The sequence below is a fragment of the Schistocerca cancellata genome, chromosome 6, assembly GCF_023864275.1.
Source record: "Schistocerca cancellata isolate TAMUIC-IGC-003103 chromosome 6, iqSchCanc2.1, whole genome shotgun sequence".
In the NCBI taxonomy this organism is placed as follows: domain Eukaryota; kingdom Metazoa; phylum Arthropoda; class Insecta; order Orthoptera; family Acrididae; genus Schistocerca; species Schistocerca cancellata.
The window spans coordinates 490,275,070-490,347,158 of record NC_064631.1 but is presented as its reverse complement, the minus strand read 5'-3'; the positions used below and the strand labels follow the sequence as shown (position 1 = coordinate 490,347,158).

Genomic DNA, 72,089 nt, shown 5'->3' with positions numbered 1-72,089 from the left:
TTCAGAAAAACTGTGCAAGTATAAAACAGAAACACCACAAAAGCAACATTGTAAATTATCACTCATTAGTAGTGTCGTGATAAAATCGTGTAGCTGTCACATAAACTAACCACTGTGTCATCTGGTATCTCACAGAAAGTACTTCAAATCCAGAACGTATTTTCAAGTAAACCAAAATGTTGCATTAAAATCTCATTAGCAGTACTGGTAAATGTTCTAAGTATGTGAGCCTTATAGTCATCACGTAATCGTGCAATTAACAAGCAAGAATGTACACACACAATAACACTGTGTCTTCTGTTCACAATAACAATGCATTCGTAATTTCTGTTTAAATAAGTTCTCTTGGTTCTTGACTGGATATTTAACTTCAGACATTGTTGCATGGTAACAGTTTCTAAGTCTGACAATGCATACTAGAATTGTGAAGTGAAACGTTTTATGGCATAGACAAAGTTAAAAAGCAGATTATCTTTCAATAAACGGTTTTACATGTGAGATGTGGTGTAACCATTTGCTCTTCTCAGTACGCAGAGTTTCAACTTGAATGCAATTATCATGCGGTATTCGTCCGTAATGAATACTGGAATTTTGCTCAAGGTTAGCGTCAATGTTATTTTTCCCTGAGCCAGCGGGCGCAAGTGGCTGCCTGCGGTGCGAGTCATTGTCTGTTTCTTTGTTGGCGCGCGTCGTTATTGGGATTAGGAGACCTAACTTCTACAAATTCGCCTTGCCGAGAGGGCCCAGCCCTGTTTAAATCAAGCCAGTTCTGATGAAATTCACGTCTGGCGTAATGATTATATCGTCTGTCGTCATGTCGGTAATTTCTGTAATTTCTTTCTTGTTGGTTAAGTGGCGGAGAATTTCTCCTTGAATTATCACTGCACAGTAGACCGTTGCGTCTTAAGTTATTCTATCTCCCGTGATAATAATAGTTCTGGTTGCCATATTGTCTGTTTCTATGATTGTCTCTGTCACATTCATCACTATGGAAATGCAAATTTTCTCTGTAACTATTACTCTGCCAGTGGTTGTCATATGGGTGGTGTCTGTTTTGGTCACGATTTACGTTGTAAGAACAGCCTTGTGTCCAATTATTTTTTCTTTCATCGCGGAATTGTGACGGATGTGACCTGCAATTCTTGTAAGAGTCCCGGAAAAGCTTCAATGTCGTCTTTGCAACGTCCTGCCAAAATAATATCTCGTAAATGTTCAGGTAATTTGATTAAGCAAATGCAGATGAGTTCTGAGGGGCTGTATGGGTTTGACAGGTACTGATTCTTGTGCAACATGTCTTCAAAATATTTCACAAGACTGGAAAATTCAGATTGTTCGAAATGTTACATCATTATGATGCTATGTTTTACTCGGTCTTGTGTAGCTTGAGACCAATATCCTGAGAGGAAGACATGATAAAATTCTCCTTCATTGTGACAATCGTGAATGACCGATCGCATTCTTACAGCTGGTTCATTCTCTAAGTAGCCACTCATAAATTCTAATCTGTGCTCTAATGACCAGTTGGGAGAAAAACAATGAGAGAATTGATGAAGCCACACTTGTGGATGAATGTCGTTGCCGGAATTCTTAAATCATTTGAATTTATGTGTAGTAATAAACAGCTTATAGTCAAAATCATCATGTCGGCGAGTCGCATGTCGGTCATTGTTACGTCGTTTCGGCGGTTCCATCTCAAAATTCGGTGTACCTTGCCAATTTCTTTCATAATTTCCGAAGTGCCCTGTGTTATTATTTAGTGGCTGTTCCGTATTTCTATGTCCCTCTTCCCGTATTGGAGCGCGAGTGTCCTCTAAAATATGTAATTCATGTATTACCTGTGTCATCTGATCTTGTACTTCCTGGATTTCTCTTTGGTGTTGCGTATTAATTTGATTCTGATTTTGTTTGAATTTCCTAATTTTTTCGCACTCTTCTGTGTCATTAAAGACTACCGGTTTTGTGTCATTCAGATTATCATCTACCTTCGTAGATAAATTATTTAGCTGATCCGAAAGTTCAACTACTTTCTCTGATAATGAACTAATTTCCTCCATGTGTCTTTCTGAACCAATTTTCAGAGTATCTACTGTGTCCTTTAAGTTTTCCTGAGTTTTTGCAAGTTGCATAACCAAATCGGTAGATGCAACTGAGTCAATTTTAGCTTGCAAGGTGTCGTGATTTTCGTGAACTATAGATTGCAGTTCCTTTATGGCTGCTTCGTGATTCTGTAATGCATTTTCATGACGCGAAAAAATAGGTTGGAAATGCTCACAAATTTGTGTTTTTACGTCATTACAGACTTTTTGACATTTCGATTCGATTTTATGTAACTCAGTAGTTAAATCTTCACGTGTTTGTTCAAGTGTGGTGTCTAACTTTTGAAGATTTTGTTCCATTGCATCTAACTTTTGCTGTGTTTGTCTCTGATTTTGTTGCATTAATTGCAATAATAATGTATTAGTGTCTGGAATCTGTTTCTCTATGCTTTTTGGCAGTGCATTTTCACCGGCAACATTCACATTTTGACAAGCAGAAAATGTGTCTTGACTCATTTGAGAAAACGGTGAGGACCCAAAACCTGAGTCAACAGTACATGCAATATTGTGGTCTGTCATTTCAGATTCCTCAGGCGAGCTGTTGCCGACCGATCGAACGATAATGCTTCCCTGTTCACTATTTGTTTCACTGTATACACCATTATTTGCCGCCCGCTCCATTTCCCTATGCACAATTACCAAATTACTACTTTGAACATAAGTTAATTCATTACTCGGCGGCGCTGATAAGCTACGCTCGTCGTAACTATTATTTCTCAGTTTACTTTGGAGCCTAGTGTTACGTTTTTCACACACCATTATTGTCACAATATTTCACATGACAACACAGAAAAGCACAATTTGAAGAGCAAAAATAAGAAAACACATTAACATAGCACTGAAAATAATATCTAATTAATTGCAAGCACAGTTGCGAAATACTTGGTGCAAATCTACACGCATGCCACAACTGTTTTACAGTACAACAATGAAAGACTGCAACTACAAAGGAGATTCTCTCTACAATTATGCGCTAGCAATAAACAAAAGCTACACTAATTACACAAACTACAAGAAAAAATCAGAAGATTCCAGTGAGGTATCCTCGCAGTGTCGCCATATGAAACATCCCCTTAGAAAAATTGTACATGACTGTGCTTAAACTGACACACAATATTTTTAGCGCAACGCAATCTGACTTTCAAAAATCCCTACAAAACAATGGCCCTGACTAACATTAACCTATACCTTTCGCAAATCACTTAACACACCAAAAATCCTCGTTACTCGAACTACTGCAATACAGCGAGCGCCACTACTGCCAGCTAAATAAAAGATTCAAACTATTGAAGGCACTAACTACTGACAGGCATAGTTAGCAAATGAAAGATTTTAATAGTGAACAAACAATGTATTTACCTTAATAGTCATAATATATATAGCAGTTCATGACATCCGTTCTTACAAATGTACTGTTTCTGATGGACATACTTCCAGATTATCCATTCTCAAAAATCGGCCATCTCATTTCCCCACATCCACCACTGCTGGCGGCTCGCCTCTGTTAAAAGCCAACAGCCCAACACTACAATGGCAGACAACAATGCAAACTAGCCACAGACTGCACACAGCACAGCCAGTGATTTTTCATACAGAGCGCTACGTGGCGTTACCAATAACAAAACCTAAACAGCCTACTTACAACCTGTTTGTATACGGCGTATTGTATAATGTAAATATGTATTGTAAATACTATGTTTCAATTATGTAATATTTAACACTGGCAAATCAGGGCATATTTAGTTAATTTGAAGTCAGAGAGATTGTTTTGTCGTGCATTAGTAGCAGTGACGCCGTGCGCAGAGTAAGCTATTGCTAGCTGTGTTACATCTAACGGCTAGTCTGTGGATCTAAGTGGGACGGGAAAGTAATGGTCGGCATATCTGGAAGCATGGCCGGGCAAGTTCTTATGGATTAATGGGCATAGTGCTGAAGAAACCAGGGCTTAAATGAGAAGCGCACTGTGGTCCCAAGTCGCAACAGTAAAAGCCTGCTGCCACATTGTGTCGCCGCCGTGGACTTCTCTCGATCCACCGACAATGAGGGAAGGATGATCTACGTAATTTTCGTAGGAAAAAATTGTAGAAGGCTTGCCAGTGACTGTGCTTTTCTCTGAAGTTAACTTAATAATAGACTGAAGTAATAAATTTGATTATTAAGATGTATTTCAATGCATATTCAGCTGAAGTTAGTTCAAGGAAATTTCATGAAACTATATAGCTTATTCCATCTGACAATCGCCCAATTAATGAATTATTATCATTCAAAACATAGTTAATCAATTACTGGAAATATATTTCAATATCAGTAGATGAAACTGTGCAAAGTACGTAATTTTAAAGACAGAATGACAGTCCATTATTCAAAATCTCGATAGATAGTTATCTGTGTTGTCAGCATTGCACTTAGCTGACAAAGTATGAACAAAATAATTATCAAAATACTTATTGAAAGTTAACCATTAATGTTTAAGTGAAGTTAGATTGTTATGACATTATTTTATATTACTACTGAGCCTGACACGGCACTTACGTAAAAATTCCCGTTCCTCCTGCTGCGCTACAAACAGGTAAATTTTATTTTTGACACAATTATTCACGTACTTAACAGTATTGTCGCTCATCAGTTGAGCTGGTGACCGATTTTTTAATTGCTTTTACAACTTAACCATTTCTTTCGGCAAAATTTCCACTGGCAAAATTTATTTCCAAATTATTTCCATTATTTCATTTACCGATCGTTATTGAATGAAATTACTCATTCAATAACGATCAAGTTGTAACGTCTCTGTTTCCCGCGGAATAATCATTATTTAATTCGGATTTGGATGCCTTATCCCGACACTGGTCAAAATTCATAATTCACGGTCATTGTTAACTTGTAATTTCTCAAATCCCTGGAAGCAGGGGGGTGTTATATGCCGTCCACCGTTTTCTGCAACAAGTGGAAATCGAGAAACAGCATGTTCCACAACTGTTCGAAGAATTTCCAGGGTCACATTCAAAATGTGTTGCGCAATGCGTGCCTTCAATGCAGCTACGTTTGCAATGGGAACGCTGAACACAACATCTTTCAGATAGCCTCACAGCTAGAAGGCACACGGATTAAGGTCAGGTGATCGGGTTCAGCCAGGCTGTAAGGAAATGGTGGCTGATAATTCTACCATTTCCTAGATGGCGCTTCAGCAGCTGCTTAACTAGATTTGCAATGTGCGGAGGTGCGCCATATTGCATTAAAATGATTTCATCCGCACATCCACGCTGTTGGATAGTGGAATGACTCTTAGCGCTTATCACTGACGGTGCAGGTAACATGACCAGAAGCACCTGTCTCTTCCAAAAAAATATGGCCCTATAATAAATGATGCCATAAACCCTCACCACATGGTTTTCTGGATGAAGTGGTACGGGTTGATTCGTGTGTGGATTTCCGTTGCCCATATTCGACAATTCTGTTTATTGACATATTCTGTTAGATGGAAGTCGGCTTCATCTGCACATCAAAAGAACCCGTCTTTACGAATTTCCGAATAATTTTCTCCGGACACAGGGCAGTCATTGGACCGACGCCTTTTTCAAACCCTTCAGTATCCGGAACTTCTGCAGAGCGACGTGTGCACAGTCAGAATTCTTGTAATATCGCTTTACAAGCTGAGAGCGATCCTGCATTGAGACAGTCAGGGCGAAATTTGCAGAAGCGAAAGGAGGGAAGGCCGTGTACCCGGCGTCTTCATACAAACTTCAATGGGTCTTGAGCATGACAGGTGTTACCATTTACGTAATCTGACACATACAGCGCCATCTATTGATCAATTTTCAGAGTTCTTCCCAAACGTTGATAAGTGTATCTTCAATGATTGTAGCGACAGCTGCTTCAATCCTGTTTCTTAATTTAGGGAGGTCTTCTGGTAGCGGAAGCACGTACACACGATCCTTGATGAATACCCAAAGGGAAGAAAAACGATGGCACTAGGTCGTGTGAACGTGGAGGCCATGCAAAGCAAGCCCTGTCAAAAGGCCACTTAGTAACTCGACTGTAGATTTGATGTGTGCCGTGTGAAAAATGGTGCTCACATTGAACATTTATAAGGTTCTTGGTAAAACTGTTTGAGTTGCTCTTTCAAAAATGGCCAAATGGCTCTGATCACTATGGGACTTAACTTCTAAGGTCATCAGTCCCCTGGAACTTAGAACTATTTAAATCTAACTAACCTAAGGACATCACACACGCCCATGCCCGAGGCAGGATTCGAACCTGCGACCATAGCGGTCGCGCGGTTCCAGACTGTAGCGCCTAAAACCGCTCGGCCACCCCGGCCGGCAGTTGCTCTTTCATTTGACGTATGATTTATAACTATAAGTTTAATGTAACGAACATTGTAAAGCGTTAAAACCCCGATATTCATTTATAAACATCCTGTATTGTACCACTAATGGAATCCATTTCATGTTTTTCTTTTTAGAAGCATCAGTCTGCTACCAGTAAGCTAAATTGTCTGTATTTAGACCATCAGTCTATTGCATTTTAAGTAACAAATGGCCCCACCACCCCTGTAGATATATGTTCCATTTTGTTTCTAGCCTGAAGGATACTTGAAGCTGTACTTGAAATCATATAAAGATTTTTTGTAGTTTTACAATACAGTCCTTACTGCTGCAGCACTAATTATGTTTTACAATGTAATATGTTAAGGCTAGTTCAGCTGAAGTAACATTTTCTCGATCACTGTGGAAGCAGAAGTAGAGACAAGAAATTCACCAGGCAGTCCACATTTTATTTTCATCTTTCATTTCTGATTTAGGTTGATCATGTTATATTTACAAGTGTCGCTTAACTTGGAAATAACAAGAGTAAATATTTCGCTTCACCCAGCACCAACTACCAGTACAGGCAACCATCATATCCATAACAAAACACACATACGTACACACAGAACATACATGAACAAATGATTTTTCCACTCACATGTGCTGCTCCAGGCACAGCGGCTGAGAATCTAACTCCACTTAATTTGCATTTTTAATTTTATTCGTTTTATGCATCATTTGTTAAACATCTACCATTTTCGATTTCCCTTTGACTTTTATACTTCTGCTATCAGTTGTGTTTGCACTGTCACATGAATTTTTGGAGTATTTTTTTCATTTTAATTAGGTCTTGTAAGTGTAAAAGGGTTCGAGAGTTCACTAATGTTGCCTTTATCCATGAGTCACTATTATATCAATCTATTACACCGATTAATCGAACTTCATTGGACTTACTCCGCTTCACGCAACAGAAACTGAGACACACGAGGACTTGCCACTCTACAACGGTGTCACAAGTCTTAGCTCGCTGAGGCTGGTTTCAGTCGTCTCCTAGCGACGCGAAATGATGCGACTAGTGCCAATACGAAACTAGTAGTTCTTTGAAGGCCGACGGCTAAGCTTTCATGAAGTCAACTATCAATGGCGACGTGTTTACTTGATTCACACAGTATAGGAGACTCATACGCCGAACTTCCTAGTGGCAAAGCATATGGAATTAACTGATTCTCACTCCTTCTCAATTGATATTTTGAACATATACGCTGACATTGATAAAACTTGTATCTAAGGTTAGGCTGCGTTCAAAAACGTGGATTATGTTTATTGTTCAGTTACCCACCCATTCAATTACATTCAAAATGGCGATCAATTTCTGTAATCGTTTAATGATCTGCGTTAACTGAATCCTAGGAGAAATGAAACTACGTGAAATAAAGGATTTTCACCTACTTTATTATTTCCATAAAGTATAGAAAACAATTACTCGAAATAAAGATAAACTTAGATAAACTAGAGGTGGCAACCCTTGGTCGATAGTAAAAGTTAAGCAACAATCAATCTCTCATGAAATAAAAAATAATTACTTTAGTCTTTTCTTAGATCAGCGATAAAAAAATAATTGAATGGAATGACGTAAAGTAATACTGTAAATAAGTGTGGTTGGCTAAAGATTCAATTAAAAAAAGGTTACCAGCTACTCAACCTGCTATCTGAAAAAGTTGTGATGAATCTTGAGCAATCAACAAAGCTATAAGAGGTTTACGAAGCTCGCCTCATTATTCGCAGGATTATAGGCCATAGAGGCCACATTCCATTTCCCTCTTAAATTTGCTTCTGGCAAGATACAGACTGCATGGAGTTAAATGTGGCGCATAGTGATTCCTACAGCGTGATTCCTACAGCGCATGGATCACAGACTAACAATGGGAACCAGGGGTTCCTTTTGTCAGAGTGAAACAACTTTGTTGAAATGGATTAAAACGTGCCTTGGCCCGCAGCAGAATCTTGTAGGATTTCGACGTTCATGCAGAAGTTCAGGATAGTGGTGTATGATACGTAATGTCTTCTCTGCTCGATGAAATTGCTACTTTGCTTGTAAGGCGCCAGGTGAACGAGAGTAGATGATATATCTGCTCCATTGGCACACACAAAGAATTTTCTGTGGAGATGACGAAACAGCTTTGCTACGACACTTTCTTCGCGCCTGAAATACATTATACAGTAAGATCATGGCGCTTATCTGAAATATTTTCTAATAACGACTTGTAATTTACTTATGGACCCCATTCCTACGCGAATTCGTGAAATCTATATAAATATTTGGACTTCAGAAGAACTCAGAGGAAAAGCTTAATGAAAGACTTCAGCAGAACATGAAAATTTATCTATAGCAACAATGATCCTAGCATATGTCTGGTAATGGGCCAGCTAACAGCTTTCAGCCAGACCGCTATACCAGAAAAAGTATTATTATTTCGGAACACGGATTCGATCCACATGTCCGTCGGCTGTACGCAACCAGGGTAGGGCGGTGCCTTTAAACATACGAAGTACTTTAAATCCAAGAATTAAAAAGTGCCCTAAATTGGAGACTGCATCAATACACTATTAGGAAAAGACATAATTTTTCAGTATAAGCCTGCAGACAAATTCGAAATGTGGCAACATTTGGAGTAAATAATAAAAGTTGTGTCAACTTGCGAACGGTCTGCGAACTCCAGTGTTACGCAGAATTTCGCCTAGATACGCCTCTGGGGTGACAGGTGCCCTCCGTAAGCGGAGCTCGTGGTACAACAGTGGGCGTTTCCAATTACGCGGTCACGCAGTCCGCGACCCTGTCAAAGGGAGCGGGGCGACTGCGTCATGCGATACCAGCCGCTACACTAATTGCGGCCAGATTCGGCCCCCGCCCCGTGTCATACTCCCTGACTGACTAGCGAGGTCTCCGTAATGTGGTGGGCGTGTCACGCCCGGCGGACACAGCCCTGTCCATGAAACTTGACGTGTACATAACGAGGCAATCCTGTTATGGGACCTATAAAAATGGGCAGGTATAGATAACGATTATTGAGGTCCTTAAGGAACATGCTTGCTACCAGGGCCCCCTAGCAAGATCTTTTCCAGGAAGTGGAGCAATGTGAAGAGACAGTAATGGTTTGCAAATTTATTGGTAAACACTGTAAAGAGGAACTACCTTAGTAAACGAGAAGTGTGAGACTACGAACAAGGAACAAGGGAGAGGGAAAAGAGCACACACATTTAGGTGAAGTAGTTTTTCGAGAGTGACAGACGAAATGATTAATTACCTTTGGGGCGTTAGAAAACACGTGGAGTCGAAGGTAGCGAAGCATGATTTTTCAAGTAGTTTAAATTTATAGGGCAATATTTTCAAATAATAACTAATGATAATTTACTCTGGTTGTCTCGGCGTGATTGATTGATATCGTCTTTCCTACCTTGATCCGAAGTAGTTACTCCATTTTTTCAACGGATACAAGGCCAAACCAAAAATCCTGCGTATTATCTACATACATGCTTCCACCGGCCTGAGTATGTTTCAACCAGTCGTTCTTCTGTATGACGGCTTTAGGGAAATACAATAGACGTGGCGTAACAGTAAACCTGTTCAATCCGACCAGGCGACACGTTTCTGTTGTTCCACGGTCTAACTTCTAAGCTCTCGCGCCCACTGCAATCGTAAATGACGATGTCGATGTGTCAAGTGGCAACACGTAAGGTCCGTCTGCTATGGAGCCCCATATTCAACAATGTGCAGTGAACAGAGTGCGCCGAATCCCTTTTGCTGCGCCAGCATTGTATTCTGTCGTCAGACCTGCCACAGATCACCGCCTATCCTGCTTCACACAGCGGGCAACCCTCCGATCTCTATGTTCTTTGATGAGCCATTGATGTCTAACATCTTATCGTGTACTGATGGTGTGCTTAGGAAAGTAGCACACGAACAGCTGACCACATTCACCGTTCGATTCCCGGCGGGGTCAGGGATTTTCTCTGCCTCGTGATGGCTGGGTGTTGTGTGCTGTCCTTAGGTTAGTTAGGTTTAAGTAGTTCTAAGTTCTAGGGGACTTATGACCACAGCAGTTGAGTCCCATAGTGCTCAGAGCCATTTGAACCATTTGAACATTCACCGTTTCCGACATATTAGTTCCTAGACGCCAGCCGACAACAATCTGCCTTTAACAAAGTTGCTTATGTCAGTTGATTCCCCATTTGCAGCCCGTACAGACGCTGGAATGATTCCCTGTCCGTGTCTGCTCCGCTTATTTGCTTAACAAGTCACGTGTCAACAACGTCACCTTCGGCATTCACAAACTGGCCAATTCAATGATGCATTGGTCCAACTCTGGCCGTCGTGCAAGGCTTCAATTGGCTTGGCATTGACAGAACAGATCTGCTTCGAACTGAGCTCGGATGACCAGCGAAGACAGCAATGGGATACCAACCTGCCTGTAACCTGTCGTGCAGCCAAACATCCAGGAACGTTGATCTAAAGAACCATTTCATTTCGTGGCACGACCCTTTTGGTTTTCATCCGCGGCGTGCTTACAGCACAGCGGTACGTGTACGGTATTATACTATCCGTTTTGTTGATCTTCACAGCAAGCGAACCTGGGCTTACATTCCAGCAAGATAATGCTCGCCTGCACATGCCGAGGGTTTCTATTGCTTGTCTTCGGGCTTCTTAGCTAAAACGTCAATTGGACAGAACCTGACACGATATCCCTCGGGAGGATAACTGTATCAATCAATGCCAAGCCGAATAACTGCCTCCATAAGGGCCAGAGGTAGACCAACCTGCTATTAATTTGCTTAATTTGTGAAGTTCTTTCTATTAAATAAAGCGTCCAACTTTTCTGAAACTGTAATCATTTGTTAAACTGTACATCTACATCTCATTTATCGATTTCCGTCCCATTCCGATACCTCCTTCGTGGTGCGTTTTTTTTTTTTTTTTTTTAGATTGTGTTATTAGGCTAGGTAATGCAAAGAAAAAAGGGAACCTTACGCTAACAGCTCAGACAGAGAAGGCCAAGGAGAAAGTGATGCATTACCTCCATTAGCTCCATACTTAACAATCATATACAACCGTTCGCTCGACGAAAAATCTGTACCCAATGACTGGAAAGTTGCACAGGTCACACCAATATTCTAAAAACGTAGTAGGAGTAATCCCCAAAAGTACATGCCCATATCGTTAACGTCGATATACAGCATGATTTTAGAACATATATTGTGTTCGAACATTATGAATTACCTCGAAGAAATCGGTCTCTTAACACACAGTCAACATGGGTTTACAAAACAACGTTCCTGTGAAACACAACTAGCTCTTTATTTACATGAAGTGTTGAGTGCTATTAACAAGGGGTTTCATATCGATTCCGTATTCTGGATTTCCGGAAGCCTTTTGACACTGTACCACACAAGCGGCTCGTAGCGAAATTGCGTGGTTGTGGACTATCGTCTCAGTTATGTGACTGGATTTGTAATTTCCTCTCAGAGAGTAGTAATTGACGGAAAGTCATCGAGTGAAACAGAAGTGATTTCTGGCATTTCCCAAGGTAGTGTTATAGGCCCTTTGCTGTTCCTTATCCATATAAAGGATTTTGGAGACAATCTGAGCAGCCGTCTTCGGTTTTATAGATTAGTCGTTTATAGATTAGTAAGGTCATCAAAAGATCAAAAGAAACTGAAAAACGATTTAGACAAGATAATCAAATGGTGCGAAAAGTGGCAGTTGACCGTATATAACGACAAGTGTGAGGTCGTCCACATGAGTGCTAAAAGGAACTCGCTATACTTCCGTTACACGATAAATCAGTCTAGTCTAAAAGCCATAAATTCAATTAAATACCTAGGTATTACAATTACGAACAACTCAAATTGGAAGACACACACAGAAAATGTTGTGGAGAAGGCTAACGAAAGCCTGCCTAGACTACGCTTGTCCGTTCTCTTTTAGAATACTGCTGCGCGGTGTGGGACCCTTACCATATAGGACTGACGGAGCACATCGAAAAAGTTCAAAGAAAGGCCTCAGGTTTTGTATTATCGTGAAACATGGGAGAGAGTGCCCCAGAAATGATACAGGATTTGGGCTGGAAATCAGTAAAAGACAGGCGTGTTTCGATGCGACGGAAACTTCTCACGAAACTCCGACCACCAACTTTCTCCTCCGGATGCGAAAATCTTTTGTTGACACCGACCTACATAGGAAGGAACGATCACAAAGATAAAATAGGGGAAATCAGAACTCTTACGGAAAGATATAGGTGTTCATTCTTTCCGCGCGCTATACGAGATTGGAATAAGGTGCTTCGATGAACCCTCTGGCCGGCGCTTGAATGTGATTTGCAGAGTTTTCATGTAGATAAATTTAGAAAGTTGACAAAAACTCAGCGGCTGTTTTTTTAAACAAAATCAGAACGAAATTCTTGTCACAGTCAGTTCATTTTACAGATTTTTTTAGCATTATCGACAATTTCTTAGGCTTATGTGCTTTTTGCATGATGTTCTATTGCACAGCCGCCGTGACCGGCGTCATTACAGTTCTTTTTGCAACTTGACGACGCCATTCAATGAATCATCGCATGATATAACAACCACTTTGACATATGGAAAAGAACGTTGTATCTAAGGTAAGAAATCTTTTTTTATAGTTCATAAACACACTTCCATAATTTTAATTTTTAATTCGAAGTTCAAATAAGAGGTACAGACAAATAAGGTTTCGACTTTACTTCTAGAAATGATTAAATACTGATGTTACTGTACATTTAAAAAAGAATGTGAAACAGTTTTCTTAGCGAAGCATACGAAGTGATGTTAGTGGTTATGAACTTGCAGCATACTGCAAGTAAGTGGTTGTCGGATGGTACGAATTAGAAAGATAGGATCGAGACGATGAGTTACATGGTTCTATTGGTACAAGACATCTCGAATTAATTTGAGAGAACGTCTACGCGGTAAAAGCTTTTAAGGTTCATGCTTTTCTTAATCAATAATTAACTGTCTTGCATAAACAATGCGGCGTGACTTCACCATTGGGGGGTGCATGTCACTAGAAAACACATCATATGGCCCAAAATTCACAGAATAGTAAAAACTATATTGTTTGAAGATAAAAATTTGTATTTTTATTAAAGATCTTAATGTTAAGGGTTGCATGCGCGTAAAAGCCAACCGAAAGGAAACCTGTTGTCCATTGATTAAGTAATGGCATGTTGTAGTTTCTGAATAACAGTTACCCCCTTATTTAATTTCCTCGTTTATTATTTCCTTTCCTTTTATTTATTCTCTTCCGTGTTCGATTGTTCTTTGGTATTTATTCGATAAAACCTTGTGTCCAAGCCATCCTGAGCTTACATTTCAGCAAGATCATGACAGCCCACACACATCGACGGTTTCTACCGGTTGTCTTCGTGCCTACTAAACCCTAACCTGGCCAAAACGTCACCGTATCTCTCCCCAAGTGAGAACATTTACAGCATTATGTGTGGGGCACTCCAAAGAGCTCGGGTTCTGACGATCTAACACGACATTTGGACATAATATGGTACGATATCCCACCACTCTATCAATCAATTTTGTAGTTAGACATGACTGTCTTAATAAGCGCGGCTAAATGTTTCAACACTATTTGATTTAAGTAAAGTAGTCAAACCATAGGCACAGTAAATTACAGTACGTTCACGTGACTAGTTTCGGTGAAGATCAGTCACCATTATCAGATGTAACAAGTATAAAATAAGGGTGCTATTAATTATGAGAACCTGAAGTATAAGTAACATCTAACCACAACGCCTTTGTCATAGGAAACTATGCTGTGAATGTACAACGTAAAATTAAACCTTGTTATGCAGTAATACAAAGAAGCAACGTCATTGCAATTGATCGCTGTGAAACCTTCATCACACAGAACATTAAAATTTTAACGTACTTACTGCACTATGACCTGACTGCTGTACTGAAGCCAAATAAATTTGAAAAAAAAGTCTATCAATCAGCGCCAAATCAAATAACTGCTTGATTAAGGGTCACAACTGGACTAACGCGTTATTGACTTGTTCGGTTTATGAAGCTCTTTCTCTTGAATAAATCATCCAATATTTCTGAAATTGCAATCTTTTGTTTACATGCACATGTACATCAAATCTACCGGTTTCTCTCCCATACGCATAATTCCTTACTAGTGTGTCTTTTTTTGTCTTAGAGAGTATATATTCTCTATGTAATTTGCAAATCCCACTCATACAGATCTATAACATCCAGTTACCTGCAACGTTTTCACTAAAAAATAAATAATACATGAATTCTTTGATTATCTTCCAATAGAGGGCACTACAGGTCCTCGACGATTTATGTTCATGGCGTTTGCAGTGAGTGTGACGAACGGCCTCAGTTTTATGACATTCATGTAAAGGTTTGAGTCATTTGTCAGTGTTTCTGCTCTGACGCGGGACCTATGTCACTCTTTGGTAATTGGTATGTTACTGCAATGAACCCAATTACATAGATATATTTATATCTGTTGTTTATTCTATCTCAGTTTGTATTTTTGTAACATAGATGATGACTATGTAAAAGTCGAAATCTACACTGAAGTGCTAAAGAAACTGGTATAGTCATGCGTATTCAAATACGGAGATATGTAAACACGTAGAAGACGGCGCTGCAGTCGGCAACGTTTATGTAAGACAACAAGTGTTTGGTGCAGTTGCAAGGTCGGTTACTGCTTGTAGAATGGCAGGTTATCAAGATTTAAGTTAGTCTGAACGTGTTGTTATAGTCGGCGCACGAGCGATGGGACACAGCATCTCCGAGGTAGCGATGAAGTGTGGATTTTCCCGTACGACCATTTCACGGGTGTACCATCAATATGAGAAATCCGGTAAAACATCAAATCTCCGACATCACTGCGGCCGGAAAAAGATCCTGCAAGAACGGCACCAACGACGACTTAAGAGAATCGTTCAGATTGGCAGCCGTGCAACCCTTCCACAAATTGCTACAGATTCCAGTGCTGGGCGATCAACAAGTGTCAGCGTGTGAACCATTCCACGAAAAATCATCGATGTGGGCTTTCGGAGTCGAAGGCCCATTCGCGTAGCCTTGATGACTGCACGACAGAAAGCTTTACGCCTCGCCTGGGCTCACCAACAGCGACAATGGAGTATTCATGTCTGGAAACATGTTGGCTGGTTGGACGAGTCTCGTTTCAAATTGCATCGAGCGGACGGACATGTATGGGTGTGGAGAAACCTCATGAATCCATGGACCGTACATGTCAGCAGGGGATTGTTCAACCTGGTCAAGACTCTCTAATGGTATAAACGTGTGCAGATGGAGTGATATGGGACCCCTGATACGTCTAGATACGACTCTGACAGGTAACACGTACGTAAGCATCCTAACTGATCACTGCATCCTTTTACGTCCATTGTGCAAATCGACGGACTTTGGGAATTCAAGCTGGACAATGAGACACCCCACACGTCCAAAACTGCTGCAGAGTGGCTTCAGAAACACTCTTCTGAGTTTAAACACTACCGCTGGCCACCAAACCCCCTGACATGAACACTATTGAGTGTATCTAGGATGCCTTGCAACGTGCTGTTCAGAAGATATCTCCGCCGTCTCGTATTCTTACGGATTTATAGACAGCCCTGCAGGACTCATGGTGTCAGTTCCCTCCAGCACTACTTCAGACATTACTTGAGTCCATGTCACGTCGTGTTGCGGCACTTCTGCGTGCTCCTGGGAGCCCTACACGATGTTAGGCAGGTGTACCAGTTTCTTTGGCTCTTCAGTGTAGATCTGCTCCAACAGATGACGAATTTTCGACTGTTCGCTGTGGCTTTTAAATTTAAATAATAAACGGTTGCTGGCACTCCATTATCTAATGGATTCCAGCTTAGTTATTGAACTTTGTGTTCTGCTACATCTGTGTGTAATGGCGATGCTTAGTAGTAAAGAAATACTCAGAAGAATTATTGAGATAGGTCAGTGGCATCTAGTATTTTAATACAGAGTTAAGTAAATTTTTGGGACTTATACTCAAACGATTATCATTTAACCAACTTTTGTGAGATTATTAGAGTGGGATAAATTATATAAAAGTTTTAACTGAATGCTAATGACGCATAAATATTCTTACGTACCGTGTGTGACCGGAAGTGATAACAGAAACTCAGATTGTAATAGTTTCACAGACTTGGATGCTTATTTTTCACTTTAGTTTTAAATCGCATACTGAACTTTAACTGAATTATAAGGAACTGTATACAAACAGTTAAACTTTCAGTAGTTATATGATTGTTAAAGGACACCAACGAGGATAAATATGGAGAGGCTCAGGTGAATTTTTAAATATTTCTTACTATTTCTTTTTTATATTTTCTCCTCATTTTGATGATGTGATGTGTAATAAGAGGAAATAATTTCATTTATAAACAGGGAAACCACCTAAAGACAATATTCGCCGAAGATCCAAGGACCATATCTGATACACCGATACCTCCAAGAGTTACACAAGTGGTGAAAGTAAAGCCAGTGCAAAACCTATAAGTGTTGTACTCATTTGCCATCCTCCTGTTAACTTGGTATCTTTTCGACGAATAAATACGCTGTCCGGCTCTGAGCACTATGGGCCTTAACATCTGTGGTCATCAGTCCCCCAGAACTTAGAACTACTTAAACCTAAGGACTGCACACACATCCATGCCCGAGGCAGGATTCGAACCTGCGACCGTAGCAGTCGCACGGTTCCGGACTGAGCGCCTAGAACCGCGAGACCACCGCGGCCGGCTAAATACGCTGTCCGGTCACATTAATGTGATCACCTGTCAACAGCCTGAATAAACGACCTTTCCCAGCGTTAGACGTCCAGGAAAGGAATCGTAGAGTTTCGGGAAGGTACCGACAGGGATAAGGAGCCTTGCCGACTCCCGTGGCGCGGTTAGCTGTGTTTTGTCGGTTGAGGATCCATGCTGCAGACAGTCCGATTGAGGTGGTCTCACTGATTCTCCACTGCGTTGAAACCCGGGGATTTAGGTGGCCAGTCATGGTGCTCTTCAATCTAACACGTACACTGCGCGCTATGTGACACGATGCATTCTCCTGTTGTTAAATGCCAATGGGCCGACGAAAAACAAACAGCATATAGGTGTGGCATGGTTCCCAAGTATCGACGCTTGCCAAGCTTGATCCACGGTGCCTTCCAGAAGGACGTGATTACCCAGGGTTTACCACGGAAAAGTTACCCACACAAAACCGGCCCCTAGTGGTTGCAAGGTGTTTACCTTTAGGCGTTTCGTGTTGTACACGTCAACAGACATCTGTCCGACGGAGCATAAAACGTGACTCATCGCCACTCGGTGCACATCCAGATGTGCTACTGGTGTACCTTAGTCGCCGCTGAACAGCTGTCAACATGGATCCAAGAACGAGGCGCCTCTTCTGCGGAGGCCATACGCAGCAACGTTCGATGAATGGTCGTTGATGGACCATCTACGTGGTCAATAGCTCAGTAATAGCACCTCTGTTCACCCACAACCATCTCCGCAGCCGCCGTCCGCCTCTGTCAAAAATGACGCATGGTGCTCCACTGTTTCCTCGGCGCCAGTTTAGGTAGCGCCATTTTGCCATGTACTGTACACTTTAACACATCTCCGGAAATGCTTCCACCCTGAAAGCAGATGATCATGTCTCTTTGGACGTCAAATAAATTGCTTTGCTTTAGCGTTACGACAACGACTGCACTGTTTTCTGCGTTCTCCTGACAAGCTCTAGATACCCTCCATTACTACTGCCGCTACCTGCCGTCTGTGAGTGGTCATTACTAGTTGACGTCCGAACATAGGTGGTGGCTACATTAATGTGACTGGTATATATATATATATATATATATATATATATATATATACGTTATTACTCTGAATGAACACATTTCTCCATATATTCTATTAATTTACTTTGTGATTTATGTATGTTTCAGGAAAAAGCAGGCGATGTCATCGGTGGATTTTTCTTTGTCGTATGATCGGTATTTTTGGTGTTCGTTCGTTCGTTAAACGATTTTCAATTAACAGCCGCAACCCCTCTGAGATACTCGATCTGCTAATTTTTCTGCTGTATGCAAAGTTTTGTAGCGAGAAGCACGTGGATCTGATCGACTACCCTTTCTGAACAATAACGCTTGCCAACGTTCCCGTTGGCGTCATATTATGAAAATAGTTGTTAAAAAATTCGCGGGTGCGATACTGTAAGGTAATCTTTTAACTGAAATCACAGGATCGTCCATGAGCTGCACTGCATCGTACTTATTGAGTACAAATTATCCATCTTCAATGTGGATTTCCTTAATGTCGTGATTGCCCTCCTACACCGATTGGCATAACTTGTAAGTTGCTAAACTAATGTCGTATCTCTCCGAAACCTACACACTAACCCCCTCATTGCGAGTTCAGAGGAAACGTCATGTCTGGCACCTAACGTGGAGCCGAACTGTATTAAAGTTTCCATTACTGTTTGTAAATACATATTGGGTCTTTTTGTTTCATGAACGGCCTTCCGAAATTCCTTCACCAAAGAAGACGAAGTAAATATTTGAGAATTCGAATCAAGAACAGCTGCCAACGTAACATAGAAGTAGATAACCTCGGAGTAGTGAAGCAGCTTAAATCACTTAATAAAAGCAAGTCTTCTGGTGCTGAATGTATAGCAAAAAAATTAGGTTCCTTTCAGAGTACGCTTATGCAATAGCTCCATACTGAACAATCATATACAACCGTTCGCTAGACGGAAGATCCGTACCCAAAGACAGGAAAGCCGCGCTGGTCACACCAATATTAAAGAATGGTAGTAGGAGTAATTCGCGAAATTACAGGCCCATAATGTTAACGTCTATATGGAGCAGGATTATGGAACATATATTCCGTTCGAAAGCTTTGAATTACCTCGAAGAAGACAGTCAATTGACACACAATCAACACGGATTTAGAAAACATCACTCTTATGAAACACAACTAGCTCTTTACTCGCACGAAGTGTTGAGTGCTATTGACAAGGGATTTCAAATACCGTATTTCTGGTTTTCCAGAAGGCTTTTGACACTTGTAATGGTACTTGAATTACGTAACCATTACGGCAGCTCACTTCAACCTCTCGATACCAACAATATTCTACTGTGTTTCTGTAAAGTAGTTAACATATTTCTAAGACCACATTCAGATTTGATTTCATTAATGTAGAGGTACTTTGATACATCGATATGTTGATGTTGCAATGATATTATTCTTATGTGTATTCTTTCTTTTGTCACTATGATCTTTGTCGTACTTGTAACTCTGATTTTTTTGGCGCGTAAGCGGTTATTGAAGAGTCAAGTCTTGGTCGTCATGTTGAAAAGACAGAAATTGTAGTCAGTTTATAAAATGTGAACTTTAACAGTGTGTAAGATATTTTCAATTATGTTTTATATTTTCAAGTGATTTTTTGTGAGTTACGTGATATTGCAACAAAAGTAATAAAAAAGAATTGTAACTTAAATTCGGAGTGCTGATTACTTTTTTAAATCGCTATTGTCTTATCTTGCAAAAGTTTAATCTTCAAGAATGGTTTATGAAGCACATCTACAAAAGTTTTGAATATCGCAGAATAACACCAAGGCCTCTTTGTATCCGAGCTTGGAATCACCACCACCTAGATTTTCGACGATTGAGCCGTGATTTCACAACGAGACCAGCGTGGGAAACAGGAAAGGATGAGTGCCTAGTTTATCCATTATTTGATGAAATGACTTTATTAATTGTGCTATAATGACACCTGCCACATAACATAACTTTGTTCTTGCCCTAAAATGCATTATTTATCAGCATGAGCAACACTACAACCATAATTAATTTTTATCCTTTGTTGTGGTAGGGTTTTTAGACACTGCACCACACAAGTGGCTTGTAATGAAATTATGTGCTTATGGAATATCGTCTCATGTGACAGGATACGTAATTTCCTGTCAGTTAGGTCAAAGTTCGTTGTAACTGTCGGAAAGTCATCGAGTAAAACAGAAGTGATTTCTGGCAATCTCCAAAGTAGTGTTATAGGCCCTCTGCTGTATACAAACGATTTGGGAGACAAACTGAGCAGCTGTCTTAGGTTGTTTGCAGATGATGCTGTCGTTTATCGACTAGTGAAGTCATCAGATGATCAAAATAAATTGTAACACGATTTAGAAAAGATATCTGTATGGTGCGAAAATTGGCAGTTGACCCTAAATAACGAAAAGTGTGAGGTCATCCACATGAGTGTCAAAAGGATTCCTATAAATTTCGGTTACCCGATAAATCAGCCAAATCTTAATGAGTTAAATTCAACTAAATATTATGGAATAACAATTACGAATAACTTAAATTGAAAGGAACACATTGAAAATGTTATGGGGAAGGCTAACGAAAGACTGCGTTTTATTGGCAGGACAGTTAGAAAATGTGACAGATCTACTAAAGAGACTGTCTACACTACGCTTGTCCGTCCTCTTTTAGAATACTGCTGCGCAGTGTGGGATCCTTACCAGATAGGTTCGACGGAATATATCGAGAAAGTTCAAAGAAGGGCAGCACTTTTTGTATTATCGTGATATAGGGGAGAGAGTGTCACTGAAATGATACAGGATTTGGGATGGATATCATTAAAAAGTCATTTCACGTTGCGGCATAATCTTCTCATGAAATTCCAATCACCAACTTTCTCCTCCGAATGTGAAAATATTTTGTAAGCGTCGATCTACATAGGGAGAAACGATCACCATGATAAAATAATGGAAATCAGATCCCGCACGGAAAGATAACGATGTTCGTTCTTTCCGCGCGCTATACGAGATTCAAATAATAGAGAATGCTGATGATGGTTCGATCAACCCTCTGCCAGGCACTTAAATGTGATTTTCAGAGTAACCCTGTAGATGTAGGTGTAAACGTAGATATACAATGATAAAGCAATAATCCGCACTATATCGGAATGAGCAACAGTAAGAAGTGGCTGCATCAAGAAAATAAGAGAACAATGTTCAAAGAAGAAATTTTATTTTATGGTTAAATGAAACAGTAATACCATCACGGGAGAAACATAGATACTGGATTCTTTTGTTAGTCTCCTTACATTTCGCAAGTCACTAGTTTTATTTCCTTTGCATGTCTCACTGAGCAATTCATACCTCAAATTAAATCATTACTACTACTGCTTTGGAAAACATTGGAATCTGTAAATTGCATTGCTGTAAAAGATTGTGACCAAATATCAGCTTTTAGTCTGTACGTACTGAAGATGGACGGTAGACACGTTTAAACTGCTTTAAATTGTAGCGTGTATGTTGTTTAACTGCGCATTAAAATAATTCTTGCTGCATGTAGTTGTAGCATTTATCATCTATTTCATAAGAAAAATTAGTTTCAAGTAACGTTGATCATTGTGTGGTCTAACCAATACGGGAAAAGTAATACCAGTTGATCCCATAAATTAGATGAGTAGTGAAACTGATATGGTGACAACAATGCTGATCCGGCAACAGAGGAAATTCCAAGAACTAGTCACAGTGTAGATCCGTTTACAGACTTGCTTAGAAAGATAGCAACTGTTATTAATACATGTGATCAGGATTTAGCCACGTAAATTTCTGCTTAAATAAATGTCAGTTGCAAAACAAGACAAAGAACACGCAGCGCAAACGAACGGTTTACAGCGAAAATAAATACGACACTTAAAAGGCGTGACAAGAAATTGGTGACTCGAGTTTCTCATAATGTAAATATTACACTTACTGAATTAATAAAGCGAATATGTTCGTGTACCGGTTTATCAGGCATTTCAACTGAAGTTTCTGGTTTGACGGGGACTTATGAGGGCATATCCAAAAAAGTAAAGATTTAAGCTAGTGACTTTAAAAATGCAGAAAGCTCAGGTTACAGTTTAGAGTACGGTGCATTTTCTGTCTCAGACGGTCGAAAATTTAGTATTTGAAATGAAAGTAGTGCTAGAAGCTCAAGGCGAAGAAAATTGTAAAGTATTTACAAAGAGTTTAGAGAAAAAGGATAAGAAAATAAATGAAAACTTAATTACAAAGCTTAAATATGTTATAAAGTGGACTAACGCTGAAGCATCACCCGAACCAGGTACTACAGATGAACCAGTACTGAGGGAGTCGGATAAGATAAAGCGTGTACTAAATCATGAGATTCCTGAGTCGCGCAACTGCATGTCCCCTAAATTTTGCGATCTTCACCCCTAGGTCTCAGCATAGAATGTACGAGGAGACTGATCCTTGCAACGAAACTTATCGTGATGAGGTAGAATGTACGAGGAGATTGATCCTTGCAACGAAACTTATCGTGATGAAGTAGAAAAAGCGTACTGAACCGTTGGGCGCAGCACCCACTTTGACGAAGCTATTAGAATAAAGTTTACTGAAGAATCGTCAGGTGCGTCCACTTGATAAGAAGTCTACACACAGTTGCCTTTACGAAACTCTTTAGAGATGTCCTGACCGAGACTTGAAACGAAAGGTAGAAAATTCTGTTTGTCACATCATTCAGAGCGGAGGACCCTGTGGGCAACTGATGCTGCTGAGAACCGCACAACATACAATTAATTTGGAAGATGTTCCTGGCCAAGTACTGGTCAGGATGCGTGCAGGAAGGTCCTTGAAAAGAGATTCTTAGTCCAGAAGTCTACAATCCAAAGCACGGTAGTTTGAGGAAATACGAGCACTTCATGAGATACATCAGTACGATTCACTACAGGGAGGATTCTGTCGTCCATAAAGAGGTGTTGTGGATTTTAGAGGCTAAACTACTAATCAACATTCGCAAGAAACTAATTACGATAGCAGGCAATAACCTGAAGTGCTTCCAGTCTATTCTGGACTCGATCGACTTGATCCACGAAGATTTTAAATATGCTAAAAGCAACGGCGGCGCAAAATCTGTGAATGTCGACGTGCACGCCAAGTATCAACGGTGCGGAATCGGATATTGTGGCAATGGTTTTTCGCTGCGGTCTGGGTCACCAAATCTAGACAATGATGTAAACACCCGGAACCCAACGCATTTCTGCATGTGGCCGAGAAATAGCAGCAGATTTAACATGGGATATAATACAAACCGTTATGGAACCCTACAGATTGAATGGCGGTCAAGTTACTACAGCCAGTGACACCAAAGCTTTTGAAATCCTCCACCAAGTCTAACAATGGTAACAGGCAGGTGAGCAGTGCGGGATCTCCACCGAATTGGCCACCGGCTGAAAACCCCAATTTTTGCCACAGACACGTCAGCAATCCGGGACCTCCATCACTTTAGCCACCACCAGAGAATCATACCGTTCACATCATTAAGGTGATAGGTCGCCATCCCTCAACATGAGCGAAATGTCAAACTAAATTCGACTGCATGATCCCAGTCGTGGGATGGAAAGGGGGCACCATTTCCACTGAGCGGTTTTATATGTTGCAGTACAGTGGTGACGCAGATATTAAGCAAGAACTCTTGTGATGACTACGTTGTACAGGAACCTGCACAGGAACTTGTGGAGGCCACGGTTTTTGCTGTTGTGGGCAGAGTTCCAACCACCATTACGGGTGACACAGGTGTTAGCTTGAATGTCATTGCTGGTAATTTCCTTAAAAGGATTACCAACACTCTCAAAGTACCCACCCTACCAGTACCACTTTGTTTATTATCTTGTTCTATCGGTGCCACAAGACTGCGGGTGGAAAATCAAGTGCAGATTAAAGAAAAATTTGAGAATGAAGCAATTATTTGCATGTTTCTTGTTGTGGAACAGTTACCTTTCAATGACTTATTTGGCATGGAGTTCCTACTAGGCGGGAATACAAAAATGGACCTTCTAAGAGTCAAGTGCAATTCGATAGTCGATTATAGACAGGGTGTTTGAAGCATAATTAAAACCAAGTCACGTGATTTTAAATTCTGTCATTGGGTGCAAGTGAAAATCTGGCTGTTTTGGGTGATGTGCACACGCAGTCACCCAATCATCATGACCATGCTAGTAGCACACCCGTTTTGCCAAATGGTGAAGATGTGATGTGTGATCCTGCTAGCATATAGAAGAAAGTTGAGGAAACTGAATCGTTGCCCGACAAACAGTAACTCGAGATAACGAACTAAATCTGTTATGCTTAAGCTTTATCCAGTAAACCAGGGGTAAGGAAGGGCTACAAGTATGATACTGAGGTGGTCCCACATTAATCGTGTCGATATGCCTCGTATTCCGCCCCATGAGCCGAAAGAGAGGCCTTATAGTGCGAAATTCCGAATATGTTGCAATGGGATACAGAGAAGCAGCAGGTAGAACGTGATTTATTTTTTCCTGCTATTTTATTTGTATGTCTCATTATATACATGGTGGTCCATTGATCATTGCTGGACTCTGTCCCTTCTTGGTGGCGATGATGGATACCAATTCCAGAATCGTTCCAGCTATTTATCCATCCATCCGAGGCATTGGAAAGTGGCAGAAAAAGCCTCTCTCGGAACCAGCACAATATACAACTTTTACATGGCAGTGCACAGTTTGGTAGCTCCTCCATGACTGACTCTCAATTCGACCTTTTCTACCTACGCCAACCACAATTTGCGCGCGCTACACAGTTCCGTTCCTGAGGGGAACCACAACAACTTTTACATACAGAATAACTAAGAACCCTAAGTGAAGGTCAGCAGTTTACATAACAGCAAACAAACATTTTAAATAAAATAGAACATTTGCACATATTAGTATTTCTACAAATAATTATTTACACAGAATTTACAATTATATACAGTAAGTTTTGTTCCCTCCAAATGGGACAAAGAATTTAAATGACAGATATACTACATTGCATAGAATCAAACCACGACATAAAAATCTTTACAAAGAAAGGAGTATACAGTTTTGTGTTATCGATTCAATCAAACAACATTTACAGAAGCTCAACGATGTAACATTAAATAAAACAAAAGCAAAGTAAATCAGTAGAATATTAGAGCTATGGTGTTACAAACTGCATCGAATGTGGATTGTAAGCTGTTACTGTCTGTTTACTAGTTGCTGCTGATGAATTCTTAAGCGATTACCAGACGCTAAAATGTATAGTACTTTGATATAAGCTTAAGAGGACAATTAAGGCTTTACTTATGTTTCTTGTTTAGATCAGCAAACAGGGTTACCAAACTATAGCTAGTAACAGACAAAGTCGCTTACAGATCCGTGTCATACAAGTGTACATACGTACAAATTCTTGTAAACCTACTTTATGACAAGGTAGGATATATGTCAAGCCTTAATGTAACGGGATTCTGCCAATTTAATTACTTCGCGAATTCGTTGATGAGCTAGTTGAACTCCATTGCGTCCATCTCGAAGGGTGTTCGTAATCTGTTCTTCGTGGTGGCGGTTCCTGTATTAGAATCTGTACCACAGTTTGTGGTCACCTGACAACCCCAGATGTCCGATTCAGTCTCTCGTCATCGCACAATGGTGCCACATCCTTTGTCCCAACTACGATGACGTCATTTCATTACAAAGCTACTGAAAAATGTGAAGGTGGTCTACTCATTTGTCATCTTCTTCTTAACTTTTCTTTTGTTCGTGGGATCTCAAACTCAGATGTTAGGTAACCTCTTTACTGTTTGCTGGATAAATATTACTTACACCTATAGATGTTGAGTCAATCATTAATCCGTATCAACACCTTCTCTCCTTATCATTAACTCAATTTACCTTGCGATTTATATACTTTTCAGGGAAAAACAGACCAGGTCCTTGGTGGATTGTTTGAAGATAATCGTCAGGATACTCTTGACGTTCTTTCATTAACTGATTTACAGTTAACCATTTGACTACAGTAAATCTGCTCGCTGCATTCGTTGTCGTCCTGTACTGCTACCTAAACTAGGAGACCGCATTTCGGCTAACTGTATCCTAGTTTTGCTGCACGGTTCGGCTTGCCTGTGCTGAATATTCCTGGAGCACTCGGCGTGACGATTTCGTCTGCCACTCTGTGTTTTGCCACCCTCCGATACAAAGTACATGCAGTTACTCGAGCAACCTACGTTTTTCACTTTAAAACTGCTCTAAAATGAACCACTGCATAGACAAACACATAGGTATGTCAATATTGTTTCACACCTGAGAGTTACGTCTGTCCTGGAGTTTTAGCAGGATATTTTCAAACCTTTGGTGAAAGCAACGTTTCACTTTGATTTTATCTCAGTAAGTTAGTGTTCTTTTATAGTTACTCAGCCATATACTTGTGGTCCTACATATATTCATAACTGCAGCAAGTCAAGCAAACGATGAATCTACAGTGATATCGGTCTAATATATCGTCATCACTAGAGTAGTAACTTTTTCTCTCCACGTTTGTTGATTTAGTTCATGAGTTGTCAGCGACGTGTCTGAATGGACATGCGGACCGCTAATGAAATACTGATCATCCGATTAGTGGTTTCAATTGCTTGAGACTGCCGTCGAGTGTGTTAGTTGAGTTTGTGTGTGTGTGTTTTTGTGCTGACGTGTGTCTATTGCTGACGAAGGCCAATGGCCGAAAGCTTTAATTGTGAAAGTCTTCTTGTTGTGCGTATCTGCGACTCAGAATCTCCGCTTTATGGTGAGTATTTAACTTTCCTTCTCATAACAGTGAGATATTTCCGCTCGATAAAGGATAATATCTTTTCCTTATTCACCTTAGTTACTTTACTGCATCTAGTTAAATAAAATATTGAACGAAATTTTAAAATTTTTGCAGAAGTAAAAAGACATTTGATAGACCTTGTGTGTGACTCGTTTTAGGACACTCAGTGCTGCATATTAAATGCAACCAACATTAAGACTGAGACTAGAGCGATATATATCTTCATTCTCAAGATATTGGTTTTTTATATCTGCGGAAGGGTTACATGAATTGGCGGCAATGTGCTTGATGGAAAATGCCGACCACTATGAAATAAATATCATTCGATTTTAAGAAACTTTTTCGGCGAAAAAATTTGATACTTTCAGATTATACACTGTGACAATCTTCGCTGGATAATCGATTGAAACTCTATTCCTTATTCGTCGTAATTACTGTGCTGCATTCAGTGAAGTAAAGCACTGCACGATATTGTAACAGTTTTGCAGGCGTAAAAACACAATGAGTGGACTTCGAGTGTGGATCGTTTTACGTCATGTGTATGAGATGGAGCCTACATATGGACTGAGAGCGCTGAAATGTATATCACCATTCCCGAGATATTGCTTTTTTACATACAACGGGATTGAAATTATCGCACCAAGTGTTCTTTCCGTCCTTCTGCACCGTGAATCATGTGGTTGTAGCATGTGTTATGTTTCACAAAAATGGCTCAAGATACCGTAAAGAGGAATCCTGCAACTGACAGCACCTAAATATATATATATGAGACGTATATATTAATACTCCAAACTTTTTTATTTACCGGGACGGAGATGTGCAACAGTGATTGTTGTTGAGTCGGTCGTAGTTTTGATCATCACTGCATCAACAATTTTTGTACATAGGTTATCGCCTGCATTGTCACTCTTACGACACAGATGGTTTGAACACCGATGCAGGTGTCCGCAAATACCATCAACCACTTAAAAAAAAGATACCTCTTACTGTAATTTATGACCGAGCTACAACCATTTATTTCAGTTGTGTTATGTAACCAGCGACCAGTGAACTAACAGCAGCAACTAATGTAAGTTTTTTGGGATTATCAGTTTATTGGTTTATTAATATATATGGACAAAATTAACGTTGTGGCTGCGCACAACTCCTTAACAGTTCGTTCTGTAAATCAATGAGCTTTTTAATTGTTCATCTCTTTGTACTAAGATATCATGTCAAATATCATTGCATAGTTGATAAATAACGAATAAAGTAAGTCAACAAACGACAAACCTTACTGCTGTGCCGTTTAGCATTCCGTTTCCACCCTATACTGCACCTCTCTGTCCAGGAACGTTTTGGCAGTTGAAAGAGACATGAACTGCAACACATTATTATAACGCGGTTTCCTGAAAGCCCTCAGCCCACAGGATTGTTACCTCCTGTTAACTACTATCATATTTTGTCTTCGGCCGGCACCGGTACTATTCAGACGTCCGGTCAAATCAGACTTTCTCCGCTGGCATATTTCATGCAGATACTAGTGGCAAACAGTTTCCAATCCAAGCAGCTCGGACCTTACATGAACAATATGCTGGAGCATAATGTTCGCCAGATATCACATATACAGCCACGCAGTCAGAATAAAATCAATTCTTTCTGACATAGTTTGCTCTCTTTGAATCACATTTAAGGTATCACTCACAAAATTCCTCTGACAGATAAATAAAAATCCTGCATAAAATGGCTTCATAAAATTGTTAATGATGCGTCTTGCATCAGCCAGGTCTATATTTCTCGCTCGCGCTCACTTCAAGCCTTGATTTCTGACCTCAATTATTTAAAATTGTGGACAATCTGCACTGTTTTCGTATTAAAGATCAGCGACTAAGTAAATTGATGTAATTTAGAGTATTTTTGGCTTTTAGAGATTTAATTAATCCAGATTAACCTAAAAAGTCCTGTGTTGATTTGCTCTCAATTTAGAGCACATGAATGTATCATGTTTTCAGTCATATATAGAAAAATGGTTCAAACGTTTGTCTAATGTTCAACTATTCAAGCAACGTTGATTCTAACAGATGATACTTGCAACTATGATCATCTGAAAGTTGTGTCTAAACGCACATTCGGGAATCTTCTGCAAGAATTTTCTAATACGAGTTTTAAGTGGTGTACTGTATCAAACACAGGTGATAAAACAGCAGAAAGAGACTGGCCGAATGAAGAATCCATCAGCTGTCTGCGTTCAGCAGTATTTACATCAGTTTTCCTTTTCGTCCATCTATAAAATTAACCAAGTACTCATGGACTCTTTTCCGATGAACTTCTGTGTCTTACGTCTAGAAGTATCTACGTTTAATATAAGACTGAGACGGCTGAGTACCTATGGGACTGTAGTGAAGTCGTTGTCTGAAACACAGTTCACTTATAACTGCAACAAAGTTATGGAAAGTTGATAACAAGATTCCAAATGTACAATATTATGTACTGTCTTCTCTCAACTCATAATTTCAATTTATTATAGACATTTTATTTTATTGTATAACTATCTGATTTGCTACATTTTCACATTTGTTCATCTCTGCGCTATAAGTTCTGAGAATATATTATTTATAATCCTACTAGTAAATTAGAGGACAGCATTGTGTTAACTACTAAATGGAACAAAGGCTTTTTTGAAGGTAAATGCACCGTAGTGGTTTAGAGTTTTGACAAAAGCTTGGAAGAAGGTTTGTAAATAACCTAGACTCTTAAACTCTCGGCACATCTTTTGGCCTCTTTGGTATCCTAGGCTCACGTATCATGATCATCTATGGCTTTTCTCATGGCTACATATCCCTCAGTCTCCTATTCTCAAAGCAACGTGAAATTGTATTTCCGCTTTTTTCTTTTAATCAAGGCTATATCGTAAATGTTGAAAGCTGGCGTCATTTTCATACGTTTATATTGCAGATCTCGCATCCAACAATCGTTTCACAGTTTCATCGTTTCGAGAGAGCAGATAGACCTTTTGTCCTACGTCTTTTGTAGTAAATTCATGGCCTACCAAACAGTTATTACGATTTCTTTTTTCTAGCCAGGTATGCTGCTGACGTGTACTGCTTCGTGATACATTACTTATTAGTTATTTGAGATAGTTTTTGGTATTTTATCCTCTTTCACTTTAAAGACATTTAAGGCCAGTCATAATTACCTATTTAATTGCATGGTTGTAATTACATTAAAAGCTTCTCGGTTTTAAAGTGGGGTTCGCGTTTGTTGCTGTACGACAGCACAACAATTTTACGAGGATTAAAGTAAATATCTTAGTCTCTTTAAATATATGTGGCTTATACTTCTTGTCTCGTATAGCAAACGAATGACATTTACTAATGTGCCTAATCTCATCGCCCAGCTACTTCGAAGAGCTGGAAACCATGTGCGAAAATCGGGTTGCAGTACGGGTGTTGGGAAGCTAGCCTTCAATAGAGTGATGTATCTCGCGGAAAATCAGGACATCGAATATAATCAATGAAGGACAACAGAGTTGTCAGTCAAAGAGGTAATTAACCGTGGCGACTGCAGTTAACTCTATTGTGTGTCCAGACAATGGTATTTTGTCCCTATTCACTGTGGCTGTCATTGCCAAGCACTTGCGGGCTATCGCGAAAGACGTGGCGAAATATCAAAGGCCTGGGCTTCTTTTGTTCGCTCAGCAGCAGGGCTAGTAATTTAGTTGTAAATTATCTGATAAATACGAATATTTTCAGTACATTTGTCCTCTCTGGAGCTAGATAGTTTAAACTAACGTAAATTTTATGGAAAAGAAGAATACCTCATTCCCTGCAATCTGCAAGTGATCTGTGATCTTTGATAAATACATCTAGATGAGTATTCTACAGTTCTCAATAAGTGCAAACTGCAGTGTAGTGATGTAGATGTTCCTGGCAGAACGTCAGATATACAGATACTATCCGTTCCATTTCATTGTAGGTATATGAGATAAAATTCTTGTTCCACTGTGAACTGAATCATTTATCACGCCAGTTTTATTTGCACCATTTTCTTTCTTCACTACCCTCTAGAAGTAGCTGATGAAAACGTTTTAAGTTTATGGAGCATCCCGTTTCATAAATTGTCCTACTATTTAATGAATTCACCCTGACAGTTTATTCAACAAATTCATCTCCATTATTTGTGAATAAAGTGGAGAGAAAATACGTAGCAAAGTGACTGCTTATTCAGACAGCGATTTATACGAATTGAGAACTTCTTCCTGATAGTGGTCTTATGTAGGAATCTTTAGCCTTCCACTACATTTGACGTTGAATTTTATGCTTGGACGAGTTTTGGCTGCTGCCAATAACCGCAAAACTGGGCAACGGTCAAGAAGGAGAAGTAAATCGTATGCCGCTGCTTTGAGCTTTTCGATTCAAAAATTTTGTCTTTCAACGGAGTACCTTGTTATCAGAATGTAAAAGCTGTAGACATTTCCTTCCTACTTTCACACATGTATTTCTCCAAACCAACTATAGCTCAGCTGGCGTTTCCTGCCAAAAACCAGCATCATTTACTGATGATGACGCAGAGTTCCTAGGAAATAATAAATTTCGCGACACCGTCAGGTGTAACTTTCGAGTACTTCAGCAAATGCTTTATGTTTGAGGAACTTTTGCAAAAAAAAGCACAATATGAACATTATTTTATATTCTGACAGTATTTATTCTGAGTACTTTTTTCCTCTTGGTCATCAGTCTCATGATTGGTTTGATGTGGCCCGCCACCAATTCCTCCCTTGTGCCAGACTTTTCATCTCAGAGTATAGCACTACGTCCCCGACTTTTTGTTGCATTGTTCCTGTTTCTGCTTTTCCCCACATTATTACTCTCTACTGCTACCTTTAGCAGCATCGAAGTTATTTCCTAATTCCTACTACGAACCACTGAGAGTGTGACTTCCCATGTGGACACAGGTTTTCACAGGTTTTGCAGCGTTCACTACCGTGGATGGCGATGACAGAAAACTCTGAACCTAGAATAAACCTACCCGATATCGACTGATCGGAAAAGATCGCATCACCTGTCTCAGAGCTGGCCTTGCAGTAAGCGATTTGTAACACTGCGTTGTGTCACAATGATGCCAGCTGCTACTCAAACTGCCACTGCACTGCAGATACAGTACTATACGCCAGAGCCATACGCCGAACACGATGGTGTTTCGGTAGTGCCATGTGGCCGACCGGAACTCGGTCTTCTTGCGACGGTGCATTCCCGTCACCACCGCCGCCAGTAATCTTGTACAGTGGCTACATTCCTGTCGAGTCTTTCTGCAATATCGCAGAACGAACATCCGGCATCTTGTAGCCCTATTACATGACGAGCTCGTTCAACCTCAATATGGTGTTTATAAAGTCGCTTTTATCTCAAAGGTATTCTTAAATATCATCAGCGCACCACGTAAAATCTCAAAGGAAATTAACTCTCACGATATTTACAGCGTGTAATTAAAGCAAACCATATTTTCATCCTCATAGTGGCACTACTAGCGCCACTTACGCGTCAGGTGTGAAATCTAGTCATCGTATGTTAGGCGTAGAAACACGCCTACCAATTTTCGTTTATGTCGCACAACTCCTTCTTGGTGTTGCGGTTTTTATTCCAACAATGTATATATATCTTAGCTGTATATGATAGTGGGGGTGATTACTTCGAATTGGAGGATGACAGAACTAAAATGAGAAATGGAACATCATTTTTCAGTCAGAGTCAAATTTATTCCTCAACGCATCTCATCTCACTGCATTCCCAGGTTCTGTCTAGAATGGTAAGTTTTAATAGCTGAAATTTGCTTCACAGCTCAATTAGTCTCTGTACTCTTCATTCCTTCCATCAAACCCCTATTCTCCAATAATTCTGCCCTATATTCCTTACCCCAGTACTGCATTAAACCGTCCTCTAGGATCATTAGATTTTATCATTTGCCTTTCCAAAATGAGTTACCCATTCATTATCCTAATACACATTGCCTATTCATCCCTTGCCTTTGAGTCGACATGTTTTTGAGGTTGGTTTCCTACCGATTCTGCTAAGAAAAACCGTATCATTGCAATGTTCATTGTAACTAATGCTCGGTCCTACTTTCCAATTCATAACGAGTCTTACTTCTAATACGTGATTTATGCTGCCGTATATATTACCCCATATTCGTCTGAGACACCCTTATTTGCTTTTCATTACACTTCAGTGACACCCATTATATCTAGACTAGGCTTTTGAATATATTTTTTCAGATTTCCTACCACTTTAAAAATTCTGGCATTCCCTTCTTCGACACGCAGTATGTTGTCTTTTAGTTTGTTACTCAATACTTTTCTCAAAATTAACTTCAGTTTGGCTTCCTGCCGAATGACGAATTAATCTGTAAACTTTTACCAATGGAAAGATTAATGTTACATACAGTTATATATAAATTGGCCTCTGATTGCCAGACTCGGTTTTTAATTACTGTATTCCATAATCGATTTCAAGAGTAACGAACTCATATCGAGATGCGACGTGTAATATACGAGCTTTCTTATGACATAGATCATTGCTGATTCTTCGACCTTTCCGTTATAGTTTTGTACGAAGATATTTTAAGGGTTCTCTGAGTCTCATAGTTTCTAGGTGTGAGTAATCTGTTCTGAGTCTATAGTGACGATTGTTAGCTATCGCAGAGAATCTGTTCCGTTTGTCGCATTCAGTGCGTTAAATTACTAATGTAAAAGTACGTATTAATTTGTAAAAACGCCATTCTTCATCTGGGAGCAGGAATTCGGTCAATAAGTTAATATGAGAATTTGTCTACAACCACGTATTATTTTCTTTCAAACTCTTTAACGTGTGATAGCTTTAGCAAGTAATCAAGATTTAATTAACCTCTAAAATTTTTGGTTGTTCTCCAAAAAATTGACGGGGACGAATTTTTACAGTTCTGATAGTTTTAATGTGTAATGAACATGATGAAGACGCTTCTTTTTGTTGAAGCAAATCATAAACAGTGCAAAAGATGCCCATCATCATCTTGTAAAGGCTGAGTCGTTATCACAACTGTTTTCTCTTTAGTGCAATCCTGTTCATTTCTTGACAGTCGCATTGCTTTCTTTCTCAGATTTTTCCATACAATACGCCATCATACATATGCTGTGAATTGCGGTACGTTGAGTTCACACCCGTTGCAATGCATGTATTCGGCGTTTACTTGTCGTCTGGGTGGTCAGTGGTGCGTGGTAGTTTGCCAACAGCACCACCCTGCGAATTGGGCAAGCATCAGTACGATAGGCTTCAGTATGTAGAGAGCCAACAAGGTAGGACTCAATAAAGTAGCAACTAAGGTGTGTGGCAGGGGGTTTTGTTCGCTGGAGCAGTGTTGGACGTATCGCTTCTTTGCTTTATTTTTTGAAGCGATATTTGCTGATTACCCGTGTTTTACTATAATTAAATGATACTGAAGCTGACAAATATTTACGGCACCAAATCCCATAGATACTTGCCACTCCCAACGTTCCCTTCCCAACAAATCTAATACATCACCAAAAACGTTATTTCTTTAGGATACTTGCTTTCAGATTTCTTTTACTAGGTGGTCTTTTCGATTGGATAGGTCTTCGTTATTTTTCCACAACGCCACATTTAAGTCACTTCCATGAATGGTGTCTCCCTCCAACAGTATCCTTACTTCACAGCCTCATGAGAACAAACATCAGATGAACGTTCGGACAAAGCGCCTTTTCCACTATGTACTAAAACATTTCACTGTCAGTAGATGTTTCCTTTCATGTAATTTTTAGAGCAGTTCTTTCTCATATTTCTTTTATATATGTGTTGCGTTCTGTTAATGGTATACCTAAAATACAAACTCTGTCAGCTAGTTCGGATTCAATCAATTTAGATATCTGGTGCCCTTCTCATTTATGATTTACTTACTGTTATGTGTTTGGCTCTTTCACTATTTAATATTAATTACAGTTTTCTCATTAGTAGCTGCATATTTACATGAATAGATCTTTACTACCATTTACTAGGTTACTGTGATTTGCAAATTATAAGTAAATCCAAACACCACATCATTGTCAAACGCGGTACAACGTTTTTCAGGATTCTTGCCTGTTATTGAGCTGTGTGATTTACAGTTGTATTGTGTTAAGCATAGAGTTGTGTTGAGCAGCGTTCCTATATCTTACGTTGATGTGTAAGGGTATGTGTCATATTGCTTTATTGTAAGCGTTTATATTTCTCTATGTTATTCCAAAGTGTTTCATCTGAATCATAGTGACAGGCTAATGTGAAACTTTATTTGGGTAACTACAGCACTGTTACTGCAGAAAATACACACCTGGAAATGGAAAAAAGAACACATTGACACCGGTGTGTCAGACCCACCATACTTGCTCCGGACACTGCGACAGGGCTGTACAAGCAATGATCACACGCACGGCACAGCGGACACACCAGGAACCGCGGTGTTGGCCGTCGAATGGCGATAGCTGCGCAGCATTTGTGCACCGCCGCCGTCAGTGTCAGCCAGTTTGCCGTGGCATACGGAGCTCCATCGCAGTCTTTAACACTGGTAGCATGCCGCGACAGCGTGGACGTGAACCGTATGTGCAGTTGACGGACTTTGAACGAGGGCGTATAGTGGGCATGCGGGAGGCCGGGTGGACGTACCGCCGAATTGCTCAACACGTGGGGCGTGAAGTCTCCACAGTACATCGATGTTGTCGCCAGTGGTCGGCGGAAGGTGCACGTGCCCGTCGACCTGGGACCGGACCGCAGCGACGCACGGATGCACGCCAAGACCGTAGGATCCTACGCAGTGCCGTAGGGGACCGCACCGCCACTTCCCAGCAAATTAGGGACACTGTTGCTCCTGGGGTATCGGCGAGGACCATTCGCAACCGTCTCCATGAAGCTGGGCTACGGTCCCGCACACCGTTAGGCCGTCTTCCGCTCACGCCCCAACATTTGGGCAGCCAGCCTCCAGTGGTGTCGCGACAGGCGTGAATGGAGGGGCGAATGGAGACGTGTCGTCTTCAGCGATGGGAGTCGCTTCTGCCTTGTTGCCAATGATGGTCGTATGCGTGTTTGGCGCCGTGCAGGTGAGCGCCACAATCAGGACTGCATACGACCGAGGCACACAGGGCCAACACCCGGCATCATGGTGTGGGGAGCGATCTCCTACACTGGCCGTACACCACTGATGATCGTCGAGGGGACACTGAATAGTGCACGGTACATCCAAACCGTCATCGAACCCATCGTTCTACCATTCCTAGACCGGCAAGGGAACTTGCTGTTCCAACAGGACAATGCACGTCCGCATGTATCCCGTGCCACCCAACGTGCTCTAGAAGGTGTAAGTCAACTACCCTGGCCAGCAAGATCTCCGGATCTGTCCCCCATTGAGCATGTTTGGGACTGGATGAAGCGTCGTCTCACGCGGTCTGCACGTCCAGCACGAACGCTGGTCCAACTGAGGCGCCAGGTGGAAATGGCATGGCAAGCCGTTCCACAGGACTACATCCAGCATCTCTACGATCGTCTCCATGGGAGAATAGCAGCCTGCATTGCTGCGAAAGGTGGATATACACTGTACTAGTGCCGACATTGTGCATGCTCTGTTGCCTGTGTCTATGTGCCTGTGGTTCTGTCAGTGTGATCATGTGATGTATCTGACCCCAGGAATGTGTCAATAAAGTTTCCCCTTCCTGGGACAATGAATTCACGGTGTTCTTATTTCAATTTCCAGGAGTGTAGTTGAAATTCGAGGGTTATTTTGTATAAGTATTTATGAGAAGAGTAGGCAAGTACACTGTCACTAGTACTAATTGGAATTTTATAAATATGAAGATATAGAACAAAACTATTTTACCAATTGAAAAATTTTCGTTTGCTTATTAGTACACTTTGATCATTACTCAGAAACTAATTATATATACATAAAAGGCATTGCATAAATTTATGATCGTGTGTTATATGTTTCAGCTGCTTTTTCATTCTGGGAAGATCATTAATTTAAGCGGAAATTAAATCAAAAACTAAAAGATTTTTTGCAATATTGATATAGTGATATGAGTATTGTATATACTATATGTATAATCTATAGCTATTTTATACTCGTACAGTGAAATAGTTCAGTGAGATGTTGTGGAACAGGGAATGCATGTATAATGTAATAAGTACCGAATGTCAGTTTAACATATGTAGGGTGAGGCAGCTAAGTCGAAACACCCCTTGTATCTCGCCAACCATAACAGATACAAAGATGTCGTTTGGACAGTGAATTGTAGGGACAGGGGCTACTTGAATACATCACATTTCATGTTTGTGCTACTTTTTTATTACAGAGATACGACGTCATCTTTGGTGTTTTTAAAATGGAACCCTATGTTAAATTTTAGCTTAAAAAGACAGTTTCAAACACGTATATGTCATAATATTTAGGCGAATAATTTTTGAGACACTGATATGTTCTCGTATCGTGTTCGTCCTTCGAAGCGGCGTTGTCCAATACGACCTTTCCTGTTGACCACTGAGGAACTTAACAGGGAAAGCGTTGTTTTCCTGCTTCTCGATTACGCCGCAAGGTGACGCACGAGGGAGCTGGAGAGAAGGGTATAAATGTGCTGCTGTGGTAATGAGACATCGCATGTCCGTCACAGTTTCTTGGAGCAGACATGTACTCAACGAAGAAAAGTTACATATGCTTCTAGTGTATGGTGAAAGCAGAAGAAATGCTGTTAGAGCAAGAAAACAATATGGTGAGCTGTATCCTCATCATGAGTGTCCTACGCGCCAGCTACTTGCACTTATTTGCAAGAAACTACTTGAATCGGGATCATGGAACGCCATACAGGGGACAAGGAAGAAAACTGCAACTGGCGAGATACATGAAGAGGGCGTTCTAGCGTTTTCACATAACGACGCTACTGTTTCGTTGCGACCAATCGCCTCGGAATGTGGTATAAATCAGAGAAGTGTTCTACGCATATTGCACCGGCATAGATTTCACCCGTTTCACATCTCATTAAATCAAGCACTCTCCGGTGTGGATTTCGAACAGCGCCGGGAATTTTGCAGGTTTTCTCTGCAGCGCCTACAAGTTGGTCCTACGTTTTTTCAACGGGTACTTTTTACTGATAAAGCGACTTTCACCAACCACGTTAATGTGAATTTGCATAATATGCATTACTGGCCAATAGAGAACTCTCATTGTGTTTGACAGGTACAGCATCAGCTACCGTGGAGTGTTAACGTGTTGTGCGGTATCGTCGGAAATGTCATTGTGGTGACGTACGTCATTCCGGTTGTACTAAATGGCAATAACTATGCACTTTCCTGCAAAACGTTCTGCCCATTTTGCTGGAAGAGGTACCACTAACTAGGCGTCAGTGCATGTGGTTCCCACATCACACCTGTCCTGCTTACTCTTCCCGTGTGGCTACAGAGCTGTTAAATGAAAAGTTCCCTGATTGTTGGATAGGACGACGTGCTGAAGTGAAGTGTCCAGCCCGGTCTCCTGATTTGACCCCTATTGATTTTTTCTGTGGGGAGCAATCAAACATAGTGTGTGCTCAAATACCAAGCTTCAGTCCGGAACCGCGCGACCGCTACGGTCGCAGGTTCGAATCCTGCCTCGGGCATGGATGTGTGTGATGTCCTTAGGTTACTTAGGTTTAATTAGTTCTAAGTTATAGGGGACTGATGACCTTAGAAGTTAAGTCCCATAGTGCTCAGAGCCATTTTGAACCAACTAAGCCAGACGATATGAAACAACGTATTATCGAAGCGTGCGCTGTTATCTCACGTGACACCCTAGCAGCCGTTCATAAATAATTCGAACGGCGACTACAAATGTGCATTGCAGCAGAGGGGAAACATTTTCAGCACATGCTTCATTATAGTTTTGTATCGATACAGTATGAATTTTGCATCTTCATGAGTATTTGCTTCGTATTTTGATCAATAGTAAATATTTTCAAATAAAAAACAAATACGTACGAAATAATTTTGGCCAATAAGGGCCGCCTCATTTACATTTGTATCTCTGTTATTTAAAATGTATTAACACCTTGTAGTATTTTAATTCTGTATGTTATGTACTATTTTGGTATCAAAGTTGTGAAATAACTGAACAATATTTGCGCGACATCATTAGTTAATTTTTGCGCAAAATATCGCAGTATATGTATTAATGTTGTCGGGTAAATGGGCGTGTTTGTGTAAGGACGGACTCGCGACGTTTACCATGTACTCTACACAACAGGAAAGGTCGCACTGGACAACGCCGCTTCGAAGGACGAAAACGATACAAGAACATATCTGTGTCTCAAAAACTTTTCGCCTAAATATTATGATATACACATATTTGAAAACGTCTTTTTCAGCTAATAATGTACCCTATCCACTAGTTTTACAACCGAGGAGCAAATTATATGTCTCAGTACATTTATTAAATTATTTAGAGATAACTTATTTGACCTGCGGGCAACGGCCTTGGCGCAGTGGATACACCGGTTCCCGTCAGATCACCGAAGTTAAGCGCTGTCGGACGTGGCCGGCACTTGGATGGGTGACCATCCGGGCTGCCACGCGCTGTTGCCAATTTTCGGGGTGCACTCAGCCTCGTGATGCCAATTGAGGAGCTACTCGACCGAATAGTAGCGGCTCCGGTCAAATAAAACCATCGTAACGACCGGGAGAGTGGTGTGCTGACCACACGCCCCTCCTTTCCGCATCCTCATCTGAGGATGACACGGCGGTCGGATGGTCCCGATGGGCCACTTGTGGCCTGAAGACGGAGTGCATATATTTGATCTGTGGAGGTCTCTATACAACTTAAGGACACACACGTGAAGAAATAGATAATGTGATAGAGTTTCAGTTTCAATGAAGAACGTTACAAGCAATTAGGACATCAACGTCCATCTGGTGGGTGAACATTTGAATCGTGGCAAACTCTCTGCAAGAGGTTCTTGATATGTCACTTTTGCTCAGTAACAGTAGCTGAAATTCAGTGGTGTGGGAGACGGGATTTCGTTTACGTAATTAGTCAGTGCTATATTCAGTCACAGACCCTCAAAACTTGACTCTATTGGTTGATACTGAGAATAGAAGTTAACCTACTAGTCACAGACTCATAATATAACTACGTTTTATAGAATCTGTACGTTCATTAAAGATTAAAAATAATATTGTCGAATATGCTACTTGCCAAGAAGGTAACAGTGCGCATATGTGAATGAATACGTAGCATTGGTGATGACACCGCGCTAAGTGACAAACTGATACAGTCAGGGGTACTTTCCCAATCCGGATGAGGATCGTAACGAGTGATTGTGATGGAAGTGTTCACGCGGTGACCCCGTGCTCTGCGGCGTAGTCTACACAGCAGGGGCTCGCGTCCTGTCACGGCGCGGCGCCACCTGGCGTCCATTATGCATCGCCCTGGCCCGCGGCACGCAGCGCGCGCCATACAGCATACAGCACGCAACACGCAGCGCGCAGCGGAGGGGCGGCAGCCTGATGGACGGCGCACGTGCGCCAGGGGCCGGCTCGCTTCGCCCCCGCATTCTGGCGTCTCCGGCGGAACGAGTGGCCGGCTCGCTTCGCCCCCGCATTCTGGCGTCTCCGGTGGAACGAGTGGCCGGCTCGCTTCGCCCCCGCATTCTGGCGTCTCCGGCGGAACGAGTGTGGGACGTGCGGAAGCTGTGTGATGACACGAAAGTCCAGCGAGCCACGCGTCCGCCGAAGTGATATACGTCACGGTAGTGGACGTGCTAAACCGTTTGGATAACATCGAATGCAAAGGAGGCCTCTAAACTTGCTGATCTCTTCCCGTTTCAGATAAAAATAAACTGCTGTCCATTGAGATACCGACACCATGAAGTCTACGTGCAAGAACAGACTGGCGTGAATTGTAGCACGTCGTTGGATACAAAAATGAGTGACTTTAGGAGCAGGCATACAGAGTAGACGCACGGAAAACCACCACGACAATTATTGTGGCTTGCCTTGACAAGATGGAAGAGAGAGAAGCACACAGTGCACTGAACACAGGAACGGCACCAGAGGTTGTTTTCAAATGGTTTTCGGTTCAGCGTGCAGCATCACTATGGGTGGATGTGTGTGTGGAGGCTGCAAGTAGAATGAACGTCGACAGGCTCCATCCGTCAATGCCATATCAGCCGTGCAACTGGCTTTATAGTGTAAATGGCACTGAGCATGCAACATGATCAGTTTCGGTTCGTGTAGTCAGCGAGCATTACTCTACTGTGTAAGTCGTTGACTTTTACCTTCCCACAATAGCTTGTTGAAGTTCGTTCAACAAAATAACGCATGATCTCATGCTGCTGCTCATTGTCCTGACCTACTTCAATAAATCGGACATTCGACTGCTGCCCTGTATAGGGGGTTCTTCAGAACTCTCGCCTACTGCTGATGGGTTACCGAAAAACTAGCACACCACCACTCGCAAGCCACTACCAAAGACGAATTCTCGATCAGAGGTGAAGCAGTATGAAATGACGTAAGCGTTTCTGTGACCCAAGCCTTGTGGACTTAAGAAATTGTCGCTGCCGGAGATGGCACCTCTGTGTAGCAACTGTCGCACCCTGCATACTCGCTAAGCACCTACAAGTTTGCCCATGTACTCTTCCTGCCTGCACTATTTACGCTCAATAATATCGTTATTTGCTCTCCTTCTTGACGTTGTAATTTTAATGTCTAGGAGTGATTACGTTGTCGCATATCACTCGGAATAACAGGTGTAAATCTCATAGCACACAATGTGACAAACTACCTCAAACAGTAAAAAAAAGATTACGATTTTCAACACTACCATCAGCTGTAATTGGCTTCTGAATTTAGTGGCAATTGGTTTCGACGATTCTGTCATCAACAAGCTCCCTAAATCCATCGACGAAATCGATTGCCAATAAATTGATAATGAATGACGGTAATGTTGAAAATTGTAATATTCCTATCGACAGTAGTCCTTGCTACTATTTAACGTGAATGGATATGGCGAAAATAGTACTAAAATTGTTCACTTGAAAATTATAGCACTACGACACTGCTGAATATGAAATGAAAACTGCCTTCTGTGGGCGACAACACTGATTCAGGTTGAATGGTTTTACAGCATACCATTTGAAACCGCCTAAAAATATGATGGGCATAAAGTCTACGAAAGCTGCATTGAACATAAACGACAAGATACGTTCACAGACTCTGAAGGATCGGCGAGAAGTTCTTGAAAAAGGCAAAAGTTCAGCTGACTGGTTTGATACGGCGCATCACGAATTCCATTCCTGTGTCAACATCATCATCTCGTCACCTCAAAGTAGCACTTACACGTTGTGTCCTCAATTATTTGTTGGACTTAATCCAATCTATATCCGCCCCTACAGTTTTCACCCTCTGTTGTCTTCCTCTAGTGACTTGGAAGTCATTACCTGATGTCTTAATAGATGTCCTTCGTCTTTTATCTTCTTCATCTTATCAATGAATTTCATATACTCCATTCCTCGTTGATTCTTCGAAGTGTGTCCGCATTTCTACTTTTATTACTTCTACTAAGTTTGTCTTCCCCATGAACCATGGACCTTGCTGTTGGTGGGGAGGCTTGTGTGCATCAGCGATACAGATGGCCGTACCGTAGGTGCAACCACAATGGAGGGGTATCTGTTGAGAGGCCAGACAAACGTGTGGTTCCTGAAGAGGGGCAGCAGCCTTTTCAATAATTGCAGGGGCAACAGTCTGGATGATTGACTCACCTGGCCTTGCAACATTAACCAAAACGGCCTTGCTGTGCTGGTACTGCGAACGGCTGAAAGCAAGGGGAAACTACGGCCGTAATTTTTCCCGATGGCATGCAGCTTTACTGAATGATTAAATAATGATGGCGTCCTCTTAGGTAAAATATTCCGGAGGTAACACAGTCCCCCATTCGGATCTCCGGGCGGGGACTACTCAGGAGGACGTCGTTATCAGGAGAAAGAAAACTGGCGTTCTACGGATCGGAAAGTGGAACACCAGATCCCTTAACCGGGCAGGTATATTAGAAAATTTAAAAAGGGAAATGGATAGGTTAAAGTTAGATATAGTGGGAATTAGTGAAGTTCGGTGGCCGGAGGAACAAGACTTTTGGTCAGGCGAATACAGGGTTATAAACACAAAATGAAGTAGGGGTCATGCAGGAGTAGGTTTAATAACGAATAAAAAAATAGGTTTGCGGGTAAGCTACTACAAACAGCATAGTGAACGCATTATTGTGGCCAAGATAGACACGAATTCCACGCTTACTATAGTAGTACAAGTTTATATGCCAACTAGCTCTGCAGATGATGAAGAGATTGAAGAAATGTATGATGAGATAAAAGAAATTGTTCAGGTAGAGAAGGGAGACGAAAATTTAATAGTCATGGGTGACTGGAATTCGAGAGTAGGAGAAGGGAGAGAAGGAAACATAGTAGGTGAATATGGATTGGGGCTAAGAAATGAAAGAGGAAGCCGTCTGGTAGAGTTTTGCACAGAGCATAACTTAATCACAGCTAGCACTTGGTTCAAGAAACATGAAAGAAGGTTGTATACATGGAAGAACCCTGGAGATACTAGAAGCTATCAGATAGATTATACAATGGTAAGACAGAGATTTAGGAACCAGGTTTTAAATTGTAAGACATTTCCAGGGGCAGATGTCGACTCTGACCATAATCTATTGGTTATGAAATGTAGATTAAAACTGAAGAAATTGCAAAAAGGTGGGAATTTAAGGAGATGGGACCAGGATAAACTGAAAGAACCAGAGGTTGTACAGAGTTTCAGGGAGAGCATAAGGGAACAATTGACAGGAATGGGGGAAAGAAATACAGTAGAAGAAGAATGGGTAGCTCTGAGGGATGAAGTAGTAAAGGCAGCAGAGGATCAAGTAGGTAAAAAGACGAGGGGTAGTAGAACTCCTTGGGTAACAGAAGAAATATTGTACTTAATTGATGGAAGAAGAAAATATAAAAATGCAGTAAATGAAGCAGGCAAAAATGAATACAGACGTCTCAAATATGAGATCGACAGGAAGTGCAAAATTTCTAAGCAGGGATGGCTCGAGGACAAATGTAAGGATGTAGAGGCTTATCTCACTAGGGGTAAGGTAGATACTGCCTACAGGAAAATTAAAGAGACCTTTGGAGAAAAGAGAACCACTTATATGAATATCAAGAGCTCAGATGGGAACCCAGTTCTAAGCAAAGAAGGGAAAGCAGAAAGGTGGAAGGAGTATATAGAGGGTCTATACAAGGGCGATGTACTTGAGGACAATATTATGCAAATGGAAGAGGATGTAGATGAAGATGAAATGGGAGATACGATACTGCGTGAAGAGTTTGACAGAGCACTGAAAGACCTGAATCGAAACAAGGCCCCGAGAGTAGACAACATTCCATTAGAACTACTGACGGCCTTGGGAGAGCCAGTCCTGACAAAACTCTACCATCTGCTGAGCAAGATGTATGAGACATTCGAAATACCCTCAGACTTCAAGAAGAATATAATAATTCCAATCCCAAAGACAGCAGGTGTTGACAGATGTGAAAATTACCGAACTATCAGTTTAATAAGTCACAGCTGCAAAATACCAACGCTAATTCTTTACAAACGAATGGAAAAACTGGTAGAAGCCGACCTCGGGGAAGATCAGTTTGGATTCCGTAAAACTCGTGAGGCAATACTGACCTTACAATGTTATCTTAGAAGAAAGATTAAGGAAAGGCAAACCTACGTTTCTAGCATTTGTAGACTTACAGAAAGCTTTTGACAATGTTGATTGGAATACTCTCTTTCAAATACTAAAGGTGGCAGGGGTATAATACAGCGAGCGAAAGGCTATTCACAATTTGTACAGAAACCAGATGGCAGTTATAAGAGTTGAGGGGCATGAAAGAGAAGCAGTGGTTGGGAAGGGAGTGAGAAAGGGTTGTAGCCTCTCCGCGATGTTATTCAATCTGTATATTGAGCAAGCAGTAAAGTAAACAAAAGAAAAATTCGGATTAGGTATTAAAATCCATGGAGAAGAAATGAAAACTTTGAGGTTCGCCGACGACATTGTAATTCTATCGGAGACAGCAAAGGACTTGGAAGAGCAGTTGAATGGAATGGACAGTGTCTTGAAAGGAGATATAAGATGAACATCAACAAAAGCAAAACGAGGATAATGGAATGTAGTCGAATTAAGTAGGGTGATGCTGAGGGAATTAGATTAGGGAATGAGACACTTAATGTAGTAAAGGAGTTTTTCTATTTGGGGAGCAAAATAACTGATGATGGTCGAAGTAGAGAGGATATAAAATGTAGACTGGCAATGGCAAGGAAAGCGTTTCTGAAGAAGAGAAATTTGTTAACATCGAGTATAGATTTAAGTGTCAGGAAGTCGTTTCTGAAAGTATTTGTAAGGAGTGTAGCCATGTATGGAAGTGAAACATGGACGATAAATAGTTTTGACAGGAAGAGAATAGAAGCTTTCGAAATGTGGTGCTACAGAAGAATGCTGAAGATTAGATGGGTAGATCATATAACTAATGAAGAGGTATTGAATAGGATTGGGGAGAAGAGAAGTTTGTGGTACTTGACTAGAAGAAGGGATCGGTTGGTAGGACATGCTCTGAGGCATCAAGGGATCACAAATTTAGCATTGGAGGACAGCGTTGAGGGTAAAACTCGTAGAGGAAGACCAAGAGATGAATACACTAAGCAGATTCTGAAGGATGTGGGTTGCAGTAAGTACTGGGAGATGAAGAAGCATGCACGGGATAGGGTAGCATGGAGAGCTGCATCAAACCAGTCTCAGGACTGAAGACCACAGCAACAACAACTACGTTTCTATATTCTGCAGTAGCAGCACGTTTCAAATACATAGATTCTCTTCTGTTACGATTTTCCATAGTCCATGTTGCACTACCATATAATGCTGTGCTCCAGAAATACATTCTCAGAAATTCCTTCCTCAAATTGGGTCCTATTTTTGATACTAGTAGATCTCTCTTGGCCAGGAATAACCTTTTTGCCATCGCTGGTCTGCTTTTCATGTCCTCCTTGCTCCTTCCGTCGCAGGTAATTTTTCTGCCTACGTATCAGAACTCCTTAACATCCCGAATGAGATTTTCACTCTGCAATGGAGTGTGCGCTGATATGAAACTTCCTGCCAGATTAAAACTGTTTGCCGGACCGAGAATCGAAATCGGAACCTTTGCCTGTCGTGGGCAAGTGCTCTACCATCTGAGATACCCAAGCATGACACACGACCCGTCCTCACAGCTTCAATTCTGCCTGTACCTCGTCTCCTACTTTCCAAACTTCCCAGCTCTTCTCCAAAGTTTGCAGAACTATCACTCCTGGAAGAAAGGATGTTGCAGGGACATGGCATGGCTTAGCCACAGCCTGGGGGATGTTTCCAGAATGAGATTTTCACTGTTCAGCGGAGTGTGCGCAGGAGAGCTTCTGTGGAGTCTGGAACGTAGGGGACGACCTACTGGCAGAAATGATGCTGTGAGGATGGGTCGTGAGTCTTTCTTGGATAGCTCATATGGTAGAGCTTATGCCCGCGAAAGGCAAAGGTCCTGAGTTCGAGTCTCGGTGCGACACACAGTTTTAACTTGCCATGAAGTTCTTTAACTTCATCTACTTTATGATCCCCAATTCTGATTTTACGTTTCTCCCTGTTCTCATTTCTGTTACTGTTCATTTCTTTCCCATTTCTTCGATTTACTCTCAGATCTTATTCTGTATTCATTACAACGTTCATTCCATTCACTTAGGATAGTAAAGTCATCAGCGAATCTTATCACCGATATCGGAGCCGTGCGTGGCTCGTGTTCGTGCCATATCTCGTTTCATATTGAAACGTCCCCTTAGAACAATTTATACAAGACTGTGCTTAACCTGACATACAATATTTTTAGCGCAACGCAATCTGACTTTCAAAAATCCCTACAAAAGAATGGCCCTGACTAACATTAACCTATACCCTTCACAAATCACTTACCTCACAAAAATCTTCGTTACTCAAGCTACAGCAAAACAGCGAGCGCCACTACTGCCAGCTAAATAACAGATTCAAACTACGGAAGGCACTAACTACTAGTAGGCATAGTTAGCAAATGAAAGATATTAATAGAGAACAAACAATGTATTTACCTTAATAGTCATAATATATATATAGCAGTTCATGACAAATTACAAAACTCCGCCATCTCTCTCCCCACACCCACCACTGCTGGCGGCTCACCTCCAACTGCGCAACGCTACGCGCTGTTCACATCCAGCTGCCGCTGCCCAACACTGCAATGGCAGACAACAATGCAAACTAGCCACAGACTGCACACAGCACAGCCAGTGGTTTTCATACAGAGCGCTACGTGGCATTACCTATATAAAAATCTAAACAGCCTACTTACAATATCTTATTTTTACTGTACTGCCACCTCGTTATGTTAATTTCAATTACTGGTGTCATTGAGTTGTCGCCTTGCCTGCCCGTGAGCGGCAGCAGCGGCGCTTATCGATATAAGTCCTGGCGTATTATCTTTGGTGACTGGTATTACGTCCCGGTTGTCGTGTGTTCGGGGTTGCTTGGATGTTCCAGTGAGTTGGGAGGCACCATCAGTGCAGTTCGGACCTGGCAGTGTTTGACTCAGGATGCGGCAGAAGTTCAGTCGGGGCGCGGCTGCAGTGAGGTCCGGACAGCCATGACTCACCCGACAGTTGCCGATACACATCACTTGAGTGCGGACCACCTTGGTTTGTCGTCAGTCGGTCGTCTTGTCGGACGACGTGTATGCTGGCCGGCGATCACTTATGGGTTGCCTGCGTGTGCCGTCTCGTGATTCGTCCCTGCTATGGCACAGTCGCTGCCGTTAGTATTGTGTAGTCCCGTTAGGTATTGTCTAGTCCTTCGTGTAAGTGTTCATGAAACTGTGTGTAGCTTGTGGAGTGCAAGTTATCTTGTCGGTGGGTCCGTTGACTGTCTGTTGGGTGGGTCGTCGTCGGATCGATAATGATGGGGTCGACTTCCTGTCTCACCTATGTGATCGTTTGTATTTCAAGTGCTGGTCGACCCCCGAAACTTCTGAGTGCCGTTAGCTGCACTGTCTTCTCTTATTTTCTGTCGTGTGTATTTCTATGGCCCATAGCCGATGGTTTTAAATTAAAGCTGGATAGTTTTTAGTGGTGTTTTAAGTCATGGACCTTCAGCCGCTTTAAAATTAAAATTCCTTGCTTGTCAAGTGTTAGACTGTTTGGGCCTTCAGCCTGATTAATATAGTGCTAAAGATAAAGCTTTGGGCCTTCTGCCTACTAAAAATTATTTTAGTTGTATTTTAAGTCATGGGCCATCAGCCGTTTTAAAATTAAAATTCCTTGCTTATCAAGTATTAGATTGCATGGGGCCTTCAGCCTAATTTAAGAGAAGGCTTTGTTGTTAAAATTTATTTTACCTTGAGTTTTAAGTCATGGGGCCTTCAGCCGTTTTTTAAATTAAGGAGCTTTCGAGCATCAGACTGCTTGGGGCCTTTAGCCTAATTGAAGATAAGGTCTTCTGCCATGTGATTTTTTTATTTAATTTTACCTTGAGTCTTAAATCATGAGCCTTCAGCCGTCTTTAAATTAAGGTTGTTGCTTTTCAAGTGTTAGATTTTGGGCCTTCAGCCAAATTGTAGAACTTACTTAACGTGAGGTCTTCTGCCCTCTAAATATTCTCTTTGGCGTCTGAAATTTGGGTTAATGTTTTGTTTTATTAAAGTAGTGGTGCCCTTAACGCATAAGATAGGGTGGCGTATTCAGCCGATAAGTAGGTTTAAGAATTTGTACTGTGATCTTTGGTCAAATAAATGAAGTTATATGTGTTCGAGTGTAACTGACAGCGGCTAATTTTGGCGCCTTTCCATAATTCCAAATAACTGTCCAGCCCTGCGGGATTAGCAGAGCGTTTCAATATCCTTTCACGTTGAATTTTAATCCCTCTGCTCAACCTTTCTTTTATTTCCTTAATTGCTTATACGACGTTTATCTCGCGAAAGGCCATGAAGGTAAAATCTGAGATATTGGAACCCATACGGAGGCTTACCAGCAATCGTTTTTCCCACGAACCACACGCTAGTGGAACACGAAAAGCGTGAATTTACAGTGATACACAAAATATCCTCCGCGACATACCGTAAGGTGGCTTACCGAGTATGAATGTAGATGCAAAAATTATGGAAGGAGACCAAGGCTTCCATACGGTAACCAGATTCAAATGGATGTAGATTGCAATTGTTACAGAGCGATAAAAAGGTCTATACAGAATTGAAAATGACAGAGAGGTTCCACAAATCAGTCTTTCGATTGAAGACTGTAAAAACGACAATATTATCATAAATAATAGCAGTATATAGACTATACACGCTTAGATACATTGAAGTCAGAGCGCACTGAAAAGTTTCTAGCTTTGGTAGTTTATAACGTTGGTAACTGCTGAGTGAAAGAGCAGTGTAATCAATCTTAGAGTGTCGGCTGATTTTTAAAATTTTCTTATGCTCTTAACAAGGGTACATAGGCAGTTGCTTTCCAGCTTTTCAGTAGAATGTTATATATTGTTGTAAGTTTTCACACGTTAGCAGATCATACTATTTTATAGCAGTACTTTCGTTGTTACAATTTACACATTTGAACGGTTGTTACACACGGATCTGATGAAACTCTTCACCAAGGCAATCATGTTATCAAGCATACGATGCGACATTTATTTCCGTTAGTCTTCTGTATTGTTTTCCCTGGTCTGTAACAGATTTTTACACGTTGTGCCTTTACCGTTCAGTGTAACATACTCTATGTAACTTTGCCAAAAATTATGTATTCTTTTGAAATGAGTAGTACGACAGTGTCGAAAGTTTTGTTTGTTGTACTGAAGTCACTTTCTTGCTAGTTGGTCTGCAGTCTGCTTACCATGCTTTCCAACATGAGAGTGTATCCACTAACATTTTATTTTGATTCCTTCACTTAGATGTTATATGACAACGGCCAAAATTATTCATAAGGAGATAAGCTTTAAAGGACAGGTCTTGTATCACTAAAATCATTATATCTACATATACGTCATACACCGCAAGCCGCTTAATAATACGTGGTTGTGGTCTCTTCTGGTACAACTAATTCATTCCCTCTTCCCTGTTTCTGTTGTGAATGACACATGGGAAGAATCACTGTGTATAAAGTTCAGTATTGTCTCTAATTTCTCAAATTTTCTCGTCATGGTCATTTCGTGAGATACATGTGGGGGAAATTAATATGTTCTCCGACTCTTCCTGGAAAGTGCTCTCCTGAAACTTCAGTAGCAAACTTATTCGTGATGCATAACGCCTCTCTTGTAGAATCTGCCAGTGGAGTTCCTTGAGAGTATGTGTAACGCATCCGTGGTCTACGATAGTTGAGCTACGAGCGCCGAGCGGGAAGATCCTTGTTTATTTCACTTCCCGCAGCGTCGCTTGTGTGAACTTTTCCTCGTTAGTGCTGTTCTCTCTGCCGAGTTAGTCGTAGCCTTCAAATGTCTCTGAGCACTATAGGACCAAACATCTGAGGTCATCAGTCCCCCAGGACTTACAACTACTTAAACCTAACTAACCTAAGAACATCACACACATCCATGCCCGAGGCAGGATTCGAACCTGCGACCGTAGCGATCGCGCGGTTCCAGACTGAAGCGCCTAGAACCGCTCGGCCACACCAGCCGGCTCGTAGCGCCTCAGCTCCGCCTTACTGTCTGTTTAGTGTCCGTCTACTTGCAGCGGCGTTGGCCGCTCCGCTATGGCTACCATGGCTTCCACGTGTGTTTTACGAAAAGATACTGTGAGCTATACTTTCCATAAAGCAATGCGAGATGTACAACCCGGGTCTCTAGAAATCTGCGATTGGTTTGTTGAACATCTCATGTGAACTCTGATCAGTTCCACACCACTTATTTTGATGCAGACGAGTATATGTTTTACGTGAAATTTATTGATCTCCTTCACGGTGAAAGGTTATTGTCGCGACATGGTTCTCAAGTCCCGTTGAAGCATCGCGATGATTCCGATGGTATGGTGTCACTCGCAGATGTTCGAGTGTTCATCCTCCCGCCGGAAGTTGATGATAACTTTCTAATGCCATATTGACTGCTTATGGTAACGTGAGAAAATTCGGTCGTAAACACTGGTCTTCTCATCACAGATGACAGTGTAATTGTGGAATTCGTTCCGTGGATGGCTCTGAGCACTATGGGACTTAACATCTGAGGTCATCAGTCCGCTATACTAGAACTACTTCAACCTACCTAACCTAAGGACATCACACACATCCATGCCCCGTTCCGTGGAAATACATGTCAAAGGCAATATTCCATTGCAGTGTTTGGTTACCGCGTTCATGTCACGTATACTGGTCAGGAGGGAACCTGCTTCCTATGTAATGAAAGTTGACACTTTCGGTGTAACTGACCGCGGAGGGCTTTTGTATTAAAGCCGACATTAATGCAGCATCGCAAATTGACGATTGCTGATCTTCTTCCTTCCACTCACGCCATCGGACCTTCTGCTTCGGATCATAATGGACAAACGGTCAATTCTGATAATCGTGTCAATGAATTTCCGCCTTTACCTCCGCAACAGGTTCAGAATCCTATGGCCCCTCGGACAGAACCTGTAACGGCGACAAAAAAGCGACGTCGCACTCAAGATGGTGACGGCGAGGATTTGGCTCTGCCTTCTGCGCAAACCTTCTCAGCATCGATTTTGACCCCTGCTCCTCTCGATGCTACGGTACCTCCCGTCCGTGATACGGTGAGCGGCGAAGAAGTTATCTCCAGCATCTCTGCTACTCGCGAAGTGGCTCTTTCTCAGCTGCCTATGTGTGGAGAGGGAACGGAGTCCCCCTCATCGTCTTGTGTCCTCCGTCACAGTCTGAGATAGTGAATGTCATTCTGCTCCTTTGTCTTCAGCCGCCGAAGGTTTCCTCAATTTGACGCCTACAGCAACTCCCGAGGTGAATAAAATTAGCTACCAAATATCACCTGTTGCATTGGCAGTTCCACAGAATGCTTCCGCTTTAGTGAGTGGAACTCCATTACATAACCCTTGTTCTGAGGGGGCAGGACGTTGTGCCTATGACTCCTGCACCTTCGTATGCAGAGGCCGCCGTGCCACGTAGCCGATGGAAACGGCGTGTACAACTTGGCCGTGCGGTAACCAAATCTAATGATTTGGTTATGATCATGGGGGTTCTGGTCACCCGATGTCTGATTCCTCTGTGGATTCCGCAATGGACCTTGAATCTCAGCTGTCTACGTAATTCTACTCGGACTTCCCGTACATACCAGTACAGCGGCGATCAAAAGCCCAAGCCTACACCTTCCTTTCCTTAAATTTTAATCGTGTGGAATCAGAATTGCAATTTTCTTCGCAGCGTCAGTTCATTTATTAATCATGTACGGACATAGTCTTCTTACAGAAGGTGTTATTTAGGCATTGTTCCTTACCTGGTTTTCGTGTGATCTTTAATGTAGCACCCGAATTTTCCATGGGGTCCACCTTATTCGGTCGCGAAGGCATTCCTATAGGTGATGTGGAAATGTTGGACTCTGGCAGGGGCATCGGTTGTCAACTTTTTAATTTTATCTTGGTTATTTTACATGCTCCTTCTGGCAGTGGTCGCGCAGTGGATCGCTCGCGTTTTTATAAATAGGGTATTGTTTATCTGCCGCGTAGGAGTCCTCCGGGTATTCTGTTCGGTGGTGATTTTAAGTGTGTGTTACTCTCTGCAGATCTATCTCCAAAATTTAATCTCTGTCTCGAATTACATTAATTGGTGCCCTCCTTACGCCTGCAAGACGTCTGGATATGTACATATCCGACGTTAGTTAAATTTACCCACTTTACGGCGACTTCTATTAGCAGGTTAGATATGTTTTACTTATCAAATTGCCTGAACAATGGTATTGTTAATGTTGAAGTCATCTCAGGTTCCTTTACGGATCACTGTGCTGTGACTACAACCCTCAATCTAGAACGGCCACCAGTCAAATTGTTTCGCACCCCGTGGATGATAAGCGTCGCTCACCTATCTGACCCCTCTATGACGCGATGCGAGCCCTGTGGGAGCCTACTCTACGGTCCACTGGGAAGCAACCTTCCATCATTGACTGGTGGACAGAGCTGGCAAAATAGAGGCTCAGGCAAACTTTGATACTTTTCTTTGCTGCCAAAGTGCGAGACTTCCGGAGAACTTACGAATATTACTGTTCCATCCTGCTGAACTTTATGATGCTGTGGTTCACGCCTCTCAGCGAACTGCGGATGTTAGGCGTGTAAAGGCAAAATTGATGAGCTTGAAAAGGATTCAAATGGAATGGATGAAAATGTGATCCACGCCACGATCATTAGTGACGGAAGAACTGACTACCTTATACCATTTGCTTCGGCATCAGACCTGTCGCCGACGCTCTTGTATTCTTTCTCTCACGACAAATAATGGACGTATTGTATCGTGGCAAGCTGATATAGTGCGTGTCTTACACCAATACTATGTAGACATCTACGACATCGATGAGTCGAGTACAGCCTTTTATGACCCACTAGTCAGCATCTTGCTTACTCGTGAACATAATGATGCGCTCTTATCTGCATTTCAGCCCGAGGAACTTTACAAACTTATTGTGGGATCGTCTTCTCAAAAGTCTCCGGGTCTGGAAGGACTTCCCAAGGAATTTTACATGCGCTTTTGGCCGTTGTTGGATGCTACCTTTACGTCTCTTGTGAATGAAGTTTTACAGGGTAGATTTGTGCCGACCTCATTCAAAGTGGGAAAAATTGCTTTAATCCCGAAACGCCCTGAATCGGCTTCTCCTGATAGCTTTCTACCAATTACTTTGTTAAACTTTGACCATAAGACTGTAACGAGGGCAGTTAATAATAGGATGTCGGCCCTGATAGAGATTATTGTGGCCAAACATCAAAGCTGCGTACTTGGTCGTACCATTCTTACCCCTATAAACGACTTTCGTGAGTGGTTTCAGTTGCTGCTATAACGTCAGTCCTTTTTCCCTTGCTTTGATAGACTTTGAAAAGGCATTTGATCATATTAATAACGATTTTTTGCTTCGGATTATGGAGGCATTTGATTCTACTGTTGACACACGGCTAGTGCTCTCGAATCTTTTTACCGGTATTTCAGCTTCGGTAGTTGTCAACGGTCCGCAGCTCGTGGTCTTGCGGTAGCGTTCTCGCTTCCCGCGCCCGGATTCCCGGGTTCGATTTCCGGCGGAGTCAGGGATTTCTCTGCCTCGTGATTACTGGGTGTTTTGTGATGTCCTTAGGTTAGTTAGGTTTAAGAAGTTCCAGGCGACTGATGACCATAGATGTTAAGTCCCATAGTGCTCAGAGCCATTTTTTTTTTTTTTTTTTTTTGTTGCCAACGGCCAGCCGACGACCCCGATAAATATCCGTCGGTGAGTGCCTCAGGGAAGCCTGCTGTCAATGTCTTTGTGTTGTCTCTGGAGCCCCTACTTCGGATGCTAGTATCCCAGCTGAAAGGCAGGACGCCGTCCCAGGTGGACTATAGCTGTTAGTGCATACGCGTATGACGTGATGATTATACTCTGCAATTCTGCGGATATACCTCGACTGAGGGCTGTAATCGATGATTATTGTAGGAGTTCAGGTACACAACTTAATGTAGGTAAATACAGGCTTCTTACTTTGCGAAGTTTTGATGACGCCGTTGTTCCATGGGCTACTGCAGTGGGTCGGCATACGTCTCTCCGTATCATCATTGATCGATGTCCACTCGAAATGGCGACGCTCAACTGGAATTCTGTTACAGAAAAAAATCAGGGAGCGATACTAGAACATGAAAGGCTTTCTCTTACGCTGGAACATGAAAATCTTTCTCTTATACTGCTCCAGCAAGTCCGAATACGGGATACATATGTCTTATGCAAAGCTTATTACGTGGTCCAAGTTTATCCGCTTCCCTCGATGATGGCGAAGAAACTACAGCAACTGTCTTGTCGTTTCTTATGGAGGAGACTTATGTTTCGCTTACGGTATGAGGTGGTCACGAAGCCTCGTCCCTTTGGGGAATTGGGCCTTGCTGACTTATGCAGGAAGAAGCAGATGCAGTATGTGCGACGTACTGTTTTGATGATAAGTCAAGAAAGTCACAGATTCACGTCTCGTTTATTTCTCTATGTCCGTCCTGCTAGTCTTGAGCCTCCTATTGATATTAGTCGCATAAATTAAAAGTTAAAAGACATTCGTGAATTCTGTCTTGCGGTGAGCTATTTAGGGGATGACATTTTATGGAGACACGTCCTCGCCATGAAATTCCTACAGGCTCGTTGGAAAGTAGTCCCTTCCCGGAACTTCGTTGGAAGAGGATCGCCGCAAACAAACTGGACGAAAGTTTGGTGCAATAGAAGTCTTCCGATTTTGCCAGTGCGCGTGGCGTCCTCTTGGTATACGGTAATAAATATTCTGATTCCAACGAATGAGCGACTTTTCCATATAGGGCTTAGAAACAAGGATTTATGTAGCACTACCTAAACCTAACTAACCTAAGGATATCACACACAGCCATGCCCGAGGCAGGATTCGAAGCTGCGACCGTAGCGGCCGCGCGGTTCCAGACTGAAGCTCCTAGAATGGCTCGGCCACTGCAGCCGGCGCTAATTGGTCTTCTGAGACTTTACACACTTCGGACAGTATATTGCTCCCAGATTCTTCCTTCTTTCCAAAGTCGAAAACTCATACTATTATGTGGTTGCTGGGACACTTCATCCATTATATTGTAGAAGGCAAGGAGGAAGTCACATAAACTTCATGCAGTGCATGATCACGGCCTATCGGGGATTTTTGAGAATTCCTCGATGTAGAGACCTCTTCGCCAACATGATGAATCTTGTTTTGCAACGGCAAGGTGTCGGTTAAATTCATTTTTCTGATGCTAGGTGTTTTCTTTGTTATGTATGTTTCCCATCTGATTTGCTTCGACTTGTAGTTTACCTCCTCGTTTTGTTTTATGTTTTGACTCAGAAGGGTTCCAGTTCTATTGTAAAATGTGTGTGGATGAAGTATATATACACATGAGATTATACCATACTTGTAATAAGGTTGGAATTTTTCTTAGTTTGATATTTCGAATATGATCTGAGCTCGTTGTCCTTCTGCTTTTAGATTCTGTATAATAACTACACACACACACACACACACACACACACACACACACACACACACACACATGTCCACAAACTTGATGTTCATCTTATATCCTCCTTTCAAGACACTGTCCATTCCGTTCAGCTGCCCTTCCAGGTCCTTTTCTGTCTCTGATAATGGAATGCAGTCGAATTAAATCAGGTGATGTTGAGGGAATTAGATTAAGAAATGAGACACTTAAAGTAGCAATTGAGTTTTGCAACTTGGGGAGCGAAATAGCTAATGATGGTTGAAGTAGAGAGGATATAAAATGTAGACTGGCAATCGTAAGGAAAGCGTTTCTGAAGAAGAGGAATTTGTTAACATCGAGTACAAATTTAAGTGTCAGGAAGTCGTTTCTGAAAGTATTTGTTTGGAGTGCTGCCATGTATGGAAGTGAAACGTGGATGATAAATAGTTTGGACAAGAAGAGAATAGAAGCTTTCGAAATGTGGTGCTACAGAAGAATTCTGAAGATTAGATGGGTAGTTCACATAACTAATGAGGAGGTATTGAACGGAATTGGGGAGAAGAGAAATTTGTGTCACAACTTGACCGGAAAAAGGGATCGGTTGATAGGACATATCCTGGGGCATCAAAGGATCACCAATTTGCTATTTGAGGGCAGCGTGGAGGGTAAAAATTGTAGAGGGAGGCCAAGAGATGAATGCACTAAACAGATTCAAAGGGATATAGGTTGCAGTAGGTACTGGGAGATGAAGATGCTTCCACAGGATAGAGTAGCATGGAGAGCTGCATGAAACCAGTCTCTGGACTGAAGACCACAACAACATGTCCCCAAATTAAGTTCCGTTTGGTTATATAAAATAAACGTGTACAGATACAAAAGAAATATTTATTGTTCAAAAATCTACAACTGTCAAACCACTTTTCTACATAGCTTCTGAAATTTTGTAGGCACTTGTCATAGCGTGGCAAAAGTTTTTGTATGCCTTCTTCATAGAAGTGTGTATTCAACCATGTGGTAACATGTTCTTTCAGCTCGTCGTCATCCTTGAAGTTTTGACCACCTAGGACAGGTTTTAGGTGTAAGAAGAGATGAAAGTCGCTAGGAGCGAGGTCCGGGCTAAACGGAGGATGATCAAACACGTCCCAGTGAAATTCCCGTAAGAGTTGTTTGGTCACATTCGCCGTGTGAGGTCGAATCCTCTGCGCTTGTTCTGCATTGCGCAGTGCAATTTCTTAATGGTCTCGTAGTAACCATGTGCACTGATTGTTTCGCCTCGTGGTAAGAAATCAACCAGAAAAATGCTTTTTCTCTCCCAAGAATCGGTGAATATGACTTTTAGAGATGTCAAGATTTGCTTAGGCTTAACCTTCGCTGGGGATGAAGTGTGCCGCCATTTCATTGATTGTCGTTTTGTTTCAGGTCTGCCGTACGATACCCAAGTTTCATCCCCCGTGACTATCCGAGAAAGAAAACCATCGCCTTCTTCATTGTAGAGTGTCAAAAACTGTAGTTGTTTTTTGTGTTGTTCAGTAAGAATTTTTGGTACTGAACGTGAGCAAAATTTTCGAAATTTCATGTTTTCAGTAACAATTTCATGAATCAGTGATTGTGAGATTTTCGGAACTTCCATAGCAAGGGCACTAAGTGCAAACTTACGGTTGTGCTTAATCTTCTCTTCAATTGTGTGAACCAGTTCATAAGTAACCACAGACGGACGCCCTCTTCGTTCTTCATTGTGCACTTGATCACGTCCTTCATTGAACAGTCTGACCCACCTTCTAAACACTGAATCACTCATAGCATTTTGTCCGTAATCCTCGCAGATTTATCGACGAATTTCCTTTGATTTAACTTTCTTTGCATGTAGAAAAAGAATCACACGCGGTGGCATATTCAATTACTGCTGACATTTTTTTATTTAATCGTATGGCTAGGGCCCCCCATGGGGCAGGTCGTTCGCTGGTAGCCGGTCTTTCAATTTGACGCCACTTCGGCGAACTGCAGTCAATGAGGATGATAGGATGAGGACAGCACGACAACCAGTCCTTTGGCGGAGAAAATTCCCCGAACCAGCCGGGAATCGAACCTGCGCCAATAGGATTGACAATCCTCCACGTTCACCATTCGGTTACCGGGGGCGGACAGGGCTAACATTATAAAGTAGCACTACAAAGCACACTTCGGCTGTAGTGATTTGAAAATGGCGTACATGTCTTTTCCTTGCGTCAGACTAACTGCCGCGCATGCTCTAAAACGCGATCGTAGCGCTGCCGCAGATAGAAATAGAAACGGAACCTACATTGTGGACGACCCTCGTATCATTAGACGAGTGTTGGAACTTCAATAGTGGAAACTATTTATTTACAGCTCGTACAAAATAGATACGTGTTTCAAAGTTTTACTGACCTTCAAGGTAGCCACTAGTATTGTGTATAACCCGTTGCCAGAGATGTGGAAGTCGCAGGATACTCTTAGCAGTGACAGTTGTGTTGACAGTTCGAGCGGCGCGATCTGGTGCCCGACGAATTTGTAGCAGTTCTGAAGCTAATGCCGTGAAGTGTTTCCATCAGTTTAGGAACCGAGTTGAATTTACGAGGGCTTAAGTCAGTGGAGTGCAGTAGGTGGTATAGCACTTAGCAGCCCCATCAGTCAAGCAAGTCAGTAACAGCTTGTACTGTACGTGCTTGAGCATTGTCCTGCAAAATGATGGTCAAGTCCTGCAGAAAGTGTCTTCACTTCTGTCTCTATGCTGTTCATTATTGGAACACAACCTACGACCAGCTTAGAAGTGATGACACTTTCTGCAGGACCTGACCATCATTTTGCAGGACAATGCTCAAGCACGTACAGTGCAAGCTGTTACTGATTTGTTTGACTGATGAGGCTGCTAAGTGCTAAACCACCTACTTAACTCTACTGATTTAAGCCCTCGGGAGTTCAATTCGATTTTCAAACTAAAGGAAACACTTCACGGGATTCGCTTCAGAACTGCTACAATCTCTTCGGGCAATAGACCACGCCACTCGAACTGTCAACACAACTGACGCTGCTAAGAGTATCTTACGACTTCCACATCGCTGGCGACGGGTTATACACAATGGTGGTGAATACTTTGAGGGTCAGTAAAACTTTGAAACACGTATCTATTTTGTACTAGCTGTAAATGTCAGAAGCTTGAAAGTGGTAGGGAAGCTAGAAAATCTGAAAACGGAAATGCAAAGGCTCATTCTACATATAGCAGGGACCAGTGAAGTGAAATGGAAAGAAGAAAAGGATTTCTGGTGAGATGAGTGTAGGGTAATATCAAGAACAGCAGAAAATGGTATAACGGAAGTATGATATGTTATGAATAGGATGATAGGGCAGAGAGCGTGTTACTGTGAAAAGTTCAGTGACGGAGTTGTTCTTACCAGAATCGACAGCGAACTAACACCGACAACGATAGTTCAGGTGTACATGCCGACGTCGCAAGATGAAGAAGAAGAGACATAGAAAGTATATGAGAATCTTAGAAGGTTAATACAGTACGTAAATGGAGATGAAAAGCTAATAGTCATGGGGGACTGGAATGCAGCTGTAGGCAGGAGCAGAAGAAAAGTTTACAGGAGGATATGGGCTTGAGACTAGGAATGAGGGAGGAGACTTAATGAGCTCTGTACTAAATTTCAGCTAGTAATAGCGAATACTCTCTTCAAAAATCACAAGACAAGGAGGTATATTTGGAAAAGGGCTAGTGATACGGAATGACTTCAGTTCGATTACATCAGGGTCAGTTAGAGATTCTGAAATTATATTCTCGGCTGTAATGCGTACCCAAAAGCAGATACAGACTCGGATGCCAATGTAGTAGTGGTGAAGAGTAGACTGAAGTTTAAGGGGTTATTCAAGAAGAATCAATGCGCAAAGAAGTGGGATACGAAAGTACTAAAGACAGACGGGATACGCATGAAGTTCGCTAAGGGTATAGAAACACCAATAAAGAATAGTTCAGTAGACTGTATAGTTGAAGAGGAATGGGCATCTCCAAAGAGGTCAATCACAGATGTTGGAAGCAAAAGATAGGTACAAAGAAGATAACTGTGAAGAAACAACGAGTAACGGAGGAAACGCTGCAGTTGATCGATGAGAGGAGGAAGTATAAAACTGTTCAGGGAAATTCCGTAATAGAGAAATACAAGTCGCTGAGGAATGAAGTAAATAGGAAGTGTGGGAAATGACGATGTGGCTCCATGAAAAATGTGAATAAATCTAAAAAGAAATGATTGTTGAAAGGAATGACTCAGCATATGGAAAGTAAAAATACCCTTCAGTGAAATTAAATGCATTAAGAGCTTAACGGGAATCCAACTTTCAGATGCAGAGGAGACAGTGTATAGGGGGAAAGAGTACATTGAAGGCGTCTATGAGGGAGAAGATTTGCCTGATGTGATAGACGAAGGAACAGGAGTTGATTTAGAATCGATGAGGGATCCAGATAAGACTGTCATGGAAAGCCCACGTTCAGGACCTTGTTCAAAGGCTTAATGCTACAATTTTTAGTATTGGAACAGCATTTGATGTGAGTGATCGTTAGGCACGAAAATTAGTCTACATTGCTTATTTTCATTCGCTTATGTGGTATGGTATTTTATTTTGGGGTAACTCTTCCCATTCTGAATAGATATTTTTAGCTCAGAAACGCGCGGTTCGAGCAATAAGTGGTGTAAGTTCACGAACCTCTTGTCGACCCCTGTTCACGAGTCTGGGTATTTTGACATTGACCTCTCAATATATATAATCCTCAATATCATTTCTTGTTAAGAATATTAGCTTATTCCCAAGAATAAGCAGCTTTCACTCAGTTAATGCTCCGCAGAAATCAAACCTGCATTTTGATCCGACTTCCTTAACTCTTGTGCAGAAAGGCGTGCAGTATACTGCTGCATTCATTTTCAATAAGCTTCCACTCGAATTCAAAAATCTTAGCAGTAATCTATGGACTTTCAAATCAAAACTGAAGAGTATACTCGTGGGTCACTCCTTCTATTCTGTCGAGGAGTTCTTTGAAAAATTAAGCTGATTCTTCTTGTATTGATTGCGTTTACTTACACTTATGGATTGACATTTTACGTGTTCATAAACATTTTATTTTTATGTGTTATTACTTTTGTGTTGTAATTTCATGTACTGACACGTTCCATGACCTTGGAGATTTGCTCCTCAATTTGGTCCTATGGAACTCGACGTGTAAATAAATAAAATAAATAATCAGAATTTAAGAGAGCTTTGGTGGACTTGAGATCAAATAAGGCAGAAGGGATATATAGCATTCCATCGGAATTTCTAAAATCATTGTGGGCAGTGGCAACAAAACGGCTATTCACGTTGGTGTGTAGAATGTATGAGTCCGGCGACCTACCATCAGACTTCCGTAAAAATATCATCCACACAGTTCGGAAGACTGTAAGAGCTGACAAGAGCGAGAATTATCTCATAATCAGCTATACAGTTCATGCATTAAGGCTGCTATAAAGAATAAGTACAGAACAATGCAAAAGAAAACTGAAGATTTGTTAGATGACAATCATTTTGGCTTTAAGAAATGTAGAGACACCAGAGAGACAAGTCTAACTTGCAGTTGATAATGGAAGCAAAACTAAAGAAAAATCAAGACACGTTCATAGGATTTATCGACCTGGAAAAAGCGATGGAGAGTATAAAATGGAGCAGAATGTTCGATATTCTGAGAGAAAATGGTGTCAACTATAGGGAGCGACGGATCATATACAATGTGTACAAGAGCCAAGAGGGAATAATAGGAGTGGACGATCAAGAGCGGAGTGTTCGTATTAAAAAGGCTGTAAGACAGGGATGTAATCTTTTGCCCCTACTGTTCAGTCTGTACATCTTAGAGGCTATGATGTAAATTAAAGAAGGTTTCAGCAGTGGAATTAAAGTTCGGGTTGAAGCGATATCATTGATACGTCCCGCTGATGACATTGATATCCTGAGGGAACATGAAGAAGAATTACATTATATGATGAATGGAATGAACAGTATAATGAGTACAGAATATGGACTGAAAGTAGGTGGAAGAAAGATGAAAATAATGAGAAGAAGCAAGAATGAGGACAGTGAGAAACTTAACGTCGTAGTAAATGGTCACGAAGTAGATGAAGTAAAGGAATTCCATCTAACCCGCAAAATAACCAATGACGGACGGAGCAAGGAGGATATCTAAAGCAGACAGACAGTGGCAGAATGGGCATCCATGACCAAGAGAAGTCTACTCGTATTAAAATAGCCTTAATTTGAGGGAGAAATTTCTGAGAATATACGTTTTGAGCCCAGCACTGTATGGTAGTGAAACATGGACTGTGGGAAAACCGGAACAGGAAAGAATTGAAGCATTTGAGGTGTGGCGCTAAAGACGAATGTCGAAAATTAGGTGGACTGATAAAGTAAGGAATGAGGAGGTACTGTGCAGAATCGGAGAGGAAAAGAATGTGAGGAAAACACTGACAAGGAGGAGGGATAGGATGATAGGAGACCTGTTAGGGCATCAGGGACTGACTTCCATGGTACGAGAGGGAGCGGTAGAGGGCAAAAACTGTAGAGGAAGACAGAGACTGGAGTACATCCAGAAAATAATAGAAGACGTAGGTTGCAAGTGCTATTCCGAGATGAAGAGGTTGCCACGGGAGAGAAATTAGTGGCGGGCCGCATCTAACCAATCAAAAGACTGATGACTCAAAAAAAAAGTGTCACACTGTCGCTCTACTAAAAGATCCTGTGGCGAAATGTGCCGCTCTTCGTTGGACCTGCTCTACCTCTTCTATCAGTGTTAACTGGTGAGCATTCCAAATTGATGAGCAGTACTCAAGAATAACCGAGAAAGTACCTTGTAAGCCACTTTCTTCGTTGATGAGTTACATTTCCTTATGATTCTTCTCAGTCTATCTCATTTTCCCAGTATTTACTTTGTATCGTCTTTCGCTTTTCGATAATTATTCTCAGATATCTTATGGTAAGCACTGTTTCCAGCAATTAATCAATAGTGTAATTGTAAAGTAGTGAATTCCTTTTCTTGTGTGGGTGCAATACGTGGCATCTATTTATGTTCCTGCTCAACTACCATTAATCAATCCTCCGTATGTCATTTTGCAAATCGATACTGTGCTCTGACGTTTTTACTTTCCTGTACACAGCAGTATCACCTGACAAACGGTTTCCACATTTTCTACTAAATTATTTGTACATATTGTAAATACTAACTTTCCTGTCAGACTAACTTGGAGTACCTGAGTAATTACCTTTATGTCCGTAAATTTTGTTCTGTTAAGAGCGACGCGTTCATTTCTCTCTCTCAGGAAGTCTTGTATCCAGTCGCAGATGTGATCTGACACTCGATAAGCTCGTATTTTTTTATATTAAACGGCAATGCCGGGCGGTGTCAAAAACACGGCATCTACCAGACCGCCGTTGTGTACAGCGCTATGGACCTGGCGGACGAACAGGGCGAGCTGAGTTTAGCAAGATCGCTGTTTGCGGAGTCCATGTTGTTTAGAGAGTAGATTGCAGTCCTCTAAAAACGTCATCCGGTTTTCACTCACAATCAGACTAATTGAAAACTTTTTCTATTCAAAGTCATTGAAAGTTTCGCTGACTGCTCATTTTGGCTCCATGCATATTTAGTTTGTGAGCTAGGTTTTTACTTCTCTTGAACCTGTGATGAAGCTCTCTTTGTTTACGTGGCAGTTTTATAACACTGCTATTAAACCACGATGCGTCTTTGCCGTTTCCCAAAACCTTGCTCGGAATATACTTGTCTAAGGCATATTGAGCGATGCTCCACGTCTTCGACCTCAGCACTGAATAATTTATATTGACTACTCAGACAGTCTGCAGTTTGTATCCCGTCACTCTTTCCAAGCAGAAATATTTTCCTGTCTTCCTTGACATTCGACGTAAAACCTGTTGCCATAGTTGCTACCCTAGCCTTGTGAGCACTGATACCTTCCTCCACATTAACTCATTCGATAAGTTAAGTTCTGGTTATTGCTAGGTCTAAGACATTACCCTCACGAGGTGGTTTCTATCTGCTTATAGTAATTTTCGGCCAAGACGTTCAGAACAATGTCACACACATTCCTGTCTCTGGCAACAGTTTTGACAGCGTAACCCTCATACTTAATACGTGGCAAGTTGAGGTCGCACCTCATTACAACGGCATGATCAGGAAACTTACTAACGTTATTCCGCAAGTTCACTCCGAAGCGGTCTACCACCGCAGCTCCTGACACAGGAGGTCTATATAAGCTTCCGCTTACGATTCTTGACCGGCCTTTGATGCTTAACTTCACCCAAATTGATTCACATTCGTAATGCTTGGTACCCTAGAGAGAAAACATGGAATTCTTTAGATGCAATAGTACTCCACCACCATTGGCCACTAAACAATCATTACGATAAATATTCCAATCTCAAGTTATACTTTTATTGCTGTTTACTTTTGATTTCAACCAGCTTTCTGTTCCTAATACTATCCGAGCATTGTAACCTTCAATTACCCATACTAATTCTGGGACCTTTCATTGGATGTTCCTGAAATTTACTAATTGGATATCAAACATTTCTATATCCGAACTGTGAGGAACAGCAGTCTCTGAGATCACTGTGGCTGGTGTAAGTAACTTCGATTTTGGCAGGCCAATCGCTTAAGATTCCAATGGGAGTTTGTCTGATGCAAAAAAAAAAAAAAAAATACTCCACTACCAGAGTAGTCAATTCCTGCCTAAAGTGCATCCCTGACCTTTAGAGAAGAGCCCAACAATTACTCAGCCGAAAGTGGAGGTCAAGAAATTTGCATCTGATGAAGTCGAAGAGGCGTCTGAGCCTCTGGTTTAAACCCTCTACTTTTCTCGAAATCAGACGATCGTAATCGATCCAGAGCGTGATACTACAGTTTGGCAGCTTTGCCTGCCACCCTTGTGTGATGCTAGTTGCCTTCTCCAAGCCAACCATAATCCTAAAGGAACCGAGGATTGCTTCAGAGCCCAGGCGACAGGCGTCATTATTGCCGACATGTGCAACTGCTTGCAGCCGGTTGCACTCAGTGCGCTAGACAGCCGCCTGTGGAGGAGACCCAATCCCCGGCAAACGTACCGAGTGCACAGTGGCATTTTTCTCTAGCCAGCGTGCTCTTTCCCTGAAAGTCTCCAGTAACTCCCCCCTCCCCCCCCCTTAACGGTAGAGCTCACAATGCTTAGCATACTTGCTCTCTGCACGTGTCGGAACTATGCAAGAAATCGGCCCCTGGCCCATCAGGAAAGTTATCCCCTCTTATCAACACTGGGAAACACCTCGTAGCTGTTGCTAAAGCTTAAGGAGTCAGCTGTAAAAAATAAGATAAAAAATTAACACTATAAATCTAAAACAAGATCAAGACATAATTCTGTTTAATAATCTTAATTCACCTACCAAATTTCAAAAAGAAGGAAGCCGTGCAGACCACCTCTTACGCTTTTGGCTAATTGACATGCGAACCCACCACTGTCTGCCACTCAATCTCGAGTGAAGATGAACCGGTAAGACGTTGCATACAGAAGACGGAGCGAAAATCAGGTCACTAGAGACTCCAACGGCATCAAGGCTGATGTAGATCTCATCACCAGTGCCCTGATGTCACCACAGCATTGAGCAGTAGCTCGAAGTCTGTCGACTATGGTCAACGAATCCTCCAGCTGTTTACATACAGCAGCCAATTGTCCTTGTGCCCTCTCACAACAAGGAAAGTCCCTATCCAAAAAATTGAATAAGATCTGAAAAATACAAAGCAGAGAGGAATACCTGAAAAAGTACATAAAGACCGCCACAGGAAGCAGAATTTCCATACTATGGCTCTTCTGAGACGAAAAGCTCAAACTTTACGCAAACACTAACTCGCTGAACGCAACTGCACAGTACACAAGCAGACAAGGAACTGAGGTTACCAAATTGCTGCTCTACAAGTTCAAACTATCAGCTGTGGCGCTGCAGGCGACGTTAATCTGAATTAGTAAAACTGCGATATACACAAAATATATGCACGAAATAAAACTAGCTCTGTTGTAAGAATTTTTCGATGGTGTAGAGAGATTTTCATGCAATATTTTTTAAAATACTAAACCGACCTTTGACCGTGTATTACTACATTTATCTTCTGTACCATCTAGATTTCGGCTTTTAGGTAATTATCAAAGGCTAAAGGCTGTTAGACCATTATTAAGTCATATCTTTTAAGGCAATCCAAAGCAGTTTATCAAGATTAGTACAGGTCTTAAAGACATGGGTTGCTTTTGTTTACCTGATTTGGACTGTCATAACTAATACCGGATCCCCTAACTCTTCTATATCGACAGCATTTCTTCTTCCATCACGTCATCAGACAAGTCTTCCACCTAACAGAGGACTTCAGTGTTCTCTTTCCACCTATCCGTTCTCTTCTCTGCATTTAACAGTGCACTATTATTGTTAGCGCGCTTGCTTTTATTTGGACCAAGGTTTTTCGACTTTTCTATATGCTCAGCCAGTCCGTCAGTTAATCATTTCTGTCCCAGTTTCTTCATGTTTTTGATGCAACCATGTCACCATAGTTTCCATACACTTCCCGTTTACTTCATTCCTAAGCGACTTTTATTTCTTTATTCCTGAATTTCCAAGAACACATTTGTGCTTCCTTCTTTCATCGATTAACTGAAATATTTCTTTTGTTACCTTTGGTTTCTCATTAGTTACCTTCTTTGTACCTTTCTTTCCAGCTTGTGAGAGTGCCCTTTTAAACATGTCCATTCCTCTTCAACTGAACTGCCTACTGAGCTGCTCCTTATCGATCTTTGAAGATGCAAAGAAGAGCGGCGCGTTTCGTCACAGGGTTATTTGGTAAGCGTGATAGCGTTACGGAGATGTTTAGCAAACTCAAGTGGAAGACTCTGCAAGAGAGGCGCTCTGCATTGCGGTGTAGCTTGCTGCCCAGGTTTTGAGAGGGTGCGTTTCTGGATGAGGTATCGAATATATTGCTTCCCCCTACTTACACCTCCCGAGGAGATCACGAATGTAAAATTAGAGAGATTCGAGCGCGCACGGAGGCTTTCCGACAGTCGTTCTTCCCGCGAACCAAACGCGACTGGAACAGGAAAGGGAGGTAATCATAGTGGCACGTAAAGTGCCTTCCGCCACACACCGTTGGGTGGCTTGCGGAGTATAAATGTAGATGTAGATGTATCTGTAGCCTCAGAGAATTTCAAGTGTATCTCTTCATTTCTTGGCACTTTCGTAACCCACTTCTTTGGATATTGACTCTTCCTGTCTATTCCCTTATACTTCATCACAACTAAATTTTGATGTGAATCTATATCTGCTCGTCGGTACACCTTGCATTACAGTCTCATTTCGGAATCTCTGTCTGACCATGATGAGATATATCTAAAACCTTCCTGAATCTCTCGACTTCTACAAGTATATCTCCTCGTCTTGTCGTTCATGAACAGAATATTCACTGTTACTCTCTGAAATTTATTGCAGAACTCAATTAATTTTTCTCCTCTCTCATTCCGAGTACCAATCCTATATTTTCCCGTAACCTTTCCCTCTACTCCTTACAATACAACAGCATTACAATTCCTGACGACTATTAGATTTTCATCTGCCCTTACTCAATGACCCGTTCAATATCCTCGTATACTTTATTTATCTCTTCACCTTCAGCATGCTACTTTTGGATGTATAACTGAACTGTCGTTGTTCGTGTTGCTTTTGTCGCTTCTGTTGAGAGCACCCCTATCACTGGATTCTTCTTCACATCAGCTGACTCCCTGCCCTATCTTCCTCTTCACAACGGATCCTTCTCCCATTATAACATTTTTTGTTGCTGTTGATATTGCCCTATACTCATATGACAAGAAATTTCCTTTCTGGATTTTCTAGTTTCACTATCACATTTTCCTACGTCCCTTCCCAAAGATCCGATTGGGAGACTAGTCCGGAATCTTTTTCAATGACTGGCCCCGTGTTCTTTGGATACACGTTATGTGCCTTTAACGCAGGGGTCTCCATTTCCTTCTGTATCCTCTTGTCGTTGATCCTTGCTGATTCTTCCGCCTTTTAGGGGCAGTTTCCCACCTCGAGAGCAAGAGAATGCCCTGAACCTCTGCCGCTGCTCATCCCCGCTGTTGGCAGAATGAGGTGACTTCTTACGCCGGAAGTATTCTGCTACCGTTGCTGACGATTTTTATTCAATATTTAAGGAGTGTCGGGGTCGAACTCTGGACCAAGGACGTTTCGGTTGGTAATCAAAGACCCTAACCCACCTTCTTTAACTACAAGAAACGAAATTAGAATTGCCGACCAATTGAATAATGTCATCAATGAGTGTCAGAGGGTGGGGGACTCCCAGCCTGCCTCTGGAATCTTTTTCCAAGCCACCGCCCGCTCCGTTTGCCCACGTTGTCTACAACGACTACGAAGCAACGACTGTCGGGGTCGTAGGTGGTTCTTGAACAGCCGCATAAGTCCAATCCGTGGGATCGGATCTTTACAATTCAGATCGACTCACAAGAGAGGGGTCAGCCATCACGCCTAGACAACATGTAGTTTACAGAACAGTACATTAATATTCCGATTAACCATCACAGCTAAACAGTAAAGTCAGAAGCATTAACCCAGCCGATGTTGCACGTCTCTACCTTACTCTAGGTTTATGCGACCAGATAGGCAACGTTATTTCCACATGCTTTGTTAATTTCTTTCAGTCACTTGTGTCCTCGTAACATGCCCTCACTTATCATATATCTTTCATCATACCACAACTTCGCTATCATACCAGGTATCTCCAGCATCTTGTCTGTACCTCTCCTCAACACTAAAGCTCTCTCCAGCTTCATTTCAGCCATACGTACGACTCAGTAACGAACTGCTCTGTACCCGATATCTGTCACAAGACCAGTCTTCATTCACGAGGAGCGTAAAGCTTTATTTGTTACGATCAGAGTAGCTTCTGTCTCGACACGTTCCTGATGTTTTCTTCTGTCCAACAAGGAACCAGTTTCATTCTGTGCATTTCTCATTCCTTTCTATTTCTGTTTTCTTCCATCCATCTAAACTGCTAAACTCACTCTGTTTGACAGGTGAAGAATGAAAAAACCTTTATGCTGAAAATACATTATTCTTATGTTTTTTAGAGTGGAAAATTCAAATATGATGCTTAAAAAACTGTATCATCCTCCATTTCTTCACATTTTACAGTCAAATTAACCAATTTTTTAAATAATTTAACAGCCTTTGTATAGTTAAAATAATTTAGAAAGGAAGTGTAATGAATGTACATGACGTTGGTAGCACTTCTGAAGAACATTTGCTGGCAAAAAGTGTCGATTATGTATTTGTATTAACAGATGGTGTTTTGTTTACTGTCAACCTAACCTCACTTTCCCATTTGCTGTAAATGTGCTCAGTACAATGTCTAATCGTGGTTGTAAAAACTCTGCTGACAGTTTTTGTTATATTTTTGGAGAATTTGTGATTAAAAAACCCCAAAGAAACAGTACAGACTTCGTGAAAAAGATTTATCAATCATACTTTGGATCTAAACTTGGTGATCAAGATAAATTTTGGGTGCCACATGAGGTATGTTATGTGTGTGTTGAAGATCTGAGAAAACGAGTAAAAGCCTTTAGATTTGCTGTTCCTGTGATATCGATGGAGCCAAGGAGTCATTCATTTGATCGCTACTTTTGCAGTGTTGATATTACTGGTCATAATGCGAAAAACTAGAAGGTAATAAGCTACCCTAACCTTGTAAGAGGTATGTGCTGCCTGCAATATGTAAGCTATAAGAGAACCTGAGACCAAACAGCAGTGTTGACTGCAGTACGAGCTGTGTAGCAGTGGCAGTAAGTTGTTGCTAGCGAGCAGTCGTCTGTCTGCGTTAGTCTCTCCAGTCTGGTGTATCATGTTGGCTGGGCCGGTCGCGGTGCCGCGATGCCAGAGCCTGAGTATTATTGTATAAGGTAAAAAAGCAGCCTCGCGCATATCTAGCAGTGTTGTGTAAAGTGCCATGTAAATCTTTTAAAAAATGTCCTAATAATAATCTTCGTGATATAAAGTAATTAAAAAAAATATTCATTTCAATTTAAAGAAGTTACTAGTTTCTTCAATCCATAATCATTCCTATTGTTGCAAAAGAAAAATCAGTTGCTTCCTTTCATAAAATGACAAATCTATCGGCCAGCATTGCACAGAGCTGTCCCGGAACATTTTTATATAAGAGCAGATATATTCGCCGTTTTTTATTGAGGTAAGAATTTTTCCTTTTTTTATTCAGAATGATCTTACAGGGCCATGACACAGCGCTGCTGAGGTCCAAATTCTACCAGGTTACTGAATTTATTTTTTATTACAAGGTTTAGGAATTTTTCTGTTTCGAGCTTCCATTAAATGAGAAAATAATTTTGTGGGTACATTAAATGTGAATGCATTTGTGTACGGAGATTATAAATGGGAACCAGTTTTGTTCTGAGGTTACACTTAAATTAGAATCATATTATTATTATTATTTTATTAAAAATTTTGCGTGGGGAGGTTACAACCTTCCGTTCGCCATCCGATCAGTAGGCAATGGCGTAGGATTGTCGGTACCTGAACCACCACATGATTTAAGTTCTATTGCAACAGAAGTATTTTCTTATGTACAATGTGATTTAGATGAACGAGATGATGATGAAGAATTCCATTTTAAGACAGAAAATCTGGATTCCAAATTGTTTACACGGACCGAGCTTAACGATTTGTTAGGGATCTGGGCTTAACGAAAGAAAAAGCTGATTTGCTTGGTTCTAGATTAAATGAAAAGAACTAATTGGCAATTATAGCCACCATATACATGTACAGAAAGAGAGAACAGCAATTTTACAAGTTTTTTCAACAGGAAGATTAGTGTACTGCTCAGACATTCCCGGTCTGATGAATGAGTTTGGTACTGAATACAAAAAGGAAGACTGGAGGCTGTTTATTGATTCATTTCAAACTAGTTTAAAGGCTGTTTTATTATACAATGGTAACAAGTATGAATCTATACCTGTTCGACATTCTGTACATAAGAAAGCTATGAAAACCTAGAAATAGTGCTAAATAAAATGCGCTATTCAGCTCATGGTTGGATGATATGTGACGATCTAAAATTAGTATGCATGCTCCTTGGTCAGCAAGGTGGCATTACCAAACTTCCATGTTTCTTGTGTGAATGGGACAGTAGGGCTAGGGATCAACACTGCTGTAGAAAGAACTGGCCTGTGAGGGAGTCTTTGAAACCTGGTGAGAAGAACATTCTACTCAAAAACCTTGTAGATCCAAAATACGTACTCCTACCACCTCTACATATAAGGTTAGGCCTAATGAAACAGTTTTCTAACGGCATGCCTAAAGATGGACAATGCTTTAAGTATCTCTGCCAAAAGTTTCGACACCTTTCAGAAGCTAAACTAAAAGAAGGCGCCTTTGTCAGACCTGACACTAGAAAATTGATGTCTGATGTTAACCCTGAATCAACAATTACTTTAAATGAGAAAGAAGCATGAGTATCATTCAAGCAAGTCACTGCAACGTTCTTAGGACATGAAAAACACCCATAATACGTTTCTATTATAGCTACAATGTTAAAGAAATTTAAAACTTCAGTATGTTTAATGAGCTCAGAATTCACTTTATGAACAGTAACCTTGATTACTTCCCAAATAATGTGGGA

General features: G+C 41.4%; 1 pseudogene; it reads left to right on the top strand.

Annotated features, from left to right (window-relative positions):
* The first annotated feature begins 39,594 nt into the window (after positions 1–39,594).
* Positions 39,595–39,712, top strand: LOC126089533 (5S ribosomal RNA; annotated as a pseudogene).
* Positions 39,713–72,089: the final 32,377 nt, after the last annotated feature.